The sequence below is a fragment of the Arachis hypogaea genome, chromosome 16 (genome assembly GCF_003086295.3).
Source record: "Arachis hypogaea cultivar Tifrunner chromosome 16, arahy.Tifrunner.gnm2.J5K5, whole genome shotgun sequence".
Taxonomy (NCBI): Eukaryota; Viridiplantae; Streptophyta; class Magnoliopsida; order Fabales; family Fabaceae; genus Arachis; species Arachis hypogaea.
Window position 1 is genome coordinate 2,286,900 of NC_092051.1, and position 72,089 is coordinate 2,358,988.

The window sequence follows — 72,089 nt, forward strand, 5'->3', positions numbered from 1 at the left end:
TATATATATATATATATATATATATATATATATATCAACAATATTATGTGATCAGTAAATATTATTATTTTATCAGTATTTAATAAATAATAGTTTACATTTATATTTATAGGTATTTGTACACAAAAAAATATGATTTATACCTATATTTATTAAATTTTATACACATCTCAATTTGTACTCATATTTTTTAAATTTAAATACATAAATTAATAAAATTTATTTATTAAAAATAATTTAATATTTGTGCTATCCAAATGATGACCAAAATTGCTAAAAAGCCTATTATATTCAATTTTAATAAGAAGCATTTACATGAAAATAATAACATCATATTGTTAAAGCAAATATTATTGAAATGAACATTGCATAGTTAATATTATAGCTAACACTAACATAAGAAAAAAATAAAAAATTAAAACATGCAAAATTTAACTAAAATAAATATTTAAAATTTAAATTCAACAAAAATTCATTCTTATCCTACTTCGTATTATTGTAGTGAATGAAATGAACATAGCATTGATTCTGCAGCAATACTCTGTCGATTAGTGCGAACACAAAACACTAGGCACTAGAAATTTGTAAAACATTCTTTTTATACGGAACACAGCAGACAGTTTTCGTAATCCGTCTCTAGAATTATTATTTTATTTTTGTAAACAAAGGTACTCCATTTAGCATCCATTAGTTCACGTTGTTCATGTTTGGACATCTCCATTTTTATTAGCTTCTAATAAATCAGCCAACTAATTTTGACTACAACACTTTACTGTTATATAAAACTGAAAATAATCTAGAACGCAGAACATTTCAATTTTTTTATTCTGACTTTTTAGATTTCACTACAATGAATGTCTTAAAAGAATAAAAGTATCAATTAATTAAATTTTCAAAAGAAGTAATGCTTTCTTTTCTTATCTTTTCTATTCTTGATCAAATCTGAATGAGTTAATGATATAACGTAGCTAAACAGAAGTGTTTAAAGTGAGAATTTAAAAAATGAAATGTAATAATTATAAGATGATAAATTTTATAGAACATTAATCAGAATAAGTAAACAAGAGCCGAATACCATTTTCTCTCTTTTTTACACAAGATAGACCTTAGAACCTACTATACATGCATTTCCTGAATAGGTTCAATTGAGAAAAAGTTACAAATTGGTGTTATTTTAACAATATTCGATAAATTGAATGACCTTATCTAGTTTTTTTTTTCAAGGGCCATTAACATGTTTTAAATAGCTGTTGATGATAAAGGAGATAATGAAGAGCTAATTCGAAATTTGAGTTGGCATAATCACATTTATAAACTTGACAAAAATAAAGATTTGCACGACAACTTTTATTTGAATAAAAGATAATAAGACTATGCAACAAAGCCTAAGTTCCAAAGAATGCACAATACTATAGGCAATTGAATCAACAGAACCAAAAGATTTTTCCTAGTCGTACTCTTATTGTTTTTTGTCATTATTTTTCAAGTTGGTTAATTAACGTTTAGATTTGTTGTAGCAACATCGTTTCATTTTTCTAGGGAAAAATTTTGTTGCATGGTTAATTAACATTAAGATGGGCCACTGTTGGTATTAAATCCAATCATTTGATATTGGGGTGGGTCCAACTTTTGGCCTGTTTTGGTCCAAATTATGGGAACTCTTCATGTGGAGCCAAAATTAAAGCCTATTTATTGGAGATTTATGTGGTTTTCAGGTTGTGAGTACCATGAACACGAATTGAATAACTAGGTTGATTTGCATGGTAATATAGATTGAAGTTATCATGTTCCTTTTGTTAAACTAGTGATCTTATGTTTAAGTTTCAGATATGACAGTATCTGCTTCAATAATCAATGACAATTTTTTATTTATGAGTGATTTTATTTAATAGTTTACTTTAGTACAAGGATAGTACCGTTGTAAATTACAAGATTGATAGCCTTTTTATTTTTTTGTTTAATACAAGACTTTTTTTTGGTATTTACAAGATTGATAGTTAAATACAAAGGAGGTTACATGACAAACAATTTGTTGCAAAATTGATTTCTGTTCACCAATTTTTTTTCCTTCCTTTTGGTAGAACTTTTTTATCTTCATTTTTTGTTTTGGAACTTTTAGCCCATAACAAGTGGGATGCGGACTACAAAAGAACATGTTGTCATATCCAATGTGGATCATGCCTTTAAAAAAAATTGAGCTATATCATTAAAAAAAAACTTGAAAAGTCTGCATCATATCTTGGAATTGGTATCATATTTGATGATTACTTATTACACATCCTAGTAGATTTTCTTATAATAATAGAATTTAATTGTGATGCATTCAGTATAAAATCGTTTTACACGTGCATCTAATCATATAACATTGAATTAGTAAAAATTATTATCCAAAAGAACAGGTATGATTGCATGATTATATAAAACATTTTACATGCATCAAAATTAAACTTATAAATTATTAAGTAATTTAATATAATACATATTAATATTGAAGTTATTATTAATGTGAATAACTACTATATATGTTTATTTAATGATATTTTAAAAATATAATTTTCAAAAAAATACTTTTACCTCTTAATCATTAGTATTGGACTAATCCAATGTAAACTTGAGAGGTAATGAGTAATAACTAACCGATTTAACCTATTTTAATCAAATCCACATCAAGTAGTTATTTAGTAGTAAGATAATATTCTTTTGGTGACTAAATAGTAAGATAATATTTGACTAACCACGTCATATGAGGCTCATTTTTTTATATGAAAGTTGTGTGTGTTGTGCCTCGTTATGAATACTGTAGGTGTTAGACATAAATGTGTGACAGCTTTATCTAAATTATGGTGTGGTCCGATTCCTTTGTTAAAAAAATTAGATAAACTAATCGGACAGTCCGATTTGTGTGGAAGGGAAAATTTGAATTTTGGTGAATCTAATCGGACCGTCCGATTTCAATGTAATGTTAAATATTTTTTTTTTGGGAAGATCAAATCAGACCGTCCGATTTGATTATTATTTATGTTATTTTAATGCGTCAATACAAATCAGTTGGTCCAATTTATTATATATATGTATGTATATATATAAGTGTGTGTAAGTCGTATACGAGTTTGTAGATCTCCTCTCCTTCTACTTCTTCTTCTTCCCTCAATTCCTGCATCCAAATCTATCTCTATCATTTCGTATGAGTTTGAAAAAAATTGAGAGTGAAATTCATATTCATGTAAGTGAGAAAGATGGATGATAGAGTCCTATTAAAAGTATATTATTTTGGTTAGATTTTGTTACAAACATCTGAAGGAGTGAAATTTATTTGTGAAAATCCGTTAGATATTGTTATTCATTCACAATCTCATTCGAAGAACTAAAATGTGTGATTTGTGAGAAGATGGATTCTGAAATGTCAAGGAAAATATCACGTATTTTATACATGTATCCTATACCGGTATTTGGTGGATTTGTTCAATTTCAAACCAAATATATAACCGATGAAGCGAGCATACAAGAGATGTTTTCAATGTATATTGAAAGTCACACTCAGATGTCGTTCATTGAGTTGTATATTGAGTTCGAACAATCTGAAGCCGACTAAAATATTCAATGGGAACATTACAACAGTGACAGTGAGGAAGAGTTTGAAAGTAATTACGAAGTTGTTGGTCCAAACAGAGTCAAAGATCAAGGTGACGGCATTATGGAGGCAAATGTGACAGACGTGGCAAATGCATTGGTAAACAAAAATCCGTTTGAGAAGTCATCTTTTATGCAAACTTTAGATTTGGAAGTCATGCATGCTTTGGAGTTTCCAGAATATATGAATGCAGGTACGTGATTGCCTATATTTATATGCAGGATTAGAATTTTCTAATAATTTATATTGATCGATGGACCAAATAGTTACGTGACATGTGAAAATATACTTAATTAGTATTTGTTTATGTGTTTATTTAATTAAATTTAAGATAATAATCATTTTAGTTAGTTATTGATTTAGTTGAAAATTAATTAGTATTTATTAATTAGTATTAATTAGTATTTAGTTAAATATTAATTAGTATTTGTTTATGTGTTTATATTTTTATTTAGTTATTAATTAGTATTAATTTCTTGATATGATTCATTTATAAGTTATAGATAGGTTTTATTTTTAATTTCACTTATTAAATATTTGTTTATTAAATATTTATGGTATAGCTGTCGTCGTGGTAGAAATTCCTATGGTGGCAAATGGTGAATTTGCCATGGGAATGGAATTCAGTTTCAGAGAAGCTATTATTATGGCGATGAAAAATTATAACATCCGAAGAGGTGTAGACTATCGGGTGTATGAGTCAAAGTCGTTGACATTTTATACCAAGTGTACACAGTATGGGTCAGGTTGTGATTGGCTTATCAGGGTTAGCATGATCAGCAGAAAGTACTGTTGAGTTATAAGGTGGTATAATGGTAATCACACTTGTACTAGAGCCACAATTTCTCAGGATCATTCAAAGCTGGATTCAAACACAATTGTAGAAGCAATAAAGCCGTTGGTTGAGGCTGACCCCTCGATAAAGGTGAATTCAGTTATTACGGAAGTGCAGTCGAAGTTCAATTACACCATCAACTATCAGAAAGCATGGTTGGTTAAGCAAAAATCATTAGAAAAAATATTTGGAGGTTGGAATGCATTGTATGAAGTTTTGCCCATATGGTTTGAGACCATGTGTCATAAGGAGCCATCAATAGTCGTCCATTTTGAAATTATGCATGCATATCAAGGCGATGATTTGGTAACTGATATCGAGGTATTACACTAAGTCTTCTGGAGTTATTACCCCTGCATTAGAGCATTTAAATATTGTAAACCAGTTGTCCAGGTAGATGGGACTCACTTGTCCAAGGAATACCTATCCGTCATCAAATCAGGCTGATGGCTAGATTGTGATTAGCCTGGATCTGCAGCTATGAACCCAAGTAACTAGCTAAAAGAAGCTCTGTCTCCTGTGTCAAACTGTGGAGTACTCCAATACTGCTAATGTAATGAGTATGACGGGATAAATTGTGTTTGAGGTACATATGGGACCGAGGACTGTGGTTGTTCTTGTGGAGGTAGAGGTGGAGGTGGCGGTGACTATGGCTCTTGCTCTTGATTATCATCATCCATAATTGGATTACCTTCATCATTCTCTTGAACCACAAGATCCAACAAGTTTAAGTAGTTGCCATATTTTGTACGGTATCAATACATGTAAATCTCTAAGGGATGATGTGGAGGCACAAGAAGCTCAGTAAGAATATGATTATACCTGTTTGTCCACTGCATCACCCAAAATGAATGAGTCGTAGATATGGCCCAGTCAAGATTCTTAGGACCAGTCAGGACTTCCCTGTGTGCCTTGTCTAGATTTCGTCTTGATGAGAAACTCCCTAAACGAAACCAAATTGTCACCTAAACTTATCGGTTGCATGCCACTCAATGCATTCAAATGATACCAATGGCACCGTAGTGCTCCACACAACTGAGTGCACGTAGATGTATGAAGGAATTATGTCTGGATCAATACGATCAACACCATAGGCAACCCACACAAACTGCACACAATAAAAGAAACAGATGATTACAAGCCAAATAATAATAAGACTAAACCCGAAACAAATACTTCTTTAGTGAAAACACACCTGGCCTTTCTGAAGATCATCCAATGACTTCCTAAAGTGAGCAAGACTAAGATATCTATAGCGTCGGTCTCTACGCTCCCAATTACACCACCTAATATGATTTATTTCATTAACACAATTGGATTCTAAATATGAAGATACAATATAAGTCAATAATGTTACCTGTTTGCAAGTGAAAAAATGTGGGGTTCCCTAGGAACAGGCGCAAGATATGGTAGATGAATCCAAGCCCAAGTTAGCAGAAGTATTAGTAGACCATCGATTTCCTTGCAGTCAAAACGATATGCCCTGTGTATACCCTGTAAAATTAGCAAATAATTAATCAATAAGTTAATATTTAATAAAAGAAATTTGAGAGGTGAATTTTATAGTTTAATATGGTAAAACTAATTAAAATAAAAATTTTGACACTAATTTCAAAGAATTTGACCCAAAATTGGGCCAAACGGGTCGAGTCGGTCGAACTGGGCCCAAAATAGGCCAAAGGCCCAAACCAATAAGCCCATACACTTAAAGAAGAATTATCTCTTCTTCCTCCATTCAGCAAGTCATGCTGAAGCTCAACACAAGAGGGGGGAAGAACATAACAAATTCACAAACCCTTGATTATCATTCAAATTCACATAGCTTCTCGCCAAAGTTTCAAAAATTATATAGAGTGGTGTTGAGATTTTGGTTCTTAGATGTTATAGGATCCGAATAGCTTGAGGAAAACATTCACTCTTGCTTATGTGGCACTTGGATAAGGTGAGAATTCTAGAACCTTAGCTAATTCCTTAATTGAGTATGTTAGGTATTAAATTTTGGGTATGTATGTGTGATATATGTGAATTAGGTTTGTGTATATGTAAGTTGGAGCTTGATTGTATATATTGGAGGCTTGGTGGAGTTCGGGTGTCATTGCTTTGAAGATTTTAGATCTTTGGGAATGTGTTTGGTGCCTTGGTCGTGTCTCGGGTTATACATAGAAATTAGCCAAGGTATGGTTTAGGTTTCTCGTATTTAATATATAATGTCTTGTGAAAACTTAGGTTAGAGAACCATAGGATAGGTTGGAAGGATTAAGTATGTTGAATGCTTAGCACTTGTGATAATGATTGATGATATGGAATGAGCATGTGTTGGTGATCATTGTTGTGATGGGAATAGAATGCTAAAAGGGTGATTTAATAATGATTGATATGTTGATAATGTTGATTATGCATATAGGATGAATTGTTAATAACCTTGTTGATGAAAGTGAGAAATTTATATGTGAAGTTGTGTAATATTAAAGCATGATTGATTGTGGTATGATGAGAGGATTGTAGTGCTGTGTTGGTATGCTATGGTATGTTGTTGTGTTGAATATATGTATAGGAGTTTGGATTTGATGTTGGGTTTTAATGAAACTTGAGGTTTGAGGTTTTTGTGTAAAATTGATTTTTAGCCAAACTTCGGCGAGCCATAACTTGGCTTCTGGACCTTCAAATTGTTTCAAACTTATTTCACGTGAAAATTGGGTCCGTGAAGTTTACGCCATTCGAAGGACGGATGAAAAATATTTTAAAACGAGAAAGTTATGCGCGTCGGAAATCCGATATGTAAAACTTAAATTCTGCAGACTTTGCCATTTCTGATCAATCTGCAGTGTATGCATACGCATACCCCTCATTCGCGAAGGGTCGATTATGTCCAGCGTATATGCGTACGTGTACAAGGCTATGCATACGCAAAATGGGCCAAAATGCACTACCACGCGTACGCGTGACCCTTATTTTCAGCAAATGGGATTTTAGTGTTTTAAACATGATTTTAAACCTCTAAACATCTATTTTCATTCTTTTAACCCTAGATATTATTAGTAAGCCTATTAAAAAGATGGAGTTAGGAAATGGTGGTAACTTGGGGGTGAAGCAAGGTTGGAAAATTAATGAGTTATATATGGAAATGTGAATACTTGGAGTGTATGTGGTGCCATGGCTGTAATGATTGACTGTGCAATGATTATGAATGTTTATGACGCTTATACACTCAATTTTATCTGAGTTTTTCTGGGTAAAGTGCCATGGCTTGTCACCACGTGTTCCAGGTTGAGACTCGATACTCTGTTGACCCTACGACGTAAGGGTGACCGGGCACTTATAAATTCCCCAGAAAGTTGACCCCCATTGAGCAGTTATATATATATGAGAAAAAGCTATGCATAGACTCTTGGGGATGCGCGTCGGGGGACAGTCCATGGTTTAGCAGCCGGACTTGTCAGGTTGGCTTGATAACCGACAGATGAGGCACATCAGCCACAAGACAGGCATACATCGTGTGCATATTGTTTGAATTGCTTGCTTGTGCATTAATTAGGAATGTCTAATTGATTATAATATGCTGATTGTTATACTTGCTATCTGTATTACTTGTATTCTACCTGTGTTTGCCATTGTTTGCTTATCTGTCTGTGCAAATTCACCGGAGATGGAGGTACGGAGGAAAGGTAGAAAGATTTAGTGTTCAAGTTAAGTTTTAGGTAGCTTTAGGAATCCTTAAAAGACCGCTCGTTTATGGTTTTTGTTTAGTCCTTTAAGTTTTATAATCTGAGTGTCGGCATTCTAGGATTGCCTCTGGCATTCCCAGGACCTTATATCTTATGTACGTGACACTTTTACCATGCAGAGAGCCCCCGGTTCTCATCCCTTACGATATTGTTGTTTTTCAAATGCAGGTCGAGAGGCACTTTGCTAGGCGTCTGAAGTTCTGCAGCGAAGTAGATTTTGGGACTTAATTTTGATGTATAGTTTATATATATGGTCATATGTATTTAACTCTCCAAACAACTTGCTTTATTTTATACCTCTTAGAGGTTTATGGAGAACTAGGGTTTTATATATGTATTTTGGACTTTGGGTTATGTATAGATGTATGTAAATATTCTCCGGCCAGCCTTAGCTTTGCAGGTTAGGTTAGGAGCTTGTAATTTTTGTACTCTTGGCCCTCCACTCTTGTTTTCTGTATATACATGTTAGTGAACTCTAGCTTTATTTGTCGCAAGTAATCCTTAATCTTGAGTGCTGCGCTTTTAATTTTATGATTTTGTTTTACCTATTCTTCAAGACTCCTAGTATACTACCTTCTTTCGACTATCATAGTATATATGTTTTATTTTAGAGGTCGTAATACTACACCACCTCTGTTTTATGGCTTAAGCGTAAAGCTTTGTATGGTAGGGTGTTACACCTTACATAACGCCCTGTGTAACACCCAATTACCCTAAGCCTTACCTCATGCCGTAAAGCAAAGGTTAATTAAAGGTCACGACAATTCTAAGGCTTATACAATAATATATATATATATATATATATATATATATAGTAATTCTAGAAGCCCGATGAAGAAATAAGCTCAAAAAAAGAGTTACAAAAGTGCAAACGTGCACAAAAAGCTACAACTTAAAGTACAAGATATAGGTACCAGGTAAGAAAGTATAAATAGATATATGAGTATAATAGTCATAAGGAACTAGCCTCAGTCCGCGGAGTTTAGGCCGGCTAGTTATATACAGACATATAGAGTATTGAAAGTTAAACAGAATATAACATTTCTCTCTCAAAGTAAGCCTCAAAGGTAAATATAAATACAAAAGTGAGAGAAACTAAGCAGAATATCCAAAAGGGGATAAATCTCCTCCGCTCTGTCACCATTACGTAACTCACCGAGGTGGGTTACGACCTGCATCTGAAAAATAACAACAAAATATGGAATAAGAATCATAGGTTCTCAGTATGGTAACAGTTCCGAGTAATGTAAGATGTAAGACTCCGGGACGCCAGAGGCAATCCTAGAACTTCATATCAATCATGGGATTCAACTTAAAGCATAACTAAATATAAAACCATCACTTTAAAAATCGTAATTGAAATAAAAGAATCTAACTTAGGGATTTTCTAATCTAGCATATACACCACTATCCCACAGCCTTCGCCAGCCTAACCGCCATGTGATCCCATCGCCACCGCCTTCTGAACCTCCTCAATCCTAGCAGAAAACACAAGTAGTAGCAATGAAAGTAAAGCACAAGTATAAACATGTATATCAAGAAATTCAAGAAGCAAATAATTATGTTATACAATTAGGCAAACAATTCAAGTCGGCAAAGTAAGCAAATAGATAGAATATGCACATGATGCATACCTGTCCTATTTGGCTGTGATATCACATTCTCGGTTCAACTGCCGACCCGACACATATCCATGGAGATGTCACCTTTCGATCACGAATATAGATACGAAAACCCCCATGGATATAGTGCCGGGCACGCTCTTGTGATCTGAAAGGATGCGAGCGGGATACTCTGCTACAGACCTCATATCTCAACGTAAGCGGGATAATCCAACCGTCTTTATGCCGTCGCCGCGACCTTGACAAGCGGGATTAACCAACCGTCCTTGCCAGGCGCATAACATCTCAACAATCTCAGTATAAAACAATATATCAGTGGTTTTTAAAAATCATTTTCAGTACTCAGTGCACTCCGAGTCCTAGACTCGTCTCAAGCATCATCAAGTCCACAACTCCACAATTTCATCATACCAATCGTCTTTACAGTACTCTACCACTTCACTCAACTAATTCACCCTTAGAACTCCATAATCCTAAGGCTCCGTCTTCTAAACTTTTTACCTGAAATTGTCTAGTTAACTTACTTATGGTATTCTCTATGTTTCAAAACCTAAAAACAAGTTAAGACACCCTAGATAAGCTTTACAGAAGTTCACAAGCATGCCGGGAAGGTAAAACAGTTAAAAACAAGATTTTCTTAAAAAAATAGGGCGGTGTTCATACGTATAGAGTTGTGCGTACGCATTCTCAGAAGAGTTTTCTCAAAGTGTGCATACGCATAGAGGTGTGCGTACGCACACAAAGCAAAATTCTCCATTTTGTGTTCGTGCATGGATACGTGCAAACGCCCTCGACAGAAGGCACTTCCCAGCGTTATCGTGCGTACGCACAACTTGCAAATTTCACAGGGGATGTGTGCACACCAGAGTGTGCAAACTGGAAACACTCTCAACAATTAGCATATCCCTGTGTGTGCATACGCACATTTTCAAAATTTTATAGGGTGTGCATACGCACAAGCCAAAACATGGCCCCTGCTCAGAGCACGCGCACAACAGTGGGCGTGCGCGCACAAACCAGAGCTCACAATTTCTGCAACTCACAGAAATCAGATTTTTGACACCAACTTCCAACGATCATATCTTTTTCTACAAAATTCTGACTTTCACAAAATATATACCGTTTTAAAGCTCTTTGAATTATCTTTACTTTGATACAAAGTTCAATCAATTTCAAAAACTGTAGCTCAAGATATGATCCACCAAAGTTCGTCAAAAATCCATTTTATCCAAAAACTTTTAAACCTTAATTTTACCAAACTCTCAATCCAAAATCACTTATTCCATATTCAAAATAGTCCTAATGTACCTAAATCATATTCATATACCTTTTCATCATTCGATAACCTAGCAACACATAAAATCATCCATTCCATACACCAATATCTACTTGTAAACTCAAATCTCAACAATTTACATCACAAAATATCATTCCACCATCCTCTATCAACATTAACAAACCTCATCATTCATTAACAATCCTCAAAATCATCATTATCTAATCCCACATCATACATCAACATCATCATTCACAGAAGTAATCGCAATCATCAAAATTATCATACATCAACAATTATCACAACCAATTCAATCCTATCCTAAGGTCTACTAGCCTAAGTGTCTAGAAATATTACATATTATATAGAAAAAATCGAAACCATACCTTGGCCGATTCCCAATATGTGCTATACACCAAATTGAGTCCAAATCATGCCTCTAATCACCAACAATTAATCCAAAGCTCCAATAATTCACAATTCAAGCTAGACATACATAATTTATCATAAATCAACACCTATAGTTCATCAAATTCACAAATTCACAAGGCAAATAGTTTTTTTACCTTCTTCGATGGTGTTTGGGGGCACAAATCACCAATAGCCCAACCTTAGATACCACCTAATCAATCAAAACACAAAAATTTACTCAAAACCAACACCCACATTTTCGAATTTCTTAGGGCAGGAGAAAGGAGAGAAAATTTTGAAATCTTATCAATATAAGTTAGATGAAACTAACGGGCTCGGAAAGAGCTTCGCGTAGCCGCTGACGACACGCGAATCGGAATATTGTAGCTCGAGTTATAGCTACTGGAAGTGGAGGATGAATAATAACACTCTCCCTTTTGCTCTCACTTTACTTCAGCCACTCAACCCTTATGTGAGTGTGTTTGTGGCTGAAAGGATTCATTAATGAGTGATATATGTGTTGGGCTTGAGCCAAATCCAACTCGCTAGCGTTTTTGGCCCGTTTAGCTCAAAATTGGGTCAAACCTTTAAAATTAGCGTCTGATTTTCAATTCTAATTGTTTTCTCAAAATTTCTACTGTTTTTATCATTCTCACACAGTACCGGACAGATTTAAGTTGGTACTGCCAGTTAATTTACCGGTACACGTTTTTACGCAATTTTCTGCTGAAAATTACATTTTCTAACTCAGAAAACTCTATTGACTCCAAATATCATATTTAAATTTTCTAATTAATATTCTAAATTTTTGGATCCTATTTTCGACAATTAATTTAATTAATTAAGTGATTAATTAGTCGCAGTTTGTACACCCTGTACAGGTGTGCTAGGCATGCCGATCCCCAACTATACTGTCCGATACTACTAAAATCATGAAGCATAGGCAAAAACTTCCAGTGCACAGATGTCTCAGACTTGTCTCTAAACAATTTCGTACCAAATAACAACATAATGTAGCACTTCGCGTACCTCTGAATACTATTTTCGTTAATCAAATGTAAACGTTCTTTTAAATTCCGAAGCCACGTCAATTTTATGAAGCTTCCTCTACAGTCTGACTTTCTCAGTGCAACATCAAATTGGTGCAAACGCCTCTAAGACTTCAAAACTACTTATAGTCACTCCTGTCACTGGAAGACCGTTCGTCGGAAGACCAAGAATAACAGCCACATCTTCCAGTGTCACAGCACACTCACCAACCGGAAGGTAAAATGTGTGTGTGTCTGAGTGCCACCTTTCGACTAGAGCATTTACCAGTGCTTTCTGACATTGAACTATACAAAACATATTAATTAAATACCTAACAGGTATCATTAATTATTGAAAATACCAAAAAACAATTAATTTTACTAAATCCAATTAACTAACCTCCAGAATAATAATAATTTAACTTCTAAATTTTATTAATAATACTAGAAATTATTTCGAATGGTTTTTAAATTTTAAAAATTATGATATTATTATACATATTAAATATTTAAGTCATACTGTTTCCTAAAATGAGTATTGAATTGTTTCTTATTACATAATTATTTATTTATTTATTCATAAATAATTTATCGATAATAATTTCTATTTCACTAATAATAAATACTAACTATTAATAATAATAACTAATAAATAAAACCAATTCCTATTTAACTAACAGTGTTTTACTTTATTAAAATCTCAACTACAATAATATATTTATGTCAACTAAATATCTAACAATAAATAAATAATTATTACCAGAGAAAAAATATATTATATTTTACAAAACCTAATTATTAATCATAATTTTTAAAATTATTACAAAAAATTATACAACAATTAACGTAACTCTAATAATAATTAATTATAATTCTCAAAATTATTACAAAATATTCTAAACATATATTTTTTACTAATATGTCACATTAATCTAATTCAAACATTATCATTGATTAAAATATTTACTAACTATATTTAAACATATACATTTCTAACTATTATTTAAACATATATTCTTAAATTTTTAACAATAATAATAATTCTGTTATAAAAAAAAAAAACTTACATAATCAGAATGACAGAAATAATTGATAATATAAAGTTCAGAATGATCAACATCTTTACATTTTTATTTCTTTGGCATTGTAATTTTTTTTAATTGAAGAAGAAGAAGGAATTAAAATGGTAAAGAAGAAGAAGAAGAGAGAAAATGATGACTGCTGGGTGGGTTCAAGAAAGAGACTCCAGTAAAAGAGAGTGGGTTCAGAAAAGAGAAAGGGGTATGTTGGTATAAGTGACACGGTGTTAGAGCAGAACGCATGCGCAACACATGGCTTGATAGACTTAAATCGGACGGTCCGATTTATGCTACTTAAATCGGACCGTCCGATTACCTATCCTTAAATTAGACCGTCCGATTTCTCTTATCCTAACACTACCTTCGTGTAAAACACTTATGCACTCCATAATCGTGTCCTATACTATTCCCCTCCCATATGTAAATTAACAAGTGCGTCATATGATACTAGTAAATGGAAAACCAAAATTTGACCTAGACAAACCAAAAATAAATAAATAAATTCATTCAGCCATTATCTCAATAATTAATAACTATTTTTTTTTTACCAAAGATAGGGAGACTCAAACCCGCGACCTTTTAGGTGAGTATGGAAGACTATGTCATTTGAGTTATAGCTCGTTGGCAATAATTAACAACTATATTGAATACTAAAAAAATAGTTATTAAATTAATTATAAGTATATATATCTACTTAATATACTAAAATTGGGTTTTTTTCCTAACTAATAAAAATAAGGTGTCAATTCCTCGTGAATTCATTTTCTCTCCAAAATAAAAGCACTATTCTCTCTTCTAAATTTATTTTAGAAAAATATCTTTATTATAATTATATTACAATTAGCATTTAATGAATAATACATAGTTATACACTTAAACTAATTTAGGACAATATCTTTATTATAATTATATAAAATTAATATTTAATGCATTATCAACTAATGAAAGTGAAATGTCAATTTTTTATGAATTTATTTTCCCTTTAAAATAAAAGCAATATTCTCTATTCTAAATTTATTTTAGAAAAATATCTTTATTATAATTATATTATAATATTATAATTATATTGCAATTAGTATTTAATGAATAATGCATGATTATACTAATTTAGAAAAATATCTTTATTATAATTATATAAAATCAATATTTAATACATTATTAAACTAATTATCAATCGAAAATATTTTTAATCATTTTAATTATATTGATACAATTCTATTTCTCATTCATTATACAATAATTTTATTAGTGACAAATTATTATATTAATAGTGACCCATTTATAATAATAATAATAATAATAATAATAATAATAATAATAATAATAATAATAATAATAATAATATGTTTCAATAACAAAATGCTAAAATAATTGTCAAACATGGTCTACCTAGCTTAAATTAGTTAACAAATTCAATTTTAGTTGCTATGTTTTATTTTTTACATAATTATGTTAATTGTCAATCATTATATATCAAATTATCATTTAATACATAATTATATTAATTGTCAATAATTTTCTTATAATTATACATCAAATCAGTATTTAATACATAATTATGTTAATTGTCAATAATTTTAATTTTCAATCATTGTAATATAATTTTAAATTAATCATAATTTCTGCTAAGCTAATATTGATATCTACCTTAAAAAATTAAAACAAAAATATATGATTCTAATTATGATAAAAATGTATATGATATGATAATGACTTATTCAATCACGACAAATATATGATGTATAATGTAAATAATAAAAAATTAACTTAATAATAACTAATTTATATAATTATTTTTGTTCTAATAAAAGTTATATATAGTAATTTTTTGTGGTTTGTGAGCCTAAATCTGAGAATCAATTCATTTTTTAGTACTTATATATATATATTATTATTATTATTATTATTAAGTAATGGTTATTCTTTGTGAAAACATATGATAATACTATAGATATATATAGTGTATCAATAATATTAGTTTATAAATATAGTTGTTTATAGTATAATATTTTATTCCAATAACATATCTTTTTGTTTCTACTTCTTATATAGCAATAATATTTTATATATTTATATATCTCCTTTTTTGGTTCTTTCTTAAATATATCACTACAAGAAAAATACCCATTCAGCCACACTTTTTTTAAGCTACATTTGAAAAGCGTAGCCTATTCATAGAATAGGCTACGCTTTTCTCTGTGTTGCCTTTTTATATGAGAAAAGGATACACAATTGTGACATCATTTAAAAAGTGTAGCCTTAGATATTTTAGAAATCACTTATAAAGCGTAGCCGTATGTTGATATCTATAGGTTCACTTTTCGTATTAAAGGGGACGCTTTTAGAGAATAGCCTATTTATTAAATTTTGGGTGCATTTTAAAAGTGATGCCTAATGTGTCTAGAATAAAAAATTTAACACTTAGTAAATTTTTTCCCTCCTCTTAACTTTTTCCCAGTGTAAAGCACACACTCTGTAAGCTCAAGTGAAAAATTTCATTCCCTCCAAAGCTCAGAAGTCACCCTCTCAGTAGAGAAGAAAACCCTAGTCCAAACACACGAAGAAAACCCTTTCAGAAAACCCTGCCTCCTGCACCGCGCGAAGATCATCGCACCCCAGTCCCCACTCACCACTCAGCGCCACACCGTCGTGAAGCTCACACCGTCGTGAACCCTCCTGCACTCAGTAACTTCTTTTTCTTCTTCTTCTTCTTCTCCTTCTCCTTCTAGACTCGGACTCGCCCGCGTTGACCCGGTCCGGGTTGACGCTCTTTCTTTCCCTGCTTAACTGTTTCTCTTTCCCTCTCTCCGGTTTTTATCTCTTTCCATCGTTCAACCTTATTGCCATCTTCAATTTCTTCCTCCGAGGTAACTCATCCATGATCCAATCATGATTTTTCTCTGTGCTTGAATTTTCATGTGGCTATGGCAATGTGTTTCTGATTTCGTATAATTCCTGCTCGATTTGTTATTCCTTTGTCTCTAGCTCTTATTATCTTTTCGTAATTCTGAATTTTCGATCGAGTAATCACAATGTTGTTAGCTCTGGGGAGAATTTTTTTTTCTTTCTGTTGTTTCATTTGTGATCTGAGTTTTTCTGCTTAAATTTTACTTTTTTTTTCTGTGTACAAGTGAGATTTGTGCCTTTTATTTATCTCTTTTTTTGGTACTTAGTCCTTTCTCTTTTTCTCCTCGGATTGGTCATCTATTCACTGATTATGAGTTTTTCAGCCAATAATTCAATGTAAAATAAGTAAATAGACTAATGTGACTAACGAGATTTGTTTTTTCATTTGCAATAGGTAGGTTCAGCTGGAAAAATTACTCAACTAGAAAATATGTTATTCTTTTGTTAGATTTATTGAAGCAAACAATATAAGTCAGAGCTCTTTTCCTCTGTTCTGATATAAGACTCAATACTATTTGTTCTATGATATTTATATTCAATTCTACATTTACATTTACATTTACATTTACATTCACATTCCTAATCAATTCCCATTCTTTCAGGCTTAAAATACCACTACGTAGCTGTCACCGCCTCCTCCAAATCTGACCCTGGTTTGTTCTAAACCTATGCTATGTATTTATTTCTGTTACATGTATTGTTAAATTGCCTTGTTTAAACAACCATCAGAGTTCCTCAAGTTGAATCCTCTTGCTTTAATTCCCGTTCTGGTGGATGGCGATTTTGTTCTTGTTGAATCTTTAGCCATTATTATGGTTGGTCCTCCAACTCATGATTTTAATTCCCCTGTTTCTCTTATATATTCTTATTTATACTATGTATGCAGTATTTAGATGATAACTATCCTCAATACCCTTCGCTGCCTCATGACATTCCCAAAAGAGCACTCAATTTTCAGGTATACCTGCTGCATAATCTTAAGCTCTAGTCCTTTTTGTTACTCGGCTTTCTAATCATCTTATCCACTCTCCACAGGTTGCACATATTGTTTTGCAGAATAACGTCATTGAGAAAAATGTTGGCCCTCATGAAAAACTTCCTTGGGCACAAAGTGTCATTAGAAAGGGCTTCACAGGTGACACTTCACTGAATGCTATTAAGATATATTCTGGTTTGTTACTTCCAAACCAATTATTCATTTGAGTGGTTTTTTTTCTTGCCTTAATTAAATGTTGCATATTTTGCATTATTTTCAGCACTTGAAAAGCTACTAAAAGATCACGCAGGGAGATATGCCACTGGAGATGAAATTTTCCTGGTACTTGCAATTCATATGACAATGCTCAGTTACTATTATTATACCATGTGTGTTTGTATGCGTATTTTTATACTTAAATTTAGCTGTAGCACTGTATTTCTCAAAATTTGGAGGTGAAAAAGTTTCTGATTGATGCACTAGTTTATGAAGTTTTATTCATTAATTTGTCTTCAATTTTTTAAACCTTTTGCTTCAATTTACTTGTGTAACTTGATGTAACCTGACGAGAGGCGCAAAAGGGAACTTGCTGACGAACTGAGAGCTCAGGTAAGATCTTACTGTTTGAAATGCAAATAAGATAGTTCTATTTGCTTTAGTACACTTATTTTTTAAAAATGATCTCTGTAACCATGGTAGACCGTTATGCCATTGTTTTATTTTTAGGTGGTGGAAGAGTTGATGAAGAGATGCGAGGAAACTAAATGGTAGGATTTGTCATATATGATATGAGAATATATATATATATATATATATATATATATATATATATATATATATATATATATATATATATATTTGTTGGTTTATTTTTCAATGACTTTATTATTTATTATTCCTGTGTTGCTTCCTTAGGTTTATAGAAGGGGACTTTGATACATATTTAAAGAGAATTCAGCAGCCTTATGTATGGGGCGGGGAACCTGTGTTATTGATGGCTTCTCATGTTTTGAAGTGAGTATTCATTTTTATAGAATTCGATTTCTGTGTTGGTGCTACTTATTTGCTTGGTTAAATTTGCACTTGATGTTATGCCTAGACAGTAGTTATCTTTCATAAACAAGAATTTGTTGTTGTTAAAAATTGAAATTCAAAAACTACAACAAATCATCAAGGTCCTTTGTTTCTTATAATTTTTTAGTATCCAAGTCTCACAAGTCACAAACTTTTAGAATCAATCTCAAAACAAACCACAATTATTTTGAAATATGATACAAAAAAGGCAGATGTGTTTATCTGTAGATAGATATAAAATTTATTGTTCTAATGCTACTGCTAGGATTCAGTGAATATGATTTTTGTTTATTTCTAATATTTGTGTCTAATACACACTGCATAAATAATAGGACACCTATCTCAGTCTTAATGAGGGACACAAGCTCTCTTAGTTTAGTAAACATAGCTAAATATGGGGAAGAATACAGGAATGAGAAGGACATGTGTATTAATGTGTTGTTTCATGGGTATGGCCACTATGACATTGGAAACTTTATCAACCGAGAGTTTCCTGGAATCAAATAGATACTGTGATATTGTATCTTATTTATCTGAGATATCAAATCTGCTAAGTCAAAGTGCTTACTATAATGAAATCTGATGCATATCAAGCCACATATGTCACGGCTAAATATTAGGAATTATTAGAAAACAAATTCCTTTCAGTTTTTAGTTGATTTGGTGTATCCCGTTTTATTAGCTGTAAATATCTTGCATTACCATAATTAGGAAATCAGGTAGCTAATTGTTAGGTAGAGTATTGTATATATAATTGATATGCTATTCAATAAAACACAAGGCAATTTGGCATGGTATCAGAGCCTGGTTGGCTCTGATAATCATCACACAAAAGAAACCTCTGCCGCTGAAATGGCTGGAGTAGGTGTGACTCCTCCAAAAAGAGAGGATTCAAAAAAGGACGAAGATGGATCCAACAAAGGACCATCGCCTTATGATCTGAGCATTAGCGACAATCCTGGAAACGTAATCACACAAGTGCAATTACGAGGAGAGAACTACGAAGAATGGGCTCGAGCTGTGAAGGTGTCGCTACGTGCTAGGAGAAAGTGGGGGTTTCTAGATGGAACTCACAAGAAGCCACAAGAAGGGGCATCTGAAATGGAGGATTGGTGGACGGTTCAATCCATGCTTGTCTCATGGGTGATGAATACGATTGAGCCACGGCTGCGCTCTACCATCTCATACACTGAAGATGCAAAGGATCTCTGGGAAGAAATCAAGGAGCGATTTTCTATCGTGAATGGTCCTAGAATTCAACAATTGAAAGCTGAACTTGCCGAGTGCAAACAACAAGGACTGGCTATGGTGGAATACTATGGAAAACTGAAGACTCTTTGGGATGAGTTGGCAAACCATGAACCAGTGCTTAGATGCTCTTGCGGAGGCTGCAAGTGTGACATTGGGTCACGATTAGATAAGAGAAGGGAAGAAGAAAAGGTGCATCAATTTCTAATGGGGTTAGAAGACGTAATCTATGGCACAGTACGATCTAATATTCTCGCAACGGATCCTCTACCTTCTCTCAACAGGGTGTATGCAACTTTGGTACAGGAAGAGAGAATGAAGATGATCAGCAGAACCAAGGAAGACAAAGGAAGCTTAATGGGACTGGCAGTACACACTGGGTACAAGCACAAAAGCCGAAATGAAATAAAGCCACTCGTATGTTCTCACTGCGGAAGAACAGGACACGAGATCAAGGGGTGCTTTCAACTGATTGGGTATCCGGAATGGTGGGGAGATCGATCTCGAGACGAAAAGGGAAGCAACACCAAGACCTCGCATAAGCAGGGAGGACGCTTGCGAGGGGGGGGCTGTCATACGTGCCAACACAGCACAAGCCACAACAGAAAAATCAAGTAACCATGAAGAAGAAATAGGAGGAAGCGCAGTGACTGGACTTAGCCAAAAACAATGGCAGACGCTGTTAGAGATGCTAAATGGCAACAACGGAAGTAGAACTGAAAGCATGACTGGTAAGGAAGGATATGTTGTGTGGATTATAGATAGTGGAGCCTCTAACCATATGACAGGGAATTCAAGAGATCTAAAGGGGTCTAGAGCGTATTGAAGGATGCATGGTGGGGCTACCAAACGGAGAAGAAGTTCTTGCTAATACAAAGGGAACAGTGACTCTTGATGGAGGACTTAAATTGACCAATGTTTTATATGTGCCAAAACTAAGATGCAATTTGATTTCAGTATCACAATTAACAAAGGATGCAAATTGTACTGTACTATTTACTCATGAGCTTTGTGCTATGCAGGACCTCATTTCGAGGATGCTGATTGGAGCGGGTGAACAAAGAGATGGGCTCTACATGTACCGTGGTGTTCGCAAATTCACAGCATGTCAAACCCAAGAGAAGAGTAGTATTGATCTTTGGCACAAGCGAATGGGACATCCTTCCTATAAAGTGGTACAAATGTTGCCGAATTTGAATGGTGGTTGTAAATCTGAAGAGAATAATAAATTATGTGAAGTTTGTGAAAAATCTAAACAAACACGAGATAAATTTCCATCAAGTGATTTTCATGCAACACATCCTTTTGATTTAATACATTGTGATTTATGGGGACCTTATCGTACCCCCTCTTCTTGCGGAGCATCTTATTTTTTAACAATTGTTGATGATTATTCAAGAGCAGTTTGGATCTATTTGTTGTGTGAAAAGCGGGAAGTGTCAAGTGTGATGATTAATTTCTTTGCTCTTATTGAAAGACAGTTTAATAAACAAGTCAAAGAAGTACGCAGTGATAATGGGACCGAGTTCATCTGTATGCGTCCATATTTTTTGCAGCATGGAATTGTTCATCAAACATCTTGCGTTGGGACACCCCAACAAAATGGAAGGGTGGAGAGAAAACATAGACATATCCTTAATGTAGCTCGTGCACTGAGATTTCAAGGATCTTTACCCATTCGATTCTGGGGAGAATGTGTTTTATCTGCGGGACACTTGATCAACCTAACACCATCATCTGTTCTTAACGGGAAAACTCCTTTTGAAATGATACATGGAAAACCACCTGACTATAATCATCTTAGAGTTTTTGGCTCATTGTGTTATGCGCACAATCAACAAACCAAGGGTGATAAATTTGCCAGCCGAACTCGTACATGCACGTTTGTGGGATACCCATTTGGAAAGAAAGGATGGAAACTTTATGATATGGAAAGAAATATTTTCTTTATATCTCGTGATGTCAAATTTGTAGAAACCGAGTTCCCGTTTGCGTGTTTGGCCCAAGAAAATTTGGTTTCCACTTCTTTAGTGCATGAGGAAAAATTTTTGGAGCCCATTAATAATAAGTCCACACTTGATGATCACGAGGAGGTCCTTCCTCAGACTAATTCCAATGACGAGTCCATTGTTGTTGTTGGGGGAGGTGAATCTCCACATACAGACCCAACAAGGACAGCTTCACCCCTCATCGAAACCAGCAGCCCCTCACCAACTGTCTCAGATGATGTGCCTCTTTCTACCGACACCACCACGCCCTCTGAACTTCCTCTGGGTCGTGGACACCGAGTAAAGCAACCTTCGATCAAGCTGCGTGATTTTGTCACCAACACCATCATCGTAAACCCGTCCATCTCTTCACCCTCTCCATCACATTCCTCAGGTCCACTCTATCCCTTATCTCAATATATGTCATGCGATAAATTTTCTGTGCAACACCGTACTTTCCTCGCAGCAATAGGCGAAGAACGTGAACCCACAAATTTTCATGAGGCAATAGGTGATGCTCGATGGAGAGAAGCCATGAGCGTTGAAATTAAAGCTCTTCAGGACAATGGTACTTGGCACCTTACACATCTACCACCGCAGAAGAAGGCTCTGGGGTGCAAATGGATTTATCGCATCAAATATCGTTCGGACGGGCAAGTTGAAAGGTTTAAGGCACGCCTCGTCATTCTTGGTAATCATCAAATTGAAGGGCTGGATTATAATGAAACCTTCGCCCCGGTCGCAAAAATGGTAACTATTCGCACTATTTTAGCTGTGGCCGCTGCTAAGGATTGGGAACTCCATCAAATGGATGTTCACAATGCCTTCCTCCATGGGGATCTTGAGGAGGATGTTTATATGAAATTGCCACCGGGGTTTCATGTCCCTACTCCTGGCATGGTGTGCAAACTTCAAAAATCCCTCTACGGACTCCGCCAAGCTCCGCGCTGCTGGTTCTCTAAACTTTCTGTTGCCCTCCTTCAATACGGGTTTCAGCAGTGTGCCTCCGATCACTCACTGTTTGTCTCTCGTCATCACAATATTCAACTTGTGGTGCTCGTTTATGTTGATGACCTTATCGTGGCTGGTAATAATTCTCTTGCTATTCGCCAGTTCAAGGACTACTTAGATCAATGCTTCCACATGAAAGACTTGGGGAAACTAAAATACTTTCTAGGGGTGGAAGTGGCTCGCTCTCCTACTGGCATTTTTCTTAACCAACGCAAATACGCGTTAGATATTATCATGGAGACTGGCATGCTTGGCTCTCGGCCTGTGTCTACACCTATTGAAGAAAATCATCGTCTTGCATTGGCTGAAGGACCTTTGCTCTCTGATGCAGCCCAGTATCGTCGTTTGGTTGGTCGTCTCATTTATTTGTGCTTCACTCGCCCGGAACTCTCATACAGTGTTCACATTCTTTCTCAGTTCATGCACCAGCCTCATGAAGAACACTGGCAGGCTGCCTTACGAGTTGTTCGCTATCTAAAAGGCCGGCCTGGGCAAGGTGTTTTATTGCGCCGGGAAAACGATTTTACCTTGCATGCTTGGTGTGATTCTGATTGGGCGGGTTGCCCTCTTACTCGTCGGTCTCTCACTGGCTGGGTTATTCTCCTTGGCAACTCACCAATTTCATGGAAAACAAAGAAACAGCATACAGTGTCACGGTCCTCTGCAGAAGCCGAGTATCGCTCCATGGCTAATACCACTTGTGAACTCAAATGGTTAAAGGAACTGCTCTTGAGTCTCGGGATCTCCCACACGCAACCCATACCTCTCTCATGCGATAGCCAGGCAGCACTTCATATTGCTAAGAACCCTGTTTTTCATGAGCGTACTAAGCATATTGAGGTTGATTGTCATCTTGTTCGTGATGCTGTCATCCAGGGCCTCATCCTTCCCTCCTATGTCCCAACAAAATCTCAGGTTGCCGATATCTTGACTAAAGCTCTGAGCTCCCATTCATTCGCATCAATGTTGGACAAGTTGGGCATTAGTAACTTACATGCCCCAACTTGAGGGGGGTAATGAAATCTGATGCATATCAAGCCACATATGTCACGGCTAAATATTAGAAATTATTAGAAAACAAATTCCTTTCAGTTTTTAGTTGATTTGGTGTATCCCGTTTTATTAGCTGTAAATATCTTGCATTACCATAATTAGGAAATCAGGTAGCTAATTGTTAGGTAGAGTATTGTATATATAATTGATATGCTATTCAATAAAACACAAGGCAATTTGGCATACTACTTTTGATAGGTAATGAGCTATTAGAATGCTTTTAGTTTTGTTCGAGATGAGTAACTGTTACAATTGTTTGGTAAATAATGCTGGGATTGGTTTGGGTGATAAATATCCTATTGGCAGTAAAGTTCAAGCTGTTTGGAGTGAAGATAGGGAATGGTATATTCAGCAATTAATTTCTTTTTCTTTGTCCATTTATTCAGCAATTAGTATGATGATCATATATATTTTAGTATTTCAACTCAGTTTGTGATCTTACTATTTTGGTTTATTTAATTTCTATTTACACTTTTTTTGTGCGTCTTTAGAAGAATTTTTTTGTTTAAACTTCTTAGAAGTGCAAGTATTTTTGCAGCAGCCCCGCTGGGAATGAACACTGATACAATTGTTAAGGCAAAGAGTTTTCTTGATGGTGATGAAGATCAGCATGAAAAAGATGTGTTTGAGAAGAATCTGAAGGCGCTTCAGAATATTTTTTAGTCATTATGCCAAGATTAGAAGATTAACGATTTTCTGTTTGTTAAGCTCTTTTTCGGATATAGAGTGCAAACTTTGCATTTTAATTGATATGTGATACAAGTTTCATGTGACTTAAATTATCTTAAGTTATATTTTGATTGTTAATTGCTTCTTAAGATTATGTTTTTGAATTGTGTAAGGATAATTTTTATTGTTTAAAGAAATTATTTAATATAATTATGTGTTTAATTTTATTTTATACTATTTAACTCATTTAATTAAAAATATAGAATTATATATGTAATATTATTAAATATTATGTTGTATAAAAAATTATTAGAATATTATATACATACAGAAAATTTAAAAAAATTAAAAAAAAAACAATGAGGGACTTAAGGCTACACTTATATAGAGTAGCTATGGTTATACAGAAAATAAAAAAAAATAAGAGACCTAAGGCTACACTTATATAGAGTAGCTATAGTATACAATGTGGCTACGTTTTACAAGTGATGCAGCAGCGTTGAAAAGTGTAGCCTATTCTGGTAAAAATGGAAGCTGAAAAGCGTAGCCTTTGGTCCTGGACAGCATCACTTGAAAAGCGTACCCTATTCCCAAACGCCAAAAGCGTAGCCCTTGGTGCAGAAAAGCGTAGCCTTTGAGAATAGGCAACGGCCGAATAGGAATCACCCTAAAAAGCGTAGCCGTAGCCCAAAAAGCGTAGCCGTAGCCTAAGGCATCATTTTTTTTCATTTTTGGCTACACTTTTCAAGTGTACCTGAATGGGTGTTTTTCTTGTAGTGTATTGGCATATATATATATATACTGAGCAAGTATATCTCCATTTAATTAATCATAAAGGTTAATAAAATATAATGGCATAATTTTTAATTAATTGTAGTAAGTATTTCCATTAAAAATATTGGCTAATTATTAATGTGCACAATTTGTGTGTGTGTATATACATATGAGTAATAGTTAATTTTTATAATTATTTATCATTTAGAAAATTCATATTTTAAACATAGTTCTTCTTTTGTTTTTTATTCTTCATACCTAATGACTACTAACTACAATTCTATCAATAGTATTATCTATGATAGATTATGTGATGAAAAAGTTTGGAAAATAAAGGCAAGAATTATAAAGTTATGAAAAGTCCCATTTAAATTTGACAAGAGCAAGACTGCTTACATAAAAATGGTTATCATAGATGATAAAGTTAGTTGATTATTTTTCATGATTCTTTCAAGTGATGCTAGGTCCAATTTATAAATATTTTTTGTTCGTATTTTAAGTTTATTTGGTAAGTAAACCCTTACACAAATCAAAGACAGTGCAATTTAATAGGTTGATAAGTGCTAATAGCTTTTATATTTAATTTGTTTTATAGTATGATAAAATTCATTATTCAATCAAGAATTATTTGGCAAAGATGTTTGAGAATGAACTAATTGAAGAGAAGGTTTATATCTTTTGAAATTTTCTGATTGAGGAATCAAGTGGAATTCATCTTTCGACTGCACACATGTGTAGAATAACTTTTAAGAAGCAGTCATGTATAGTAAATATGGTCGATAATCAGTCACCAAAAAAAATATGGTCGATAATCGTAAAATTCCTACTAATCATTTCAATTTTCTTGCTCATGCTAATATATTGAGACAAACAAATGAACAATCTAACTTATTTGGTACGTAGTTAATTTGTATTAAGCTACACAATTTTTTTATTTTACTTTTTGTCAAAAAAATTACATAATAGCATCATTTTATCGATAACATAAATTTTAACAGTTTATTTTATACAAATATTTGAAATTGTATTGTGACCTTTTTTAAAGGTTTATCATTTTATTAATATATTGTTAGTTTTATCGTTTAATATAAAATAAATTGGTAAAAATTTTTTAAGTTATAAGTAATTTATAATGTTATTTATTTATTTGTCCTTAATTTGATGCTTTTAATTCAGTTTTTTTTTTAATTAGATGTTATTGTACTCTTGACCAGAAAAAGAAGAGCTTATATCATGGTCAAAAATAGAGAGAAATAGCCACTACATTGTGGTTGAGTTTCATGATTTGCAGTATGAGACATTTTAATATTTTACAATGAGATCTTATTTTATAACAATTATCTATTTATATGCAACATTTTTTATTTTTTTTATTATATATTACTACTTATTTTTCTTAATTCCCCTTTTTATTCAGAAATGAGAAAAAAATAAAGTGCACGCCGTGAGATCAATTTACAATCCAATTACTCAATTATTTATGTGATCACTACTAAACAACCGAATACATACTTATTCTCTAATTTACAAAATTTAAGGCATTAGTAACCATATTGATTTACCCATTTTCTACTCGTATTTTTATTTATTAAGTATTGTATTTTTTATATTTACAGTAAATATTGAATATAAAAAAATAAAAAATAATATTAATTATTATCTATTTTATTTATTTAGTCATATTTAAATTTGGCTCAGAAGACCTATTGTTATTTATTATTTAACATACATTTTTTATATTTTTTTAACCACTTATTTAATAAATTTTTAATTAATTATATTATTTTAAATTAAAAAATATAGATTTGATGATGTTAGAAGTTCAAATAAAAAATATTGCACTTGCAAAAATTAAAGAGTTGCTTCAGTCAAATGGCAAGTCATTGAAAAAATATTGTGGAATATCATATTTTTCAGAAAATTTGGTGTCCAACTTAAAAGACAGAATTATAATGGAAGAATTAAATTTTAATGTTAATACTCTTGCTAAGTTACTACTTATTTCTCTTAATTCCCCTTTTATTTAGAAATGAGAAAAAAATAAGGTGCACGCTGTGAAATCAATTTGTAATTCAATTACTCAATTATTTATGTGATCACTAAGCAATCGAATACATACTTATTCTTCATTTTGTAAAATTTAAGGTATTAATAAACATATTGGTTTACCCATTTTCTACTCATATTTTTATTTATTAAATATTTATTTTTTATATTTACAGTAAATATTAAATATAAAAAATAAAAAATAATATTAATTATTATCTATTTTATTTATTTAGTCATAATTAAATTTGACTCAGAAGAGATATTGTTATTTATTATTTAACAATGCATTTTAGATTTTTTTTAATCAATTATTTAATAAAATTTTAATTAATTATGTTATTTTAAATTTAAAAAATACAAATTTGATGATGTTATAAGTTCAAATAAAAAATATTGCACTTGCAAAAATTGAAGAATTGTTCTAGTCAAATGACAAGTTATTGAAAGAATATTGTGGAATGTCATATTCTCCAGAAAATTTGGTGTTCAGCTTAGAAGACAGAATTATAATGGAAGAGTTGAATTTTAATGTTAATGCTCTTGCGAGTGAACCAAGTAGGTATTTAGAAAAACCAACTGATGAACAGAAATTTGTATACGATCAAATAATAGGTGCTGTTAGCAGTAACATGGGTAGACTTTTCTTCTTATATGGTCAATGCGATTGTGAAAAAACATTCTTATGGTCAACTATATCATGCTCAATTGGATCTAGAGGAGATATAATTTTAAATGTTGTTTCAAGTGGATTGCTGTTCTGTTGCCTAATGGAAGAACTGCACATTCAAGGTTTAAAATTTTTTTGACCATAAATGAATATTTTTTGTGTAACATTAAACAGAAAAGTCCTCTTGCAAGGTTAATAACTAAGACCAAATTAATCATATGGGATGAAACTCCAATGATAAGTAAGTATTGTTACGAAGTTTTAGACAAATGTCTTAGAGACATCTTGAGGTGCTCAGATTCGTATAGTTCTCACTTGTCATTTGGAGGTAAAGTTGTTGTCCTCGAAAGAAATTTTAAACAAATTTTACCTATGATTTCTAAAAGTTCAAGGCAAGATATAATTCAATCTTTTATTAATTCTTCATATTTGTGGCATTTGTGGCATAATTGTAAGCTTCTAAAGCTTACAAAAAATATGATATTGTCACTAGGTGAAAACAACATACAAGAACTCGAAAATTTTGCAGAATGGCTACTCAAAATTGGTGATGGTTTGGCTTGTGATACAACAGATGGTGAATTGATCGTTCATATACCATATGAAATTTTGGTTAAGAACTTTGAGATAAATTTGGATGACTCATTGATTTTGTGTATTTAGATATGTTATTCAATTTATCCGTTGAAAATTATTTTAAAGATAGAGCAATTCTTGCACCAACTCCGGATTGTATTACTGATGTCAACATCAAAATAACTACCGAGTTACTGAACAAAAAAAGAGTTTACTTAAGTTCTGATTCTGTGTGCGTTGAGGAAAGAAATATGGAATTTAAGTAAGATGCTTTCTCACCAGAGATTCTAAATGGAATAAATTATTTAGGTCTACCACCACACAAGTTGATCATGAAGGTTGGCGCTCCTGTTATGTTGCTGCGGAATAAGACCAAACTAATGGTTTGTGCAATGGAACGAGAATGCAAGTTAAAAGAATGGAAAATCATGTGATAGAAAGCAAGACTTTAACCGGTAACAAAGTTGAAAGTGTTGTTCTTATTCCAAGACTAAATCTAATTCCAAATAACGAAACATTACCGGTTAGATTTCAAAGAAGAAAATAAATAGAGACAAACTCTATCAAAAGTTGGAATATACTTTCTAAGGCTAGATTTCAACCATGGTCAATTGTATGTTGCGTTATCAAGAGTAAAGAGTAAAGATGGACTGCGAATGTTGTTGCAAGATCACGGACATTTGGAAGCTAACTGCACAATGAATGTGGTATATAGAGAAGTTTTTGAGAGTTTGTAATGAAAATATAATTTCTAATTCTCTTAATCAAATTTATTACTACCAATTAAAAAAATTGACAAATTCTAGGTGCTAATGGGTAATATATTCTTATTCTACATATATAACTTGAGAATATTAACATTATCATAAAAATCGGATTGTTTTATTCTCTTGATTACTATTTTAAAATTATATTAATCATATAATTTTGTATACTAATATTGATATAATATTGTTTCAAGTATATATTTTGAAGACATCAAATGAGAATGTTGAGTTATTTTTTAGTGGGTTTAAATTATTTATTATTTATTGAAAAACTTTGTGCATTAAAATTCTCTAATGATTTATTGTTCATTTTAAGCTAATTTTGATATGTCCTTACTTAACAATAAATTAACATATAAAATTTGTTGGTAGGTCTAAGTATTACTAGATTTTTTTTGTGACATTGAGTATATATGTTTAATTTATTAAAAAAATAAATTACTAAAATCGATTAATAACTATTTTAGAAATAATACACTTAATACTAAATTAAAAAAAAATAAACAATACATAACATATTTTTTTATTAATTAAATTATTATAATTTAAATTAATTTTAACAAAACAACTTAAAATTATAATTTAAATCTTTATATCCATATAACACCGATTATTAGACTTGGTTTTTATAACTAATTTTGGCTGTGTGTAATGAAGCGTGTATTCACTATTCACCGCTGAATGAGTTTTTAGTAACGAAAATAAAACAAAAATGGCGTCACTGCGCTTCCCCTTCTCGTTTTCTCAGACCCAACCACCTCATTATTCCCGCCCTCTCTCCTCCTTCCCCGTCGCCGCCGCAGTTGGAGCAACCGCCGTCGGAGCCACAGCAGCATTCGTCGTCCTCACTTCCTCCTCCTCCTCCTCCTCTCACCGCCAATTCTTGGAGAGCGCGTTTAACTTCCTCTTCTCTTCGGACCGTACTTCTCTCCCCGCGTGGGGTACCCTTAGCCTCGCCGACATGTCCGTCCCCGTCGTTGAGTCCAAGAGCGGAGCAACGTTCCCTTCCGTTCTCGGCGATTCTCAGAAGCTCTGCGGCATTGGCTTGCGCAGAAAGAGCGTTTTCGGTTTGAAGAACATTGACGTCTACGCATTCGGTATACAACGCTTTTTTTTCTCTTCAATTATTATTTGAAATTCTAAGTATTTAGAATGTGTTGATAAAGCAAATCTAGAATGTTACCGATATATGCTCGGATTTGGAATTTTTTGTTGCAGGTGTTTATGCTGATGACAATGACATAAAGGAATGTCTTGCTGGAAAATTTGAGAAGCTTTCTGCTTTGGAATTGAAGGGAAATAAGGAGTTCACTGAAGATATATTGGAGAATGATATATCCATGACCGTTAGTCTTCAAATTGTGTATGGAAGATTGAGCATTAGTACCGTGCGGTCTGCGTTTGAGGAATCTGTAGGTAGCAGGCTGCAAAAGTTTGGTGGATCGGATAATAAGGAATTGCTTCAAAGGTAAAGCATTCTTGTTCTTCATATCCTATTATCCTGAGAAGTGGTCATCATTCATTATGTGTACTAGTGTTAAACTTGTCATGAAATTCTAGATTCACTTCCAAATTGTTGAACACTAAGCATACATGTGGATATATATCTAGAATGCTTCAAAAATCTTATTAAAGGTTAGAGCATTATATATAATTTCGGACCAACTAGGTGGGGGGAATTTTTGTTGCATATTATAATTAGTTATTATCAAGCTGTGGTACAGGTTCACTGCACAATTCAAAGATGAAATCAAAATACCAAAAGGATCTGTGATTAACATCTCAAGAGAGAAGGGCTATGTTCTCCGCACATCAAGTAAGATATCCTTATCCCTGTGCATGTCTCCATCTCCATCTTCTTAACTTATAGAATTATAATGTAGTGCATACTTATTTCTCTTATGCTTGATGAACTATGTGTATGATGAGAATTCAGGTCTTCTGAACATTAATTCGGAAGATTCAGTTGAGAACTCATGCATCTGTTATTTCTGATTGCTTCTTTCTTTAATTAGTGCTTAGTCTAACTTATTAACTTAAGGAGTTCCCTATAATAATACATCATATTTTATATTCTGAGGTTGACAATTTGATCATGTAGAAGCTCTCCATCAAACCTATAAAGCATATTTCTTACTATCAACAGAAAATGGCAAGTATAATAAATATAACAGATAATGGTTGAGGTTTGTCTTTGTTTAGAGTTTCTTTTAAGAACTTTTCAAAGTGGAGGTAGGTGCTTCTTTTTTTCCTGTGCATGTTCTGTAAGCATCTTGTTCAATGAATGTGCCATTCATCATACGATTTGTATTTTAGTTATACATTTGAGGCTTTGACATTATCTTTATTTGTATTTTAGTTATACATTTGAGGCTTTGACATTATCTTTATTTGTTGTAGTTGATGGACAGGATGTGGGAAGCATCCAGAGTAAACTCCTGTGTAAGTCAATCTTAGATTTATATCTGGGTGAGGAACCGTTTGATAAACAGGCCAAAGAAGACATCGAGCTCAACTTGGCGTCTTACCTCCAGAAGTAGACACTATTTAGTTAAGAATTACCTTATTGCATGGATTAATTTATTTCATTACTTGTAAAATCAACCTTGTTGATGATGATACCTTAGGTCACTTCTTGATTGTAAAAGGAATGGTTTATTTAATATCTCATCATAGAGGTCAAGTACACTACAATATGTTACACATCTCCCTGGCCGAGTGTCAAGAGCTTCAGAACAACTAAGATATTTCATACTATCTTATCAAAGTGTCCATGCCTTTGATGATTTATTTTATTGCATAAATGATGATTTGCTGGGAAAAAAAGGAAACACGGGTGACATCTTAGAAGTTTCATGGTTTATATCCCAAATCCGAATGAAAGACGAAAATTACATCACTTTTTGAAATAGAACTTTGTCAATGTGTGATATAATTGTCTGATCGTCAAAATAGGCAGCATAGTAGAAACTCTTGGCCACCAGAAGAAATGAATTCTTAACACGGGGTTGATTTTGAATGCCATCTGGGGAATTTTGGAGCACTGTTTGCAAAAGCTCTTGCATTTCTGATTCTATTTGTGGTGTGGTGACTCTGGTTCCACTCATGTTGCAGCTGCCATTCACATTTGCCTCCTAACAAATTTAAAATTTAAGAATTATAAAATTTTAGCAACAGAATCTTGGACGTTGGCATAATATTAGAAACTTCTTAATTGTATTATTCTTGTTACAACTGACCTTACTACTTTGGTAACATCTGAGTTTATGGCAAACTTTGTTAGTGACTTGCAGCAATTTCTGATACTGAAGATTTAGCTGTAGCTCTTGTGACCAACAGCCACTCATTATATGTATGGTTTTCAAAATCAGCTCCGCTTCCCTTGTGGAACTGCTTCCTTCTTTTTGCCAACTAAACAACCAACTTTCCCACTGACCAATTCAGAAGAAATGTTCACATTCTTGCACATTACCATTCTATGCACAATTCATAAGAAAGATACATTTTAGTGTGTCACTAGAAAAGAATACTCACAATTTGATTCAAATAATGAGAAATTTCCTGCCCACGAGTTCGAAAAAACTCCAATCCAAGATACTCAATAGTTATCAGCAAAATCCAAACAAGTTTTTCTGTTTTGTTGTTCTTATCTAGCCACCTGCAGTAGTAAATTCACGTGCAAGGTAAGATTGAATGTGTTGCAACTTGAATCTCTCATGTATATCATATTTACCACAGATTCAATTTTCTCAAGCTAAGTAAGATATCTAATAATCTATTTACTTTTTGGGTTTGGTTTACATAGGGGGTTTAGTTAACATAGGGCACATGATAAACTTAAAACAAATGCATTAGAAATTTAAATTTTTTATATTTACAATACAAACTTTTTTAATTTGTAAACTTAACATGTACCCTTAGAGCATAAGTTAGATAAATCCTTACTTTTTTGGAAAATCTTGTCTGTTAATGCTGTTATTGAATTGTTCTACAAAAGCCCTCCTTGCTTCTTCATCCCCTGTATAGGACTTCAATGTCTCGATCAAAGTCGTGGTTTTAGCCCATGAGAGTCGCTCTAGGGACCTCTCAGGCTCGAACACGCTGGCTGCTGCCACAAAATAACTTTGCAGAACACTTTCTTTGCTCACTCCAAATTCCTCTAATCCTGTTTCCAAGTACCACCTAATAATTTCCATTGCCAAAATTGTAAGTTCAATTTTTTGTTATCTTTGTGAAAAAAAAGTGTTGCAATATTATATAATTGAAGCCCTCACCTTTGGATTTTCTCCAATTCTGCAGAGAGCATATCTTGGCAGTTGTTGTAATCTAATTTAGCAAGCTCCAGATAAATATCATTATTCACGTATGGCATCCTATCAAAAGAGCAATTCATTTAAGAGTGAAAAATAAGAGTTAAATACACATACACTAAAATCAAAGAGTAATAAAATAAAGATAATTTCTCACAAGCTATGTAACCATGTCATGTGTGGCAAAACACATAATATTAATTGATCCATTAATGTCTGGATTAAAGAACTAATTCTACCTGTAAAGTGACTTGCCAATCCAAATATCATTTTCACCGCCATATTGTTCTATGTAAAATCTTGTCTCCAACAGGGGTAAGCTAGCATACCAAGGCACATCCAAAGCATAGCTCACCTATAAAATATTAGAAAAAGTTTAATTAACAAATGCTCTGGCAAAATTAAATAAGAAAAGAAAAGAAGTCTTAACAACAAAAAATTAAAACAAGAAAAAGAATAAAACATGATCATCAGTAGTAATGAAATGATAACCCACCTCACCAGGCAAATCTTTTGTTATGATCCATTTATCCACTATCTCATTAGCCAACCGTTTCTCAGTTAAAAATTTGGACGAAAAAAGTTTGGCATTCTCAAGAATCTTCTCTCCAGGAAACAACACTTGAGAAGCTCTATGAAGATTGTATATCCCAGTTATAGCTTGATTTGATTGTCCAGCAAAGCAGAAGAAGTCGCCACTTTTCTCAAAATGCTTGAATGCATCTATCAAATTTAGTACAATAATTAATAATTTAATCATTTCTAAAACCATTGATATATTATTGTCAAATTTAGCTCTAATTTTACCGGGTGAAACTTGGTGGCCATGTAACCTTAGCAATCTAAATGCCATTGCAGTATCGTCAATATCTTGAACTTCCGAATTTCTTGCCCAACAAATACCCTTCTCGGTCCAATATCTGAAAATTTTGATTAATTTACAATAATATTCCACATATTTTAAATAAGTCAAAATCTAAAACAAACAATCCCACGAATTTACCTTGAAACATATTCCATACATTCTTTAATTTCTGTCTGAAAATATCTTGAAATACCTAAACGTTCTAATCGATCAACAGCCCAAATGTGCTCAAATAAATCCACGGGATAAACGTTTGGAACTGCCAAAATTAGTAATAATTAATTATGATCCAAATAGTGTTATATATATATGGGCATTGTTGTAATTACCTACCTCCCCCGTTAAACCTTTTCACAGTTTTCTCCAAATATTTGAGAGCATTTTCATCATTGGTTTGCATGAAAGCGTAGGCTGTGGATGATGGAGAGAACAAGAATGAACCATCTTGTGACTGCAATTTCAAGAGTCTTTTCCAATCCAAGTTTGCCATTCCCTCCAAACTATGAAGCAGTGTTGTGGGAACCTTATGAAGCACCTCCATTGGTATTCTAATTAAACACACCAACCATATTAATATTATGTCACAAACATTAATTAATATATAATACAATAAAGTATATACGGTAACAATAATATGTACTTCGTGAGTTTTAGGTCTCTCATGGCAAAGATTTGTTTCAAGATAGGAGAATCATGTGGCACTTCAATATTCATACTTCGAGCCAAGTCGAGAAGAGAAGGGAAAGCTACTTCAAACCCGATTGGCATATGTTCAACATTCTCATCCTCAAGCTTGCTTAGATTTTCCTTCACAAACTTCAGCCCTGTGATATAAAAAATAAAATGTCGTTCTTCAATATATATCTATATACGGTGTATTTCATAGTTAGTGGAAAAAAAACTTTATAGAAATTGCTCCCAAACAAATTTCGAATAAGCCATTTTAGTTTTTAATATTTTTTTAAAGTCATTAAAAATTATTTCAGTTGGATAGATTAAACCTTAGGTGGCTTTCAATCAAGTTTTTGAATATACATATTTTTAAAAAAATTTATTATAAGAATTAACTCAAAAAAATATCATTATAAGCTATTAATTTTCTTTAAAATAATAGAAGAACAAATTTATTTGATACGAATAATTAACTTTTAAAAAATACAAATTTATTGAAAAGTAAAGTTTTGAATTTAAAATTTGTTGAAGATTAAGTGAGTGTTTACTCATACAAATATACATAATAATAGATGAATAAAAATATTATTTATATATCAAATATTTTTTATATTTATAAAAAATATTTATACATAAATATATATAGTTTTTTATTAATTTGTTATACCTTTTTATTTTTTTTAGTTTACTTAATTACTTTATCTTAGCTGTGAGTGAAACTCTTTGGAAAATCCTTTTTTTTCTTTTGTCCGCTTATGTCCTTCATCTTGGACAAATTTTTTTTTGATGAATAAAATAAATTGAATGTCTTTGAAAAAAAAAATTGTGTATTTAAATTATTTTTTATTAATAAAATAAAAAAAACAAATATTTAATTGTTAAAAAAATACAAATGTCAAAATTGTGTTTATTATAAACAGATTGATGAAACCACGAACTCTTAAACAAAACTTTTGATTGAAGATAGTATGGAAAATAAAAATAAATAAATAAATATAGATGACAGATGAGGTGGCATTTATAGATGAATCAATTACCTATGTGAGATTTTTGGGGGTGCAAATTCCATGCTCTCAATGCAATAACACAAGCCAAGGTGTTAAGAATGCGATCATGGGCATTGAAAAGTTGAGCATCACCCCAAGAACCATCAGAAAGCTGATTACTGGCTATCCATTCAAGACAAGATGGGAACTGAGGTCCTCCTCCGCCATTAACATCTCTCACCAGACCAACCCATGCTGTGTCATAAGCTGATATGCTTATTTCTCCATCTTCCATTGACCCTAACATCCTTTTCACCACATTTATCTTCTTTCTTATCTCGTTTGTCACCACCACCTTATACAATATAATTATCACCACTTCATCACAAACCAAATAAAACCCTTCTTATGGATTAAATGTAGTAACTAACATCACGTTTCTCATTGACAATTGCATTAGTAAGAAATTTTCACGTACAAAATCTTTAAAATAAGATTGCATTATCAATTTAAGAATAATAAGAATAATATTCTCTTTCAAATTTTAATATATAAATAAATACAAAATTAATTAAAGCAGTTGAAACCTAACATAGATTTAAGCACCATATAATTTATAGAAAATAAAATTTTCCTTCTTATTAATTAATGCAACATGTGATATAGTTGTAAAGACACAATAATAATGTTAAGAGACAAACATCCCTAGTCTAAAAAAGAAGAAAGTTAGATTAGTGTTGATTTGAGAGAAAATCAAAGAAAAAGTGTCAATCACCTAAACCTCTATTAAAGTTATAGTACTAAAATTGAAAGGGCAAGCATGTAAATCTACCTGATGAAAAACATGTTCCTCAGTTGATTCAACGTCGTCCTTCAAAGTTTGTAGCCATTTGAAGTACGGCCCACCCTCCTGAGACACTTCACCGTTAATATGTCCCCAATAATGTACTCATAATATGTGAAACACATGGATACTTTTTAATAATCATTCGTACATAACTTAACCGATGAATTGAAGAGAAAAAGCAATGTTTAACAACAGCAGTTGTATAGTCCCTAAATATTAATATTATCATAAACTAACAAAAAAAATTTGTCCACCGACCTTGAATCCAAGAGCTGGATGTGATGCTGCAGATATTGGACGAAATCCACCACTTTTCTTTGCATATTTTCCTTCAATAATGATTTGGTGAGAATATGTACGTATTATTAGAAATGATGATGTTCCAACCAAGCTAAGTGATTGATTTGTTAAAAAAAAAAGGTGGGATTGGTGAATACAAAAACACCTATGTACACTAATTTGAGTATTTATATTAGGCTTTATCTATTTAAAATTTTTACCTATATTAAATTTGACATTAAGTATGTTTAACAATTTAATTATTAGTATAAGATAATTTTTTTAGTCCAAAATAAAATTATATAATATATAATAACATATAGACTTACTACTATATGCACATAGAAGCTTTTAAAGCTTTTTAAAAAAATATCTAGAATGAGACATTTCCATATTACACAATCCACGAACCTTATGTTGTAGAAATTTCTAATTTACAAACATTAAATAATCTTATGCACGTTCTTTATGTATAGATAATATATATTAAGATAAATTGAATCAAATATATATATATTAAATAAGAGAACAAAATTCATATATAAACAAACATACCCCAAAACTTAGCAGGAGGACCTTGAAGGAAGAACTTGAATCCAAATCTAGATTTGTGTGAAGGTGCACTAAGATCAGAGTAAAGAACCGTATGATCTAGATTGAAGAGAAATTGAGAAGTCATCATGCACTGGTTGCCGCAGATTCTAGCTGCCTCTGTGTTCTATGGTCTATTGTACTTCTATTGGTCCTGTAAAAAGTGTGACAGAAGATTATGTACCATTTCAAACCATATTTTTAGAGAATTATGTTCATTGATAATTTATTACTGCAAATTGTGTTTTTTGTAAATTACAATTGGATTTAATGAGTACATATTTTCCATGGAACAATTTTCAAATAAATTAACTTTTTTGATGACCCACTACCGTATCAATAAATGTCTTTGATGACCTAAAATGTTTTTTTTTTTCTTTTTTATAAACATTTACCCGCACTTATTTGTAATGAATATTCATATTTTAATTTTGTTGATGTGATATTATATACTAATAATTATATATAATTAATAAATATTATTATTTTTTATTACCATTTGGTCAAATAATAATTTATACTCATAATTATAAGGATTTTTCTCATAAAAATTATATAGTTTGTATTAAAAAATTTGTACACATAAACTAAGATAATTTAGTATTTATACTGTTAAAAAGATTAAAAATCACTGACATGCAAGTGTTTTTCATTACATAATTAAAAGCACAACGAAAAATTCTACACAGATAATTCAAAAATTATAATTATATTCGTAAAAATAGAGCCTAGATGATAATCCAAAAATTCAATTAATATGTGGCTTAAGAAGTATGTTATAATTAATGTTTATAAAAATTTTAAAATATATTTTAATAAATGTGTTAAAAATTTAAATTTAACATATGTTTCCGCACTAACTTTGTTATTAGTAAGATTAATGTATATCCCAAGAATACATGTACTAACTTTGCTTATTTTGTGTGACAACCACAATGCAAGTTGGTTTATTCTAGAGATGAGCATACATACTGATAAAGAATGAACATCGCATAACCATGAATGTCTCTTAAAAATAATTTTGTACACTTAGAATAAATAAACAAATAATTAAAAAATATATAATTTTTTTTATTTTGGTTGTAAATAAAGTATCATTTTTATTTTAAAACGTCATTAATTAATTTTTATCTATTATACTTCCACTATTAAATAGAAAAAAAAAAGTTAAAAAATTAATAGAAAATTAGTATTAAAAATACTTTGGTTTCTCTCTTAATGGCTTATATTTTCAATAAAACTTAATAATGATTCTCTCCTTGACTTTGATAGGTACGAAGTCACTAACCCAAAAACTGGTTAGGTACGTGTAGTCACTCCAAGAGGTTATATACCAAACTAGAGATTTCCATTTAAGTATGATCTCAATATTTATGCAGAAGACTACAAAAAAAAATGTCAGTTATAATTAAGAAGAAATACTTATGCAAAAACACTGTATATATGATTTATAGCCAATATTACGTTTATAACGCTAGTTTTTCATGCATAATGAATTTTATTGATCCAATAATCAAATTCTAACATCTCATTTTATAAATTAATCTAAGAAAGTTATATAATTTAAAATTAATTTGATATATCATCCAATTATAATTTGTAAACATATTATAAATTTAAAAATATAAAAAATACAATTATAATATATATTAATCTGAATTTTATGTAATTTAAAAAGTTTAATTATAACGATAATATGATATGATTCGATGACTGGATGGATTAAATTTATATCCCATAAAAAGTCACTCATCTATAAATGTAATTTAAATTAAATATATCAATATAAATATTTTATTTTAATATTTAATTTGTAGTCTATTAGCTCAAATAGTATCAATTATTTCTTTTTTTTAAGTGGAGTTTACAGATATTCAGAGACTATGTAAACAATGGCGTGGAGAACAGTGATGAATACACAATGGGGTGAGAAGGAGAATGAGAGTACCTAGTGCATGTTTGGGCGCCATTATTTTGTTAAAAAAAGATCTTTTTTCAATGAAAAAAGATCTTTTTTTATTTTTTAACGTGTTTGGCAAATTTCTAGTAGTAAAAGTAAAAGCACTAGTAAAATAAAAAAAAGATCTTTTTTGAGAAGCTGTAATTTACATATTTTTTTAAAAGATCTTTTTTCCTTAAAAAAAAGATGTTTTTCATGTAATAAATGAACAAAAAAGTACTTTTATACTGTTATACCCAAACATAATTGATAGATAAAAAGACCTTTTTACATGAGATATCCAAACATAAAATTACTTTTACTTCTCTATAAGATCTTTTAAAAAAAGATAACTCAAAAAAAGATCTTTTTTTAAAAGCTCACCCAAACAAGCCCCTAGTTAAGTGCTATTAGAACACAAACTGAAAGAAAAAGAGAGAAGCAAAAGTAATGAGACGCATGAAAGTTTTGCTTACACAACTATTGAGGGACGAGGAAGAAATTGATATTCCCAGACAGAACTGACCTTTGAGAATTGAGAAGTTAACTATACTTGCAAGAATAAGGTAATTAAATCCTAATCCTCTTTATATAGATTTTTTTTCTCTCTTCAATCCGTATTCTAATTTTAAAAGCTTTAAAAAATAGGATGTGATATTAAAAATTTAATTATTCTATTGGTTGACTTAATTCTTAATTAAATTTTTATAGTTTAAAGTTTGTAACTGAATTTTTATATTTGATAAAAATCATTTATTACTTTTTTTTAAATATATTTTTTTTAAAAATATTTATTTTAAATACTCTAAAAATAAATATTCTAAAATTGTTATTTATCTTATAAAAAATAATAAATAATAACGATTTAACTATATATTTTTTTAATATAACAACACAATTATAAAATTTTAAATTATAAAAATTTAATTAAATATTTAATAAAATTATAAAAAATAATAAAATAATTAAATTTATCGTAATTTTTTTCTTTAATTTTCTTCTTTTTTTAATATTTAAATAACATATATTTTATTTATTTTATTTAAAATATTCTTCAATAATCATTGTAATTATATATAATAGTAATAAGAATAATATTAATAATAATATAAATATATATTTATTTTTAATGTAATAAATTTTATTTATTCTTAATATTTTATCAATAATCATACAACATATAAGTAATTTTAATTTAAATATTTATCTAACAAGTTAAATATTAAAAGTAAAAAAATTTGTAAAATAATAAAAATATTTTATATTTTTAAATCAACCAAATAATTATTACTAAATTATTTATATAATTAAAATTATTAAAAATATTTTAATCAAATAAAATAAAATATATATTACTTAATTCTAGGAGAATGTATATTATAGAAATAATGGAGAGAGAAATATTATTTAAACATCTTGTTAAAAAAAGTGTTATATTTAATTATTAATATATATTTTAAGAATATATTTAAAAATATATTTTAAATATTATCAAAGATAAAAATTAAAATATTTTATTATTGTATATTAAAATACTATGCTTTTTTTTACTTATTAAATATATGGGTGAAATGTAAATTAACTAAATTTTTAAATTATTAAAATCAGTAGACCTCTGAAAATAGAAGTGCCTCGGATTTTTCAAGGTAGAGTTATTTTATCATAATGGGTTAGGAGAAAAAGGAAGATTATCCTCTTGGAAAATGTTAAATTCAGTCAAGTTGAATGATAAACTTATTAACTACAGGGTAGGTGAGGAAATTTTGCTACAGATCACCCGGGTTGGCTAACCGTTTTTTTACCCAATCTACGAATCATCGATTAAAGTAAAAGATAGTTTTGGCATAAAATATTTAACTTTTTATTTTTATATTAGATTGACAATATTATTTTTAAAGTGAGGAAATTTTGCTACAGATCACCCGGGTTGGCTAACCGTTTTTTTACCCAATCTACGAATCATCGATTAAAGTAAAAGATAGTTTTGGCATAAAATATTTAACTTTTTATTTTTATATTAGATTGACAATATTATTTTTAAAATTTATAAATGGTTAAAGTGTTAATATCAGAGGTAGTACGTTTGATTTAAAATATAAAAATCAAATGTTTCGATTTTTAAAAATATATAAATTGAGAGTACATCAAGAATACAGAATATACTTTAGAATTTAACTTCTATAATTCTAAAAATGAATTACAATATTAACATATTATCATTATGAAAAAATTTAGCCAAATTACTTACGTATTCAAATAAAAAATAATTACATGCTCTTAATTTAATTATATTTTCTCCACTATATTCATTAAACCATTTGACCAATTTAATGGCTTGTAATTCACGTAAATATGAAATCTTACCTGTATTTTAAATACATCAATCACCAATAAATATTCAAAAATTTTTTACATGGATCTTGATTTACTATAAGTATGATACTTTTAAAAATATAAAAAAAAATATAAAAATATAAAATTTAAAGTTTTTAATGATATTAAATATATAATAAATTAATTTCTCTACATAAAAAAGAAAAATCATTTATATTTTAACGAATATATTTAAGAATTTAATTTTGATACAATATAAAAATATTTTACACAGATGCATTCAATCACATAACACTGCATTAATAAAAATATATGTATTTATATTTATGTATAAATACACATATAATTTAGTTTATTTTCAATAAATTTAATATATACACAACATAATTAACAAAAATAATTATCTTTTTAGACACTTTTTAAACTTTGCAGTCTGCTCTCCTTGCAAAACTTAAAACTTAACCAACTTAAAACTTAACCAACACCTTACGGCTGCAGCATGTCAAGCCTGTGATGAGATTCTTCGCTTTGTTATATCCAAAAAATACCGGTCATGAATATTAAAAGGTGAACAGAAGTTAAATGAACAATAGATTTTTCAACTAAAATTGACAAGGGATAAAAATTCTAATTACATTTCTTGCTATAGAATTAAAGTAAAAGAAGAGAGATATATATATCTACACACGACAATTGTTGCATATAATGTGTTATTGTGTTACATAATTAGGGCTCATGGTGAACTTGCAAATAATTGCCTTATAGAAGGCAACAAGAATGCAGTTCCTAATCCCCTACTTCCGATTTCAAAATTGTTAGGCGCAAATCGATTGTAACTTCATTTCATTATCACAATTCACCACAAATATAAAGCAAGTGGTTCCACCTTTTCCAACATGAGATTCTTCCGATTTGTTGAAATAAAATAAGCCATGTGAATTCTAATACTTCAGCTCGGACAGGTGGCTGGGGAATGAACTTAATATTGATGGCACATTCCTCCCACAAACTGGGGAAGATTTCTGGCTGCTCCCGGCAGAGGAATTCTCAGTTTGGTGCTTCTGTGAAGTGTTTATTGATAATGATGGAACAGGTTTGCTTCCTTGGGAATTTGTCTTCATGTTGCCACCACCATTAGGTGGAGTTCCTGCAACTATTGAATTTGTGCCAAAAGGCTGGGTGTTACTCAGAAGTTGTTGCCCTTGTTGGGGTGGCAGGGCTGGCATGTAACTTCCCACGAAAGATATTTGGCTGTGACCTTGTAAAACTCTTTCTTGCTCATAAGAAAAACCATTCAGCGATGGGGTAGCAGATGTTACAATAGATGTGTTCTTTGACTGAGAAGCTTGGTTAGATATTTTGCATTGATTAAGAGTTTGCGAGAAAACTGTGGGACTGTTAACATGTTTTGTAGCAATGGTAGAATTAGTTGATGATGCTTTATATTGAGTAGGCATGGCAGGTAGCTGCTGCAACATACCATGTTGCTGCTGGAGATGAAACAGCTGTAGTGGATGTTGATGAGAATTTGAAGCAATACTAGAAAGTGGCGAACTCGAGGTTGTTGAAGTCGAAGTCATGGAATGGCTGGGCCAGTTTACATTCATAGGAGGTGGCACAAAGTTGAGATTCTTTGATGAATTATCGAAAACAAGGGTCGTTGGCACATTGGTTGATGACTTACCAGAAGTTGAGGCTTTCTTTTCATCATCTTGGTGGGATGACTTACCTCCATACTTCCCTTCAGTAACTGAATAAATGTTTTGCTGCATAGTGTGAGATGCACTTGCAGCTTGATATCCTTGCCATGATGCAATGTCAGGGAGGTTCTGAAATATCATTGGGTTCTGTGCCAGAGAAGAGAAGTTCAGATTTGAAGGAACAGCAGAACCATTGAATGCTGCAAATGATATGGCAAAAGGTTGAGATGGCATACGATCATCTCCACCTTTTGGAGCCTGTGGCAGTTGCTTCTTGTCACTGAAATTTCCACCGTTACCACCAACAATATTATCTGATGTTCCAGATGGCCTGAAAGAAAAGTTCACTGGCTGAACCGGAATGGTGAAGTTCTGCCCAAACACATTCTTTTGGGAGTAAGATGTTCCACCAATAGATGGACTGTTCTCTCCAGCCATCCCAATCTCATCATGCTTGTGAGGATTAGACAGCAAAGCGTGCTGCTTTTGTAACAGCTGTAGTTGCATAGGTGTGGTTAAAACACTATTATCATTGATTTGTGTCCCCTGTGATTGCTTATGAGAAGATGAACCATTTGAATTGCTTGCATTGAGATAACTCGGTTGAATCAATGATTGGGAGTGAGGATGTTGAAGAGGATGGAACATCTGAGAAGTGTACAAAGGCCCATTGAGTATAGGTGTTGGTTGTGCAGGGCTTGCACCCTTGATGGCAGCAGATGCTCCAAGAGGAGTTGAGAAGGGGAATGGATACCCACTATTGGGAACTATTGTCATATAAGGAGTGTCATTGGCTGTCAAATTTGGGGAGCTAAAGCCCGTTGCAGCAGCAACTCCTGCCAATGTAGAGGAGGTACCAAGAGCTCCCACGGGTGAACTATGGGATTTATTAGATAAGGCAGCACTGCTGGTGGAGTTAACTCCTGCGGCCTGAATAGCGGTGGTTGTCTTTGATGCTTGATGCTGGCCAGTAGGAAATAGGAAAGCAGGGCCATGCTACATCCAAAATCAAAGCACGTTAATTTCCAAAATGATATCAACCAAAGCAATCAATTAAATAAGACAACATGGCATCCTATTCTTGAACTTTACAAAAGAATAAGACAAGATCATACCACTAGATTACCAGTTGACCCTGGTTGTGAACCTTGCTGAAGCACAAGCTGCTTCATTTGTGTTGAATCTATTGAGTTGGCAAGAGCAGAATTTCTAACTGAAGCAAGACTATAATCGTTAGTAGCAGCGCATCCCTTCTCTTGTGCAACACTTTGGTTCAAACTTGAGTGTTTTTGAGACTTCTTCCCAACAAGCATACTCCCTGCAGAGCGCATACAATTGATATCATTGTACTTTGTGTTGCACGGAGGAGGACCAGAGGCAACAGCTGATGGCAAAAGGGGGTTCATCTTTGTACGTTGTTGGTGGAAGAAGACGTTGCGAGCAATGTAATGATGGGTTGCACATCTCTTTGCTCGAGGTTCAGAGAGAACAAAACTCATATGCTGCATGAATAAATCCATGAGAATAAGGAAAAGACTCAAACAGGTACAACAAGAACTGATTTAGCTCAAAATTATAGTACCTCCTGCGGGGCCATTGCGGAAACTGTGGTTTTTTCAGTCTTCACTACATTCTGCATGGGTGCCATGTATCTGCTGATCAACAGTTACTGATCTTAGAAAAGTCAACTCACAAAATTCACACCACCAATGACATAGTAAAATTGGATTGGCAGCAGAATGAAAGCAGAATCCAAGGGAATTAAAGGATGTAATACCTGACAGCCAGGAGATTGCCTGGCCCTTCTGATACCGCTGTCGACAAAGACACAGAACTAGATTCACCTGAAGAAGGAAATAAGAAACATTAATTCTGAACAATAATAATAATAATAATAAATAAATAATAAATGTGCCAAGTTACCAGTTTTCTCCACTTTGAGGTTTGTGAATTTAATGGGTTGCTCCATATTTCTAACCTGCTCCTCGATATGTTTGCTTGGCTTCAAATCAAGTTTTAACTCATCCATCGCCACGTCTTTGTCTTCTTCCTTCATTTTCTCTTTCTTAGCGAGTCTTTCTGCATTATCTTTAAGTTTGACACTATCTTCACACATTAACAAATTATCCCTTTCTGGGGATGTCATCATAGGAGGAGGAGCCTGTTCACAAAGCCACCATTCTTCTTTAATATACTTGACAGCAAAAACTAAGGGGGAAATGTATTTGCCATGCAAACAAAGAAGGGATCCTACCATAAGATCAATCTCAAACTTGTCCACTCGTTGGCCTTTGTCCTCGGAAATAGCAGGCACACTAGCAAATTCAACAACCAACCAAATGGGGTCACTAATTAGGAATCCCAAAGAAATCCAATATATATATATATATATAGTTTTTTTCCTTTTTTGTTAATGCTTACTCTCTAATGGAAGCAAAATCCTCATGTTTGTTAACATCCAATTTGGAAGGAGTTTCACTTGTGAAGAACTCTGATCTTCCATCTGGGAAAATGTCATATCCAGCACCTGAATTCAAATCATTTTCCAATTTTACAGCCTCTGATGATCCAATTTCATGACAAGGACCATTGTCAGCATCATCAGAAAGCTTCTCCACTTTTACAAATTGGGCAGCTAGAGCCGAAGAACTGTAATCTTCCACTTTCTTGTTGTCTTATCACAGAAAATGAAAAGGTAGAAAGAAAAATAAAAGGGTCAAAAATCAAATAATTATTATGAAAGAGAGAGAAACTCGAGGAGCTGATCCTATAATTAAACCCACCAGCATCATCAGAAGGAAGAGTCGATGGACTAGTACTCGGTTCCAGCTTCTGCGAAGAAGAATAATAGCTGCTATTGGAGGTCTTCAAATCGAAGAGAAGCTCAGCTATTTCAATATCGATGTCTTCGTCAGTTGACGAACACAATTTCAACTCCTCCGAAAGCCGAGTCTTCGATCCTATCAATTTCTACAACAACAACAACAACACAAACCAGAAAACTCAGTCCCGACAAACAAACAAAAAAAAGATAAAATAAGAGCGAGTTTTTTAAGAGCAAAGAAAGAACACAGAACAATTACCATCTTCTTCAGAGAAACACTGGAAAAGGAAGGTGATGATGCCGCTACAGCACTCCGTGAACTTTGCTCCTCCGATGTTCCAAACGCCGGACTCGCATGCGTCCTTTTTGCACCAGCTGCACAAGCCCGCCAAAAAAAATAAGAGAATGATAAAAACTAGAAAAAGCATTCAAAAAACAGTGGACTCTGATTTCAGATGAAAGCGTGGTTTGACCTGAGCGAGCCTTGCGGGGAACCGTAACACCGATGATTTCGCGACTGATGGAGGGAGGACGAAGAGGAAGAAGAGGCAGCGGGGTTGAGCTGAACGTCCGACGATGGTTTGAATCCGGTGCAGAGGACGAGGCCGTATTTGAGGAAAGCTCCCGCGAAACACCGGCGTCAAAAACGTCACCGTCTTGGTGTTCATTGGCAACACTCTCAGCTTCTTCGTAAGAGCCTCTCCTTCTCTTGGACGGTTCCCTTTCCCGATCCCTTTCCCTCTTTCCCTTCAACCTCACCGTCTCCGTCTCCGTCTCCTGCACCAGCTCCACCTCTCCCTCCTCTGCCACGTTAATCAGATTCAAAATTAATAAAATACAAAAGACGCAGAGAAATGAATAAAAAGAAAATAGAAATAAGAACGTACGAGAAGAGCGACGGAAGGGAATAGTGGAGTGACGGCGTTTAGGGAAGGCATTAGCGGTGAAAGGTAGTGGTCTTCTAGAATCTCTAGTTTTGTTGTTGTCAATGTCCATGGTGATGAGATTGGGTCGTTGTCGTCCCTTGTTGTTGTTGTTGCTCTTGTTATTGTGTTGATGAAGATGAAGATGGTGGTGTTGTGTCATGTGATGTGATGTAAAGAAAGTGAAGCGAGAAATCAGTGGGTGTGGGTGCTGAGCGCAAAGGCTGATGCGGGAGAATTGGACGCGTCACTCACCGGAATCCCTGCACATGCGGCGGCGAAACTCTCGGAATCGTTGACGCCGAAAAGAGTGCTCTGCGAAGTGTCCAACCTCAAATCAAATAAAAACATCCAAACACTCACTCACTCTCTCTCTCTCTCTCCCTCTGTTTCAGCCTTTCTTTCCGCTTTCCGATCACTTTTTTCTCTCTTCTCATCTCCCTTGTCTTCTTCTCGAACCACAACTTCGCTTCCCTATCTTTTCTCCCTCTTTTTTTTTTATTCAAAATTCATAATTATTTTTATAATTATTACATAAAACTCATCTTTCCCTTTTGGTACTTAATTAAAAAGGAATAAATGTTTTGTCTTTCGCTTTCACACTCTATCCGAAGCTACTACTACTGTCCACACTGCGCAGTAGTAGTGCCCGGCTGAGATTTCGTAATAACGATGATCGAGCAATATACACCCTTGGATTAGTTTTGCATCGGACGGTTGATCAATTAAAGAGCCGAGTTGCTTGGCATGGCGCACACGTCCTCCGGCACCTGGCCATTTTTCTCCCTTGCTTCCACGCGTTACAGTGGCGCGTGCTTTTAGTACGGTGAAATGAAGGAGGAAGGAGATGAAATTACAAGGCACGTGTCGATGGATTATTGGTTGGAAGGCGTAAAAGAAATATCTCGTACAACTGCCACGGAAGATATTGAATAAAGTAGTACTAAGAAAAATGAATGGTTAAATAAAATAAAATAAAATAATTAATTACGTTAGTAAAGAAAAAAGGAAGGAAGAAGAAGGAGGATGGCATGAGTGAGAGTAGTGGACCATTGATTCCCTGATGGGCCATTTGAGCAGTTCAAATCTATGTCAGGTCAATTTGAGAATGGTTTGCATGTGAGGACCCACAAATTGAAAACTCAAATGAAACAAGGTGGCACCGCCAACCAACTACCTCGTGTTTCCAAGCCAACTCACATTCATGTAACAAAAAATATCGAGTCAAAAGAATCATCCTTAAAATAATATTGTATGTATGAGTGTATGACCAAAAAAAAATATATTGTATGAATAATAATGAAAAATAGTCAAAATGGTTCCATTAATTAAATTACGTTTTCAAATTTTTTACCTAATTAAATTAGTTTTTAAAATTTTCTAATATTATTTTCTATTTTCAGTCAATATATTACTTGTAATAAATTATCACTTATTAATATAGCCCATATCATTTAATTTAAGGGACAATTTGATTAGGTGAAATTTTTTAAAAGTGTTTTAATTATTTATTCGAACTATAATGTTGTATTTAAATATAAAAAACAAATAAAATATATAATATTATCTTAAAAGTCACAGCAAAGTGTCATGGGTGATAAACTGATAATTGAAGAATGCATGGACAAATTTAACAAAAATATTATTTATATATTAAAATTAATTATTAAAAAATAATTATTATGCTATATATAATATATATATTATTTAATTTTTTAAATATATATTTTATATTTTAATATATATTTTATAATAATAATTAATTTTAATAGTTAATTTTAATATATACGCAGAATGATTGGATTTTTATATACATATATCCTTATCATAAGACAGACAACTATATATAATGGATCGATCCAATAAGTTCACATACATTGTTTCCCTATACTATAGTATAAACGAATTAATAAGACAATAATTAATAATGCTCAATGCTAGGGCAGTAGTGTCACTTTGTTGGGACACATGAAGGTCTGAAACCATAACCATGAGCCATATGCCATGTCCGTGCCTCTCTCTGTTTGTAGGTGGTGTTTGTTTTGAGAAATGGACGAACTTGCATTCTATAATTTAAGTGATTTCAGTTTTGCCATGTATGCAAGGCTTTCGTTCTCATTCATGCATGCATGATTTGCCACTTTCAGCAGCTGGACGACACTATAATGAATTATATAATTCATACAATAATTATAGGAGTGGATAACGTAAAGAAATCGATCACACAAAAACAATGCATATTATTTTTTTTATAAATTAAAGCATTGAATACGTAGCAAATTCCATCATCCCGTCATCATCATCACCATGTATATCTCTTTTGAATTCGAGATAACGAAATTATAACCGTTGATTGCCAACCTATAAAATTAGCACGCAGAAAGAATTCGTGGATATTTTTTTTTGGGTAATCTAATGGGGTCTAAGCCCAACTAATTTGACTTGGGTCTGGAGACCCTCCAATCCTGCTCCATGAGAATCTCAAAATTAATCCCATAAAAATATTCTCACTTTGATTGGCTGCTCTGTGGGTTGTATTTTTATATACCAATATATATGTGGTTAGCACTTAACAGGGCCGCAGGTCTAGCCTGAAGTGGAATTTTGTTTGTAATAAACAGCGCCTAAGCCCAAGGAAAGAACTACATACTAATTATGCGAAGAAAAACTGCTTTTTTTTTTTGGAGGGGGTTCGGGCCAGAAACCACCTGAACCAAGACCCAACCCGACACCAATACAACAATTCCTATCACTCATAGTTATCGAACCGGTAATTGATCTGGTCATACGACTAAGTCACCGGGTCACTGATTCACCCAGTTAACCCGGTCATAATTAAATAAAAATATAAAATTATAAAAATAAATTAGAGTTAAAAGTTAAAATTTAAAATGTATGTCTTCACAAGTATATTAATAACGCTACGTCAGTAAAAATAATTATCTTATATATTTAATCGTATGAATGATTATTTAAAATAATAGATATAATAGGACAACTATGTAAAATATTTTATAATGTCAATGTATTAAAATTAAATTATAAAAATAAATAAATATAATATTATTGTTGAATAATAAAAATAATATTTTATATTATTTAAATTTTATTATTTTAATATGATATAATTATTAGTTTTTTTAAGATGATAAATGTTGGTAAACAAGAGGTATTGGTTTATTATATATATAATTATTAGCATATTTACTTGCCAAAGAACCACTAGCCTAGTGAATGACTTAGGTGCAGTACATTGAAAGGATCCAAGATCGAATCCACTGGAGTGTGCTTTTTGAAATATATCTTCTACTGTGAACCCGCGAACTGATGGTGCACGTGGAGGTGCGCGGGTTACATTGACCCGACCGGGCTAACTTGACCGGTTCAATGCGGATAGACAGGTTTTTTACGGGTTAATTGTAGAAACGGTTAGACATTTAACCCGGACCGGTTAAGGGTCTGGTTCACTGGTTTTTCGATCGAACTGTCCGGTCCGGTCCGGGTTTGATAACTATGCTATCACTACCCAATATGACTATCCCAAAGTGTGTTCCCTCCCATGTCACTACCAATTTGAATTAAAACCCATTTAACACTATTGCACAAGGACAAATGAAGAGTTAATGGGAATTTGAGTTATGGAGATATCTTGGAAGAAGTTCTTCATAGTAGCCAAATTCGGACTATGAAAGAAACCGCTGCTACGCCAGACTGAGTGACGTTGCGGGTTGAAGCCAGAACCTTCCTTTCTTGGCGACGACAGATAGGACGAAGAGGAATATGCCGCCAGCGAAGGTTGCGATTTTGGCTATCGATACAACCACAATCGCTATTTGTGGAGATGGAGAGGTATGCCCAATTTTTCCTTTCTGACAATTTGTGCAATCTGGCTGGGTGGGCATGTTGGCCAATTGTTGACTAGTTGGTTCTTTGACTTTAGGATGGCGAGATTGTGAGCTAGCTCATTCCCCTCTCGAGGAATTCAGGTAAATCCACAGTTCGGGAGTCTCTTCTGAATTGTTCTTATGTCTTGAATAATTGGATCCACTTTCCACAAGTTTTTTCCTAATTTGAGAATTTGAACTAAATGGCAGCAGTCTGATTCAATTATTACATTTTCAATGTTGAGATTTTCTGCTAGAATGATTGCTTCTCTAATTGCAATTGCTTCTGCAGTAAGACTAGAGTTTGTATGGATCTCAGCTATAGTCCCCCTAAGTGATCCATTACAATCCCTTATGACAGTTGCTATTGCTCCAGAATTTGATTTGTTGAGAAAGGTTGCATCCGTGTTTAATTTGAGCCAGTTGGAAGGAGGTGCTCTCCATTTGACAGGTACTAAACTTTTCCTGATTTATTCTTTGAGTTCACTGTTGCTCTCTTCTGCTGACTTGAGATAGTCTAGTTCAAGAACTCTAGCATAGTTGATGGTTGACTCTGGATTTGGTTCTGAGTTTTGATAGATTTTCTCGTTCCTCACTTTTCGAATTGCCCACAATATGATGCCGATTTTACTCCAATTCTGGATTGCTTCTGATTTGTTTCCTTGATTGCATTTTCTGAGCATCTCTTATAACCATAATCCTATTGACTTGACGTTCTCTTTATTTTGTGTGCACTGTATTTGTGAGCCAAACCACACATCTCTCGTCCATTCGTATAGTAATAATGCATGCTCAATTGTCTCTTCCTCCTGCAAACAAATAGAACATAAATTACAATTAGTTATCTTCTTTTTTATTAAATTGGCTTTAATTGGCAAAATATTATGAGTAGCTCTTCACATAAACATGATTTTTTGGGGAGTTTTCATGTTCCATATTCCTATCCAAATATCTTCTAGTGAGGAACTTGTTGATGGGTTGTCCGTTGCGCCTTTTCCCTCTTCTTCTTTCTTTGCAATGTGATACCCGGTCTTGACTGTGTAGTTTTCATCCTGTCTATACGGCCAAATCAGTTTGTCCTACTCCACTATTTTGCTGATTAGTGTTCGGATGATCTTTTCAGCAATTACTGGAGGAAAAACTTTCCTATCTTAGGTTTGTCCCACTCTCTTGATGGTAGGATCAGCTCTTCCACTCTTTTGTCTTCATTACTATCCTTATTTAGTGGGTAATTGATGCCATGTATCCAGTTGTCCTCCCAAACTCTGATGTTCCTTCCTTGACCTATGATATATTTTGTTTTGTTCTTCAAAAGCTCCCTCCCTTGGAATATATTACCCCAAATCCAAGATCCACCTCGATTTTTTTGGCATCTCAAAAGTCGCAATCTGAAAAATATAGAGCTTTAAGTATCTGTACCCATATAGCATTAGGATGTCAAATGATCCTCCAAGCTTGCTTTGATAGATGGGCAGTGTTTTGCTAGTGAAACTCATTAAATCCTAGTCCTCCTTCTATTTTGCTTGTGCAAAGCTTTGTCCAGGCCTTCCAATTGATACCCCGTTCTTTTCCTTGAATCTTCCACCAAAATTTGACCACTTTTGCGCTTAACTTGTTGCAAAAGGACTTAGGAAATTTTAAGATACTCATGGCATAAGCTGGAATTGCTTGAATGACTGATTTGATGAGGACCACTTTTCCTGCTTGATTTAACAGACTTTCCTTCCACCTTTCTATCTTGTCATCTACTATTTCCATTATCCAGTCTAGTGATCTGCTCTTTGATCTATCCCATTACATTGGTAAGCCTAAGTATTTTTTCGGGTTGTCCCAAGCCGGAATGTTAAGGATTTTCTCTATGTTGACTCTAACTTGAATTGGAATGTGGTTACCATAAATTATCCCGGATTTATCTAGATTGATAACTTGGCCAGATGCTGAGGTGTACTGATTTAGAATTTGAACAAGTTGGTATATTTCTTCTTCCTTTGCTCTTGAAAAAATAATACAGTCATCAGCATATAACAAGTGGATAATCACTGGTGCTAAAGGATCTAACTTAACCCCAGTAATAAGATTTTTATTTAGTGCATTATCCATTAGAAAAGAAAACACTTCCGATGCAATAATAAAGAGGTAGGGTGATCTCCCTGTCTTAACCCTCTCTGAGGCGTAATCTCTTTGGTAAGAGTTCTATTTATCTTGAACTTATATGTCACACTCCTGATGCATTCCATGATAAGTTTTACCCACTTCTCATGGAATCCAAAAGCCTTGAGCACTTCCTCCATGAAATTTCATTCCATCTTATCATAAGCTTTATTCATGTCCAACTTAATAGCTAGGTCTTGTGATGCTTGATTTCCTTTGCTGGTAATCTTGTAGAAAGCCTCTTGAACAATGACAATATTATCTTGGATCAATCTTCCACTTATGAACGTACTCCGGATAGGAGATACAATCTTTTCCAAGATGCCTCGAAGCCTAGCCACCATCACCTTTGATATAATTTTATATACATAATTGCAGCAGCTTATGGGCCTTAGGTGATTGAGGGTTTCTGCCTGCCTGATTTTTGGAATAAGAACCACTTGAGTCCCATTAATCTCTTTGGGAATGTGGCCTTCTTCAAAAAAAATTTTAGCAACCGCACATATGTCTTCTTTAATGGTACCCCAGTACTTTTGATAAAATTGACCACTCAGACTGTCGAGCCCAGGAGCTCTAGTACCATCTATGCCAGCCTATTTAATTTCCTCTTCAGTGACTTCTTCTAAGAGATCATTATTCATCACTTCGATCACTTTACAAGGGATAGCTTTGATGCACTCATATATGTTTATGGTTCCCTTTGAACTATATAACCCCGAATAGTACTCTTCAATCAATTTCAAGATTTCTTCCTGGTTCTGAATCCAATTGCCTTCGTTATTTTTCAATTTGTCAATGCGCTTTCTATCCCTCCTCTGTATAGTTGATGCATGAAAAAAGCTCGTATTGCGATCACCCCATTTAAGCCATTTGATTCTTGCCCTTTGCGCCCAATATTTTTCTTCCTGACTCCATAGCACTTTGATTTTTTGCTTTGCCTTGTTGATTTGGTTTGTTGAGTAATAGTGTAGGGAGAATTTTGGAGTTGCTGAATCTTGAGTTGCCATCTCGCTATCTCCTTGTCCACTCTTCTGAAACTTGATCTGTTCCAGTCTTTCAGCTTCTTAATGCAATTTTTTGTTTTGCTTATCAATCTGTTCCAGCTGCCTTCATTGTTGTCCTTCTTGAACCATCCTTCCTTGATCACCCGCTTGCATTCTTCTTTGTCATCCTAATAGGCTTCATCTCTGAATAACCTTGGGACTTTTTGACTTGGTTTAAGATTAAGGAGAATGGGGCAATGGTCTGATGAAATAGCTGGTAGGGTAGTGAGCGTGGCATAAATGGACATTTACCTCCATTTCCAATTGACCATGGCTCTATCAATTTTTTCTCTGGTCACAAAGCCTTCTCTTGGATTGCTAAACCATGTGAATTTACTTCTTTTCAGCTCCATGTCCATGAGATTCTTCTTGTTCACTAATTCTTTGAACACTTCTATTTTGATAGGTGGTTTTGGTTGTTTGCCAATCTTTTCATCTTGGTTGAGTATGTCGTTAAAGTCCCCAATGAAACAACTTGGTGCCTCTACCAGGTCCTTTGACTCGGCTAACACTTGCCATGTTCTTCTTCTTTGCTTGAATATGGGGTTTCCATAGGTAAAGCAGCATTTCCAATCTGAATTATTGTTACTCTTAACATCAGCAATGATAAAATTTAGGCACCATGAATAAACTGAAACATTAACTTCTTCATTTCATAAAAGACATTGACCACCGAACAGGCCCCGAGGTTCTACACAAAAAATATTTCTAAATTGGATCTTTCTTGCAATTTTTCTAATCTTATCCTCCTTAGCCCTAGTTTCCATTAGATATACTATGGTCGGCTTGTGCTTTAAGCACAAATTTTTTAATTCGGAAGTTGTCATGGCCGCCGCCACTCCGCGACAGTTCCAGCTTAGGACGATCATGGCTGGGGATGGGGCATGGTTAGGCCCACCTCCTCAGCCATGGTTGTATTGCATCGCTGTTGTTGGTTTACATTCTTGCTCCTTTTACTGTTCCTTGATTCTTGATCCTCCTCCCAGTTTGATTCAGTCAATCTCATAGCTTCTGTTCCTTCTCTTTTCCTTTTGACTTTCAGATTGTGTGTGCATTCCTATGCTTATGACCTCCTCCCAAATCTTCATGTTGCTATTACATTGGTTACTTGCCTTTGATTCCTCATCCTCCTCATCTAATGCCATTTTCACATAGTAGTAGATTTCTCCTTTTTTATTTCTGAAAAGTTGTCTCTCCTTGTGCCTGCTGACATTCATCCACTTCTCTGCTTTCTCTCTTGTAGTCAACTTTACCATTTGCTCTGTTTTCACGGGCCTGGTTGATATTGCTTGAGGTCTAGAGTCTGAGGTAGATGGCCTTGAGGATCCTTTTGTTGATAGTGGCCTTCTTGGTGGTTTACTGAAGAGGCTTGAAGTCAATTTGGATGGCTATTGAGTAGGCCCAAATTATTAAAATCTTGAAAGCTGTTTATTTCTTTTTGGACTTGCTCTACTATCTTCATAGCTTCATTTGTGTGAGAGCCTTTGGGATTGGCCCAATTTGATAGCCCAACTATATGTTTTGCTCTTTATATCCTTTTTTCTTCTCCTAGTACCATTTTCTCCTTTTGCTTGCTTTCATTAGTATTTTCCATGCCCTTTTCTTTTACTGCCCTCAGGTTTTCCAATGCTATTTCTAGGAGATTGAGAAGGCACTCTTCTCGATCTTCCGGGTGCTTTTTTTGTGGCAGTGGCTTAGCTTCTCTACCTTCTTTCTTTTCGCCGCCACTCTCCATCACATCTTAACCTCTTGCTTTTCCCGATGACACCTTTATCTCCAAAACCTCTAGTATCCGCTGGTCCTTAGCTATGTTATCAGAGCTTTGACTACCCTCATCCTCCCTCGCGTGATGTTCACGCGCTTCTTCATGTTTCATGAACCGTTGCTCCCATTTCTCTTCCTCCTTTCCTGCATTCAGAGGTTTGACTCTCTTTGTTGCTAGATCCTTGGTGAACCTTGGTTTTGTTGGATCCCAGCATGCCATGGCTACTGGCTTGTTGCAATTTTTCTTCTCGTGCCTAATAACACCACAATTAAGGCAGAAGCAATCATGGAGCCTTTCGTATTTGAAACTAATCCAAGTTTTGGCTTTATTGTTTCGATTAAGCCAAAAACTTATTTGAAGAGGTTGTGATATGTTGATGGCAACTCGAAAGCGCAAAAAATTTCTCTCTAGTATTCTATCGTTTATTGGGTTTTTCACCTCTCCCATTATTCCGATGAGATTTCCAATAATTTTTGTTGTTTTAGCATTTAGGTTCTCGATCGGAAGTCCATGTACTTGAATCCAAAATTCCATAAAGTCATGGCTAACATCCAATATTGCCTCTCCCTGTAGCCATCTTTGGAGGTTTAACAGATTCTTCATCTATTAAAGAGAAAGGGAGCACAATTTTAAAAACTGGTGGCAGACTAACTGATACTAAAAAAGTTGGTCACCAAGTCGCTTATCAAAACACTTAATCAGAACTTTGAAATAAAAAAACACCAAGACAGTTTTGAACATAATGCACGTAGTAATCACATCATGACTCATCCCCATCTGAAAGATAAAATAAGTAAATAAACATCATCGGCCACCCAGAAAGAAAATCTAGACAACATAAGCATTAAGGCCAAAAGGATGAACACAGTTTCATGTGAATAAAAAATACCCCATTACTCTCCATACAAAATAAAAAAAATTGTTAGTATCCAACTCCAGTTAGACAAAATAACAATGCCAAATTCATTAAACATTACCTACCTACCTTTCACTTATATTTTATTAGTGTTCAAATAAAATAAAATAAAATACATCATTAGTGAGCTGCCCAATTTCCTTCCCTTTTCTTCTTCAACTCTGAACAAAGTCCCCAAATCTTGACATCCCACCTTAAGACACTATCAATAAGAAAAGCCTTAAGACAAACTTCAAGTAACTATCTTCTACTTACAATCACTATCATTGCTATATCTAAATGTTCAATTACAACATGAATGTCAACAACTCAAGCAATTTGAGATAATAAGGTAAATTTTGGTTATAGTTTTAGCAAAACACATCACAGGCAAGCAAAAATATTTATAGTCTTATATTTGTAAATATATATTCACCAGAAAAATTGAGAATGACATTCTTAGTTGCTGGACGCAGCTAAAGACGGAGAATTTTTTTGCACTCCAAGATAATCAAGCTTTCTTCCATTGCACACGTATGCAATAAGGAAAAACATAATATCTTAAATTTAACATATTCTAAATTTGCACTCAAATAATTATAATATAAAAAAATTGAACAACTTGTCATATTCTTAAAATAAACCCTTGTCAAACATCTAGCTATAACACTTGTCATGTAAAGAACTATCTAATATTCTTCTATTATATATTAATAGAAGATAAATTATATATTAATAGATAGATAATGTAAGCTGTAATTTGATGAGTTCAGTCTTAATGATAATTGCCAATTTTTCTTTCAACACTTTCCTCTATTCTCTTCTTATATCTAACCATTTCTTCTCTTATTTTAGAGCTTTAGGTTCTGATAGCTCACAAATACACTGGACACCTAACGGTGTATTGTTACTACTATAAACAATGGACAAAAATAATTATAAACATGCAGTCATTTCTAAATCACTCCCTCTTTTAAGAAATTTAGATAAAAAAAATTCTAGTGAAATGTAGAATAGCAGTATTGAAGTTCTTTCCTATTATATATTATTAAAAGGAGATCAAAAGAAATTAAAAGAAAAAATTTTTATGAAATAAAAATTCTAAAAGTAAAGAGCTAGATCACTAACTTTGTACCATAAGACCACTTTCACTCTAACTTGCAGGATCAAATACCACCATAAGCCATGCCTTTCATATCATTAACCATTTTAATACGTCTTTCTTCTAATTATTATAGCTACAAAAATATAATCACCAAAGGATGAATCTAATGCTTGCTTTGAATTAGTTCTTTTTAGAAGGCTGTGTAAATATAACATTAAATAGAAATAGTTGAAAAATAACAAAATACAAATTATCAACGCATTAAAAATCATGTTTAAATTTTAAGAAACTAATTAAGAAAGAGAGGCCAATGCAACAACTTATATAAATAGATAAATGAAAAAAATCAAGTAATTCCAAAAAGAAAAATTAAAGCCAGCAAATATTTACTCTTGTTTTTTATCTTTTATATTGAGTACTATTTATTACAAATGCCAAGTAATAATAAATCAATTAAAGTTTTTTCTCCAAAGTTGCAAATTGTCTAGGCATCTATTAGAATTAGGGTTGTTATTCTTACTCATGCCTACTTCCCACTTTCTCAATTATTGTTGATATCTTTTCCATTGAGGTGGCTAAACAGAATTAAAGTTTAGATATAAATTTTCAACGAAAATATAACCAAACACACACATCAAACCTATCATATGCCCAGAAGAAATCAAATAATCATGAGAAAACAAAATATAAATTACACACCACGACCCAATTTTAAGCCAATTAATTTTAAAAATAAACAAAAAATCTTTCAAAAAAACAGGATCACTTATACATTGGCAATATTACATCATGCAGTCATATTTCAAGGTCAATTAAAAAAATACCAAAGTTAGAAATATTGGCTGAATATAAAGACAGACCCACACTTCAGGTAAATGTATTATAATTTTTAAGATATATGAAAACACAGCTTTTTTGTAAAATTTAAAGGTCAAAGAAATACTTCCTCAGTTTCATTGATTTCAGAGAAACACAATGATTTTGTGTGGCTATTCTAACTTTTAAAAGTAAATTACTTCTGTAATACTGCCCAAGATAGGATATCAAAGCTCTCCGATTTCGTCACCAGTATCGTCAACTTGCTGCTAAGATTCCAGTCCCAAAATGATTGTTTTTTCCTCCGCCACTTCCGATGCTTTGAGTGACTTCAAACCACCAAAAGCTTGTCTCTGTGCACTCTTTTGTTGCATCATTCCATAGGTGTCATTAGCGAGGATAGCAAGCTAGCTCCACCATTGTCGATGTCAACATCTTGTAATCTCTCTTCTTCAAGTGCGGCATACCATTCTGAAGATATTAACATGAAAATCCATATTCAGCTTCAATCAGCATTTTCAACCAATCAAACAACAAAATAAAGTATGTTCGAGCGAGAGAACAAACCATTCTTCATTCGCAGCACCCATCGGCGAAAAAACAACTGCGACACCGTCCTGCGGAGGACGCAGCTCTACGGATCGAACAGCAACGATGGACTCCATCATGGCCATGGCCTCATTCCTCTTCTTTTCTCTGTCGATTTAGCTTTCTTCTCTGTGACCGTCACTATCGTCCTCGCCACCATCTTCTCCTTCTTCCGTCAACCTTTCTTTCTTCACCGTCGTTTTCTTCTTCTCTACAACATCGCCGGAGGAAGTCTTTGCCTTGCCGGTGCCAACTACTCCCTCTACCAAGACTCGCTGCTCTGTCTCTCATCTTCTCTTCGCGTTTAACAATTTTTTTGGTCTTCTCTTCACGTTTAACATATATATATATAAGGATAAAAATAAGCTAAAAAATGATTTTGAATTTGAAGTTGAATCAAACTCTCGCTTAATTACTTTATTCACAGATCTGCTTTTGTAGCTTTACCACTTGTCATGTAATTAAAATCAACACTTGTCTACTATAAAATGCATCACTTGTTGATCAATTAGCCTATACATTTGTCAAACATTGAACCTACTACTACTCTCTTATTATATATTAATAATAGATAATAGATAATGGAATATTAATAGATATTCACTCGAGGGTGACAGTGTTATATTTGTTTGAGAAAAGGATAAATAGGTCCCTAACCTTTTGCCCCGCGGACATTTTCGTCCCTGACTATTTGAAAATACTTTTAAATCCCTGACCTTCACAAAACTTGAACGGATGAGTCCCTCCATCCAAATGCCTCCGTCAGACCCAACGAAAAAGTCTGACGTGGCTCCCGTTCTGATGCCTTGGCATGACGGATTGGCACGTGGACTGATGACTGGAAGGGTACTTTCGTAAATTAGACAAATAAGTCCCTAAACCTAAAAACTACGTCGTTTTGCGTTTCTTTGTGGAGACTAGTGGTGAGGAGCCCTACTTTAAATTGATGCAGTAGAATGGTGGTGTTGAGCTGATTTCTGGTTTGGATTCGGGTGACCCGATTGGTTCTGGAATGGATCTGGGTGTGATGATGAACGAGGGCTCATTTGGGAATGGGGGAGGCAATACGGTGCCGTTTAGCTTGGCGGAGATCTGGCCGTTCCCGCAGGCCGTCAACGCTGCTGGAGGCGACGCCTTGGGGCTCAGGAGGCCGCAGTTTGGCTTGGGACAGTTTGGGGATTTCATTGCCGGTCCCAACTAGGAACCTGGACCGGTTGCTTCAGAACAGAATCAGAGGAGGAAGAGGCATGAATCAGAGGAGGAATCCCCTAAGGGTGTTTCCACCAGCAATGTTGCACCTAATGCCGTGGTAATTTTCATTATTGCCTCTATTTATCCAATTACTACAATTAATTTACTGTGTCTCGAATTAATAAGAGAGAATTAAATGGAAAAATCATGTTCAATGCTAGTATTTTTTTTCTCTATTTCAGTTAAAATAATGAAAATGGATCTGCATCTAATGATAATTATAGTTCATGTTATACTTTCTGATTGCATCTAGTTACAATTTGTTTATGTAGTTTGAATTAAGTGTAGTGAAAGTATTGTGAATTGAATTCATGTGTGAGTGTCTGTGTGGCTTGGGCAGAATGATGGGGATGGAAAACGGCTTAAAGGAGGAGGAGGAATGTCTGGGAGCAGGAATGAAAGCCGTGACGCGAAGGTTTAGGGATTAGAGTTCCTCACCACTAGCCTCCACAAAGAAACGCAATCAATTTAAGGATTAGGGCCAAACGCAAAACGATGTAGTTTTTAGGTTCAGAGACTTATTTGTCCAATTTTCGAAAGTACCCTTCCAGTCATCAGTCCACGTGTCAACCCGTCACGCCAGGTCATCAGAACGGGAGCCATGTCAGACTTTTTTGTTAAGTCTGATGGAGGCATTTGGACGGAGGGACTCATCCGTCCAAATTTTGTGAAGGTCAGGGATTTAGAAATATTTTCAAATGGTTAAGGACGAAAATGTCCGCGGGACAAAAGGTCAGGGACCTATTTGTCCTTTTTTCTATTTGTTTTTGGTATTGGGCTAACAGTATTTTCTTTTTTGGTTTTTGGTCAGGTTACAGTGTTAAGAACCCATAGGCTCCGTTTGGTAACGAAGATACAGAGTAATGAACAGAGACATAAAGACATAACAATACATAGACATAGATATACACAAATTTTTTTTATTGTGTTTAGTAACAATATACACAACAATACACTAATTTACATTCATATCAACATACTAAATTTACCCTCAGCAGTAACACCATTATCATCACCACTATCAACATCTACAATCACCACCATCATCTATAACCATCATTAATACCAATATCAGATTCATCATCATCATTTACATATAATTAACAAAAAAATTGTGATAAATTTCTTAGCAATAATCATTTATTTATCTCAAAAAAATGAGAGCGAAAGGCAAGACAGTAATTACAGTGACAATAAACCAAAATTTAAAAAAATAAAGAGATTGAGAGATTGTGTTGACGACAATAGAAGGGCAGAAGAGAAGAAGACAGTAGCGACTGCATGTAACTGGAACGCGAATAGGCACGGCACTGCGAGTGTTCCTATGTTGGGAGGGGTGGGCGCTGCGAGATGCTGGGTCACGAGAGGTGGATGACGATGACGATGTGAGTTGCTGGGTCGCGAGAGGTGGACGATGACAGCGCTGTGACGACGCCGCGACTTGCTATGTCGTTACGGCTAGATGGTGACGCCACTGCGATTTTGCTGTTATGTGAGAACTGCATGGCGACGGCACTGCGACTATTGCAGTGGTAGGCAACAAATTTGGATGAATGGCAAGGAGTGGAGGCAGTGGCGGTGGTAGAGGGAGGAGTGATGGAGGGAAGAAGGTAGTGACAGAAGAAGATGAAGGAGGGAGGAGGAATGAAGGGGGACACAACAATAGAAGAAGGAGGAGGATGGAGGAAGAAGAAGGGAAGAGGAAGAAAGTACCTGGATGTTGGAAGGTTTCTGACTTTTTGGAGTTAGAAACTCAGAATGAAGAAGATAATGGGAAAAAAGTGGGTTAGGGTCAAGGTAAATAATTGGTATTTCAAAAAAAGAAAGGGATAGAAATGTAAAATTGTGTGTCTAATCAATTGTGTCTCAATGTCTCTACTCAAGTGAGAGACACTGAAAACATGTATTTCTTGTACACTTGCGTGTCACTGTGTCCATTAAAAATTTGTGTCTTAGCAAACAAACAATGAACATGTACCACCGTGTCTATGTCTTTGGTGTACATGGACACCAACCAAACCCTACCATAGTTCACGTGTTCCTTTTTTTCTTTTCAGCTTTAGTTGGATATATTTTTATATGGGCTTCAAAAATTATTTTCGTATGCTCACCAAACCCGTTGCACATGACATGGCCTTTTGACGAAGTATATACAACAACTATCTTTTGGGCCTTACATGGCCTTTGCGGTTGTGAATACTCAAACTAAAAAAACTAAAAAGACGTGGCCGAAAACAAGTAAAAAGTAAAAGAAAAAATAGGGAAAAAAAAGAGAGAGAAAACAACTAGTACAGAATTAATAAAACAATATAAAGGACCTCTGTTGTTTACCGACAAGAGAGACTGATGAATGTATGGAAGTTAACTTTATATGTAAAATCCTCCCTGTTTTGTTTGTCATTTCTAAACACCATAGTGCAACTGGGAAAAGAATATTGGTTGGGTTCGTTTTGTAGACAAAATTCAATTGCTAAATGTAAAATTATAGCTGGCTACATTTTGCTTAACAATCCTTGTCTATAACAAATGAGACAATCATTTATTTCTTTATTTAATTCCACAAAGAAAAAACTAACAATATTTTTATTTTGGGATTTTAGGATGCTGATAAAAGAGTAAAAAAGAATTTTAAGATTTTTAATTTATTTACTGTAAATTTAAATTTTGTCAACCTTTGTGTGTGTGTGTTAAATTTAAATCCTTAAATATTGCACTAAGCATTGATTAGATTTAGAGCCTTAGAGAAACCCTATGTTATATTATATTATATCAAGCGCCATTAATCTATAATGTGTTGTATCCTTCCATGTTAATTCCCTGACTTTCTTTCCTACTTCCTAGAAACGTGAATGGAGAATGGAGATTTCCAGTTATCTTCCTCATTTAGATCACAGAGCAGTTACCTAAGCTGGCGTAAAATTTAAATTAGAAGAGGGAATAGCAAAGCACAGCGAATTAATTAAAAAAATACTGCAAATAATAATAATAATAACGGTTCCCTAGACTTTTTCTAATAATAATGAAAAACACAAGAGAACGACACGAGCATAAGGAGACAATGGTGCAAGTGCTAGTGTCCGATAGTGATAGTGATGGTGATAGTAGTACTGCTAGTGGTACTACCACAGTCCACAGTGAGCGAGAGCCGAGCCGGCTTACAAGCCGAAGTTGCCGCTCCCAAACACCCCATATCAATAACACGCGCTCTTCCACGTGCACACTCTAAAACTTTCATTTTATTATTTTTTTTTCCCTTAAAAAATATATGAAAGAGTAATGGTATTATGGTAGAGAAATCTAAGGGAAGCTCAAGAAGAAAGGACAAAAGGATCGTGTATATAACTACCCCCATTTCCAAACGCACCTTTCAGTTCACTCTGGCTTTTAACTCCTCCCCACAACAGGGATTCACAGAACGTGCATTCTTCACCCATTAATGACTCTTCACTAACACACTTTCCGCTTTGCTTAGCTTTTTCTAGTTCCGATCTTTTCTTCTTCTTCCTTCTTTTCAGTTTTTCTCACACTCATACACTCACTCACACAAGTTTTCACTGATCAGTGAGAGACTGAGAGTCAATGGAGCTAAGCAAAGTAACGCTAGAGATCTTCTCCAAACTAGAGCAGCAATGGCTCTCTCACTACGAAGCCAACGGAAAAACCCGCATTCTCAGCATCGATGGCGGAGGCAATACCGCCACTGTCGCTGGCGCTGCTCTTATCCATCTCGAGGACCAGATCCGCGCTCACACCTCCGATCCTCACGCTCAAATCGTCGATTTCTTTGACATCATTGCCGGTACCGGCATTGGTGCCATCCTTGCTGCTATGATCACTGCCGACGACGGCTTTGGTAGGCCCCTCTACACAGCTAGAGACGCCGTCGGTCTCCTTGCCGACAGAAATCACGAGCTATACAAACTCAAACACGACGGAATCTTCCGCCGGCGCAAGAGATTCTCTTCCAAGAACATGGACAATGTGCTTAAGCAAATTTTCAGTAGAAAAGAGGAAGAAAAGTTGCTTACCTTGAAGGACACGTGCAAGCCGTTGCTCATCCCTTGCTTTGACCTCAAGAGTTCGGCGCCGTTCGTGTTCTCCCGCGCCGACGCGTCTGAGTCGCCGAGTTTCGACTTCGAACTCTGGAAAGTGTGCCGCGCCACCTCTGCGACTCCGAACCTCTTCAAGCCATTCCACTTCGCCTCGGTAGACGGTAAGACCTCCTGCTCCGCCATCGACGGCGGAATCGTCATGAACAACCCTGCGGCATTAGCCGTCACGCACGTCCTCCACAACAAGCGCGACTTCTCGTCGGTGAACAGCGTTGAGGACCTACTCGTACTGTCAATCGGAAACGGAGCTCAAGCGAAGAAGGTTCGAGACGTCGGCGAGTGCTCGACGTCGTCGGTGGTCGACATTGCCATCGGCGGCGTTTCCGAGACCGTTGACCAGATGCTTGGGAACGCCTTCTGTTGGAACCGCACGGACTACGTGAGAATCCAGGTAAGCCATTGTTCTCGTTCTCTTTCTCTCTCTTCCGTATCGTTTTTCCTTTCCGACGCTGTTTGGTTTCCCGGAAAATTGAGGAACGAGAAAAACAAAAGAAAATTTGGCTGCCTCGTTACTTGTGAACTCTCAGTAGGCAGTGACAAAATTGATTTTCGTTATAACTGATTATTTGACGGATTGACCTAACGGCGTGTGGTGTTGGTGTGCAGGCGTTCGGTATGGAAGAGGAGGTGCTTAAGGAGAGGGTGCTTGAGTCGTTACCGTTTGGTGGGAAGCGTTTATTGCAGGAAACTAACGGTAACAGAATCGAAAGCTTTGTGCAGCGCCTTGTTGCCATCGGAAAAGCTAGCCTCCCACCCAGTCCCTGTAAGGTTCCGCTGTGAGCACTCTCGCTGACGCCGTCTATTTTTCTTTTTTCTTTTTTTAATATCTAGACGCTGTAAGTTGTATTATCCAAGCTCAGGTTATTATTAGTTGAGGAGGAAAAAAAACAGAGAGAGAGAGAGAGAGAGAGAGAGAGAGAAAGTGGGGAAGTTTTCTTGCTTTGGCTAGCTGAGCTGTGAATGTTGTCAGAGCAAATAGCAGTGAATAATTTAGTGGTAGAGTTTATTGTTTCTCTGATTCCATCCCTTTGATTCTGATATTGACTTCTACCAATGAAGGAAGTAGAAGTGACACATTTTATCCAAACAGCGACTACAAACAAGATAATTACCACCGTTTCTTTTGCGGGAACATGCTAAGCTGAATAGTAACTACAGTTTCATGCAAATTTTAATTCGCCAGAAATGGCTGCGTTAATTAAGGAGCATTTACCACCACTACTAAACTCGTGACTAGTAACTAGTCTTTTTTTATTATTATTATTATTTGTTTTTTCCGTTATGGAGGAAAATACTTGTAGGAATTTAATTATAATTAACAAGAAGACTTCACCTCAGAGTTTAAGAGTTGCAATCTCTATTCCGTGAAGTCTTTCAATTATTCAGTTATATTAAAAATTTAAATGTGCTATCGTATGTGTCCACAAATCAGAACTTGGCACCTTGATCGATCTTCAACTTTTAGAACGAGTTAAAAGGTGGTGTCTATTCTCTCCAACATTAAATTGTTGTATGTGGGGGTTTTCCTGCGAAAATTCTAACGCCCAATTGGAAAGGATTGAAGAAATACAGATTATACAGTTATTGTGTACCTTGAAATTGAATAGTTGAACACTTGAATGTGTTTCTCTCAATCCTCTGTTATTGGAAATTCTAACAGCATTATAGGCGACCGTGAAATTTGTTTCATACCCCCAAATATATGAAAATTCCTAATAGTAACACTATCATTTTTAACCATTATACTATGTAGATACTAAAATTTATCATTAAAATCAATCATCAGTATAAAATACATCTTGATGACTGATTACGAATAGTACTTTTGCATTTCTAATCATTACAACAAATTAATTCTACTAATTCCTTGTAATATCATTTAATGTTACAGAGATAATTATATCTTTTTATGCAGGAGATGGCTCATGTAATTAATAATCTAATTTTATCCACTTGTTTTATAGTTATTTGTTGTTTTTTTTCTTTGCTTTAAATAATTTTATTGTGTTGAGTTCTTTTTATTAAAAAAATAGATAATACATTTTCTATTTACGAAAATATATACGTATATTTACCATATATATACGTATGGCTTTTTAAAAACTTAGGCAACCTTACACAAAATAAATAATGATCTAAACTTAGCTTTCTTATAAACATGATATTGTATAGCCAAAGTGCTAAACTAAGGAGAACAATAATAGGTAATATCATAAAAGACTTTATTAGGCAGACAATAACTTTTGTAAATAATATAAATAATAAATTTTAAAATTGACCTAATAAATTAAAAATACACTACACCCTCAAATTATCCACTTAAATCTTAATATTAAGATAATTATTCACACACTTAGTGAATTGAACATTCGATATATTCATTGTTCATATTGTTTAATATTTTCATCATCTACCAATATTTTTCCTATCATAAAAATTAGTAGTCAATATATATAATATGTAACGATCTTTCGCTATATATCTGACAGTGTTGCATTTACAAATTACAGCTTTACATAGAGACCATATTAATTGCATAAAATGTACAATGTACGATGTAAATGGAAGATACGCGTCGTGATCGATGGTGGCAAAGCTAAGGCAAACCCACCCAAAACTTTTGAAGAATAGTGGCAGCAATTTCATGCACTATCACACACACAAGGAAATAATGGAATCCAATACATAATATATGAACCCCATTTTATTTTTATTTTTTCTTTTAATGTCATACTCATATGATATCATCATTATTGCAAATGCAAACTCCATGATTCATCACAAAGCTCACAAGACGAAAACAACTAACTAATGACCCTTTTTTTTTCTTTCCATTAAATTAAAAGTTTATGAAGCTTTTTCATTTATAGTATGCTCCTCTGAATTATCTTTGGTACTCTTTAGGTAGTTGAGTTTGGTGATGGCAGTGGCAGTACCCTGCCCAATACTCTCTCAGCCTTCCCTGCTTGCTTCCTCTGCCTTCACCGCTGGCATCACACACCGGCTACGTTGCTTATGCCACGCTATATTAAATGGCCTGCAATCTCAGTTACTTTATGTCACTTTCTTCCTTCGTTTTTATGTTTCTTCTTTTGTCATCTTTCATTAACTAGTTAATGAATCAAGGTTAACAATTAGGAAAGAATTTTAATTACTAAGTATATCTATATTTTAATAATTTTAACTGTTAATCTTAATTATATAATATATATAATATATATTAATTAAAAAGATATTAAATTAAAATAAAGTATAGGATACTAACATATTATTTATTAATTTATTGTCAACAATAATTAATTATTATATTTTAAATACATATATAAAGAGACACATCTAAAAAATATATCTATTAAATACAGTTATAAATAAGAGTTGGCTGAAGTTGGCAGAAATGCTGTTGGTAAAATAACGAAATTGTAATTAAAACTAATGATTAAAATTATTAGAACATTAATGTTTCAGTTAATGTTTTAGATATATTTAAAAATTTTTCTAAAATTTGTAATAATATGTCCCGATTTTTTTTAATAGTAGTAGATATGATGTTTTTCTAGGAAAACGGTGTATTTTAATATTTTACAAGTGTGTGGTGTAAGATAAAAATTATACTTTATGATTTCATTTTTTAATTTAAAAAAAGGAAAAAAGAAACGAAAAATCCCACACAGTCATTTTAAAATTTTCACATGATGATTTCACTTTTTATTTTACTGTAAATATTCTTTTTTTTCTAGAACTAGTGAATCACCACTAATAAAATAAAAAAAAAATTGTTTATCTATTTTGTAATTAGACTTCATTTAATTTGTTGTATATTAATCTGTATTATATTGGGTTGTTAAGAATAAATTTAATGTAAATTGAAAAATTTTAGAATAAAATTTTAAAATATTTTTTAAATTTTTAGTAAATTTTAAAAACGAAAAATATATATATATTTTTTAAATATATATTTATTTAGATTTTTCGCTTTCTTTTTTTTCTTTTTTCCCCTCCATGCAAGACAATTCTCAAGAAGTTAGGCACCGCTATATATAATGTAGAGCAAACTGGATACACTGCCTCTCTTTATCATTAAGTATAATCAAGATAAAATTAATGCCTTAGTAGCAAACATTAAATGTTCTGCAGTTTACATAAAGTGTAAGATAAAGATAATAGACAAGCCACCTTATTATACCGAGTATTTAATAAGTCTACCAATTCATAAGAATAATAGAATATCAACATCTTTTAGGAGTGATGATAGAATATGATCACAAAAATAATCATCTAAAAGCATTAATTACATAAATAATATAATATAATATAATAATAAAATCTCCCCATCACTTCGTATCTCTTGCTTAGCTTGTCTTAAAAATTCATAAACTTGTTCCATCATTGTGTGCACAACAATTTTTGACAAAAATTTGGTTGTTGAAAGAGACAGTGGTAGCAATGATAATAATATATATAGTTAATAATAATGTTGAACTAGTAATTATTGTTGATGTGAATATACTATAATATGTGATACATTGTCACCAATCATTAATATAAGATGAATAAAAAGCTAATCCTTAGTTAAAACCCAATGAACCAAGAAAAGAATCCTTTTTTGATAAAACGAAAAGAGTATGCAAAGATAATAGAATTGTAAAAGATGAAAAAATTTTATTGATTGTTGATTGATTGAATTGAATTGAAGTGTAAATTATGAAGGTAAAATTAAATATATATAAAATATTATTCTATGAAAGATAAAAGCAAATAAAAATAAGATAAGAGCAACTAAATATAAGATAAAGATAAGATAAGATAAGATAAAATAAGATAATAAAGACTAAAATTGTAATTGAATTTATGTATTCTGGCAAGATGTGATTGGTTGCGTACCATCGTTTAACTAATAGCCCGTTTTTATGTTTCCGCCAGTCGCAGTTAGGGCATGAGGTGAAGGTCCTGACGACACGCTCGCCGTCGTTGAAACCGCCGGTTTGGACGAATGTGCCGTCCGGCGTCACCGCGCCGGAGGAGCACCACGTGTCGGTTTCCACAAACAGGGTGCGGTAGCTGTTGGCAGCGACGTCGTATTCGACTGAGTGTGCCGTGCAGTCATTTTTAACGACCATCTCTCGCGGGTTTCTACGGCATCTGGCGTTGGGTAATGAGAGGTTGGATAATCCAAAGTTGGTGCGGTCGAAGATTACGACATGGTCGTTATGTAGAAGTTGCATGTGCATGGCTACAATGCCAATACTTTTCTGTAGGAGCTGCCACTCTCCGCCCCCGCCAGCCGCTTCAACAGGCAGTAGTGGCAAGAACGTGGCGGTTGCAGCCGTGAAGAGAATAACAACAAAGTAATGGAGAAAGGGAACTTGGAAATGCGTAGTATAAGTCATTAGACGTACGGATTGGAATACTTGGATTGGGTGAGAATGGTGAGAATGATGAAAAGTGTATTGTGGTGATTGCAATGGAATTGGAAGATGTGTGATATAAATAGCAGGGAACAGGGACGGATCTATATGGAACTGTGTGGGGGCAATTGCCCCCATTGAACTTTTAAAAAACCAATAACAAATATATATGTGTAAATAATTGCCCCCATTATAATAATTTATTTGCCCCCATACTTTAAAAAAATTATATGTAAGAAACATTTATATTATTAGATATTAATACAACAATAAAATTATTGTATTATATAAATTCAAAACAAATATTAATAATAATTAATAATAATATAATTATTTAATTACCTAAAATCAAACTTAACTTTTTAAATATAAATGAGATTATTAATATTTAATATTTTTTATAATATATATCATTTATTTACTTTTTATTATTTTGTTTAATTTAATTTTGTTTATACATACATATAATATTGTTCTCGTTAAATAAAGCTTTTACTATGATATTATAAAATGTCAACTTTGCGATTAAATATCGAAAAATTATTTAAATATTTGTTTAATATAAAAAATATATTATCTTGTCTATACTTACATATAAAAATTATTGTAGTTGTTTGATTTAAATTTTTATTTTTTTTACAAATTTTTTGTCCCTCTCGCATAATTTAAAAAAAAATTCAGACACCAAAATAAAAAATAATAAAAAAATTTAAATTAATTCATTCGAATTATATTTTTTATAATTTTTTAGCTATTGAGTTATAATTTTTTTTGTATCATATGATTATATAATCACTATAAATGTGATTTGGCGGATATTAGATGTTTGACTAGACGTTAATATTAATAATAAATGTATTACTCATGTAATATTATCGAAATATTGAAACAAAAAAAATAGTTTCAAATTACTATACTTGTACATATATTAATTATATTTATTTATTAAAAACTTGACTAACTGATATACTCTAAGATTTAAATATCTAAATATATTAATATTAATATTTTTTTATTATTTTGCTATATTATTTTGCCCCCACTTCTAAAATTTTCTGGATCCGTCACTGGCAGGGAAGGGATGTGAGGTTTGAGGATTGAAGAGTGTGAATTTGTGGGCCACGAGACTTCTTTATTATTGTCATATGCTAAGGTGGAATAGTAGTTTAATACGCCCCCGCAAGCTGATGGATAGAAAATGTCAATAATCCAAAGCTTGGATAAGTTCCGATGAAATTGTTGAAAAAAACGTGTATGTGACGCGGAGGAAGATGCGTGCGGCGGAGCTTGAGTTGCCGGCGGTAAAAATATAAAAGGAGATGCTGTGCTTGAGCAGCGATCTTCAAAAAATGCGTGCGGTGGAGCTTGAGCTGTCGGCGGCAAAAATATAAAAGGAGATGCTGTGCTTGAGCAGCGATATTCAAAAAATGCGTGCGGC

General features: G+C 33.4%; 5 protein-coding genes across 6 annotated transcripts; 3 read left to right on the top strand and 2 right to left on the bottom strand.

The window, feature by feature from the left end:
• Positions 1-7,521: 7,521 nt before the first annotated feature.
• LOC140179808 (glutathione S-transferase 1-like) lies at positions 7,522-18,261 on the top strand. The gene is made up of 7 exons (XM_072219582.1): positions 7,522-7,561; positions 17,117-17,167; positions 17,244-17,329; positions 17,401-17,472; positions 17,571-17,685; positions 17,771-17,832; positions 18,217-18,261. Exons 1-7 carry the CDS (start codon positions 7,522-7,524, stop codon positions 18,259-18,261), a joined length of 471 nt encoding a protein of 156 aa, XP_072075683.1.
• Positions 18,262-29,978: 11,717 nt separating this feature from the next.
• Positions 29,979-32,133, top strand: LOC112756445 (fatty-acid-binding protein 1). Its single transcript, XM_025805039.3, has 4 exons — positions 29,979-30,463; positions 30,585-30,834; positions 31,091-31,182; positions 31,767-32,133. The coding sequence occupies exons 1-4, from the start codon at positions 30,079-30,081 to the stop codon at positions 31,904-31,906; spliced, it is 867 nt and encodes a 288-aa protein (XP_025660824.1). The 5' UTR covers positions 29,979-30,078; the 3' UTR covers positions 31,907-32,133.
• On the bottom strand, positions 32,002-40,418 carry LOC112756444 (ent-copalyl diphosphate synthase 1). Its single transcript, XM_025805038.2, has 16 exons — positions 40,332-40,418; positions 37,881-38,070; positions 37,305-37,375; positions 37,032-37,109; positions 36,251-36,554; positions 35,182-35,365; positions 34,875-35,089; positions 34,680-34,800; positions 34,484-34,596; positions 34,173-34,399; positions 33,916-34,031; positions 33,641-33,739; positions 33,312-33,548; positions 32,901-33,024; positions 32,606-32,797; positions 32,002-32,500 (listed from the first exon to the last, which is right to left on the bottom strand). The coding sequence occupies exons 2-16, from the start codon at positions 38,005-38,007 to the stop codon at positions 32,258-32,260; spliced, it is 2,451 nt and encodes an 816-aa protein (XP_025660823.1). The 5' UTR covers positions 38,008-38,070; positions 40,332-40,418; the 3' UTR covers positions 32,002-32,257.
• A 2,349-nt stretch (positions 40,419-42,767) lies between these two features.
• Positions 42,768-48,267, bottom strand: LOC112754546 (protein TIME FOR COFFEE). 2 transcript variants are annotated; one of them, XM_025802218.3, is made up of 11 exons: positions 47,601-48,267; positions 47,187-47,516; positions 46,973-47,088; positions 46,673-46,859; positions 46,311-46,563; positions 46,144-46,204; positions 45,813-46,050; positions 45,667-45,733; positions 45,472-45,541; positions 45,005-45,391; positions 42,768-44,885 (listed from the first exon to the last, which is right to left on the bottom strand). In XM_025802218.3, the coding sequence occupies exons 1-11, from the start codon at positions 47,797-47,799 to the stop codon at positions 43,131-43,133; spliced, it is 3,663 nt and encodes a 1,220-aa protein (XP_025658003.1). In that variant the 5' UTR covers positions 47,800-48,267; the 3' UTR covers positions 42,768-43,130. The 2 variants fall into 2 exon arrangements, with proteins under 2 accessions (XP_025658003.1, XP_025658002.1); XM_025802217.3 differs by having other exon boundaries at positions 45,472-45,544; positions 47,601-48,246.
• A 15,810-nt stretch (positions 48,268-64,077) lies between these two features.
• Positions 64,078-66,333, top strand: LOC112758481 (probable inactive patatin-like protein 9). Its single transcript, XM_025807177.3, has 2 exons — positions 64,078-65,637; positions 65,853-66,333. Exons 1-2 carry the CDS (start codon positions 64,714-64,716, stop codon positions 66,024-66,026), a joined length of 1,098 nt encoding a protein of 365 aa, XP_025662962.1. The 5' UTR covers positions 64,078-64,713; the 3' UTR covers positions 66,027-66,333.
• The last annotated feature ends 5,756 nt before the right edge of the window (positions 66,334-72,089 follow it).

What these genes read in the sequence shown, in the direction of transcription:
- LOC140179808 (XM_072219582.1), top strand. Translation starts at nt 7,522, where the DNA reads ATGGAGTTAGGAAATGGTGGTAACTTGGGGGTGAAGCAAG. An exon ending in AATCTTTAGCCATTATTATG is followed by an intron (nt 17,330 to 17,400) that starts GTTGGTCCTCCA and finishes CTATGTATGCAG; the next exon opens with TATTTAGATGATAACTATCC. An exon ending in TGCTATTAAGATATATTCTG is followed by an intron (nt 17,686 to 17,770) that starts GTTTGTTACTTC and finishes CATTATTTTCAG; the next exon opens with CACTTGAAAAGCTACTAAAA.
- LOC112756445 (XM_025805039.3), top strand. Translation starts at nt 30,079, where the DNA reads ATGGCGTCACTGCGCTTCCCCTTCTCGTTTTCTCAGACCCAACCACCT. An exon ending in CATTGACGTCTACGCATTCG is followed by an intron (nt 30,464 to 30,584) that starts GTATACAACGCT and finishes TTTTTGTTGCAG; the next exon opens with GTGTTTATGCTGATGACAAT. An exon ending in CTATGTTCTCCGCACATCAA is followed by an intron (nt 31,183 to 31,766) that starts GTAAGATATCCT and finishes TATTTGTTGTAG; the next exon opens with TTGATGGACAGGATGTGGGA.
- LOC112756444 (XM_025805038.2), bottom strand. Translation starts at nt 38,007, where the DNA reads ATGATGACTTCTCAATTTCTCTTCAATCTAGATCATACGGTTCTTTAC. An exon ending in AGGAACATGTTTTTCATCAG is followed by an intron (nt 36,555 to 37,031) that starts GTAGATTTACAT and finishes ATATTGTATAAG; the next exon opens with GTGGTGGTGACAAACGAGAT. An exon ending in GAAAAGGTTTAACGGGGGAG is followed by an intron (nt 34,801 to 34,874) that starts GTAGGTAATTAC and finishes TAATTTTGGCAG; the next exon opens with TTCCAAACGTTTATCCCGTG.
- LOC112754546 (XM_025802217.3), bottom strand. Translation starts at nt 47,799, where the DNA reads ATGACACAACACCACCATCTTCATCTTCATCAACACAATAACAAGAGC. An exon ending in TCCCCGCAAGGCTCGCTCAG is followed by an intron (nt 47,089 to 47,186) that starts GTCAAACCACGC and finishes GGGCTTGTGCAG; the next exon opens with CTGGTGCAAAAAGGACGCAT. An exon ending in GTGTTTCTCTGAAGAAGATG is followed by an intron (nt 46,860 to 46,972) that starts GTAATTGTTCTG and finishes TTGTTGTTGTAG; the next exon opens with AAATTGATAGGATCGAAGAC.
- LOC112758481 (XM_025807177.3), top strand. Translation starts at nt 64,714, where the DNA reads ATGGAGCTAAGCAAAGTAACGCTAGAGATCTTCTCCAAACTAGAGCAG. An exon ending in CGGACTACGTGAGAATCCAG is followed by an intron (nt 65,638 to 65,852) that starts GTAAGCCATTGT and finishes GTTGGTGTGCAG; the next exon opens with GCGTTCGGTATGGAAGAGGA.